The sequence below is a fragment of the Bufo bufo genome, chromosome 5, assembly GCF_905171765.1.
Source record: "Bufo bufo chromosome 5, aBufBuf1.1, whole genome shotgun sequence".
Lineage (NCBI taxonomy): Eukaryota > Metazoa > Chordata > Amphibia > Anura > Bufonidae > Bufo > Bufo bufo.
The window spans coordinates 80897388-80969476 of record NC_053393.1 but is presented as its reverse complement, the minus strand read 5'-3'; positions in this window follow the sequence as shown (position 1 = coordinate 80969476).

Below are 72089 nucleotides of genomic sequence, written 5' to 3'. Positions count from 1 at the left end.
AGGGCACCAATATAGTTGGGAAATTTTGCCCTCTCCAGGAAGCCCTGGGAAATCTGAAGCCACTGCTGCCTTGTTGGTTGTGGCAGCACAGCAGCTCGCAGCCAGATAGTGACACAAGTTGCCTTCACTATCCCAGCTATTGTAGAGGTCCCCATGAGAAATTAAAAATGTAAGGACGAAAATGAATTTCCTGTGGCCAAAAATCTGTGAAAAACAAAAAAAATCATTAACATCAGGGAACGCTGAAAACACTATCACCATCCACTTTCTTTTACTAATATTCAACTGTAAATCATCTATATATCGTAAATAAATTACTTTTATGTGTGTATTACAGCACAAATACCTGAGAGTTATTATGAGCCGTTCCTCAGCTGAAACACAACGCCGCATGTTGCTGTCCATGAAGGTCAACCCAGGCCTCAACTTCTCCAAAAGCCGATCAAAAGTAGGGATGGACATTCTGAAGTAATTATAAAATTTTGCAGAGTGCTCACATAGGTCTGCATACAGACTTGTAAACTGACCTTTGCAAGCCCTCTGCAAAATAATAGGATGAACCTACATCCTCTGCCTCCGTGGTTCCTCCCTAAGCATTTCTCTCTGCTCTCCAAAACATCGGTACACCAGCCAGTGCAAAAGCACATGGTCAGGATATGATAAGGAGAAAGCGGACATCCTGCTAAGTAACAAATGCAAACACTCCACACCCTAGATTATATCTTCACAAAATGGAGCCTTCCCAAACAGAAGAGCATGCTGTTTTTTTTATACTGTATGTGTTTCAAATTAAAATGTGACTCTAGAGGATGGTTGCATTTTTTTCACGCGCGTTAAAAACACTGAATGTAATCGCAGTCAAAACTGACTTATTTTGAGAACAAAATTGTGCGTTTTTAACTGAACGCATCCGGACCTAATCCGTCACACACGTGTGAAAGAGGCCTTAGAGTGAAAAAAGGAAAGGAGTACCTTGCAAAATAAGGACATTTGAGCACTCAGATAACTTTGACTGAGGTCTCAGACCTTAAATAGCCTGTTAGGACTAAGGCTTGCTCACAATCATTGTTAGGAAAGGTCAGGTGAGGCAAATTTCAGAGCTTTATAAATATCCAGACTCCTCTAACTTTGTCCCATAAAACAGCAGTCATGGGTCTAAGCAGCTGCCTAACACTCTGAAAATAAAAATGGTTGAAGCCCACAAAGCAGGAGAAGGCTATTAAAGATAACAAAGCACTTTCAGGTTGCTATTTCCTCAGTTCAAAATGTAACTAAGAAATAGCAGTTAACAAGAACAGTGGAGGTCAAGAGAAGATCTGGAAGACCAAGAAAAATTTCAGAGACAGCTGCTCGTAGGATTGCTAGAAAGGCAAATCAGAACCCCCAGCCTGTCTGCAAAAGACCTTCAGGAAGATTTATCAGACTCTGGAGTTGTGATACAATGTTCTACTGTTCAGTGACACCAGCACAAATAGGACCTTCATGGAAGAGTCTTCAGAAGAAAACCTCTCCTGCGTCCTCACCACAAAATTCAGTGGCAGAAGTTTACAAGAGAACATCTAAATAAGGCTGATGCATTTTGGAAAGAAGTCCTGTGGAACAAGGTGGTTAAAATAGAACTGTTTAGCCACAATTAGCAAAGGTATGTTTGAAGAAAAAAAGGCACAGAATTTCATAAAAAGAACACCTCTCCAACCATTATGCATGTGGGTGGATCAATCATGCTTTTGATTTGTGTTGCAGCCAGTGGCACGGGAAATATTTCAAGGGTAGAGAGAAGAATGGATTCAATGAAATTCCAGCAAATTCTGTAAGCAAACATCACACCAACTGTAAAAAAAAAAATTGAAAAGAGGATGGCTTCTGCCAATAAATAATGATTCTAAACATACCTAAAAATCCACAATAGACTACCTCTAAAGGTGCAAGCTGAAGGTTTTGCCATGGCCCTCACAGTTCCCTGATCTGAACATCATTAAAAATCTGTGGATACCAGGGCCGTCTTTAACACGGGCCAAAAGGGGCAGCTGCCCCGGGCCCAGTTGCTCCTGGGGGGCCCAAGGCAGCTGCCTCTTGAACCCCGCTGGCCACTGCGCGACCATCGGGGGGGAGGGCCCGCAGCCCTGCAAGTGCTTTTTTTAAGTGCGGCGGCGGGCCCTCCCTATACGATAAGTGCGGCTGCGCTGCGCTCAATGTCAGCAAAGCTACTTAACTACCTCTAACTACTTTATAAGCTCAGTACTTGCGGGCTGCCCAGGCGTGAGTTCGTTGCGCAATCCTGCGAGTACTGTGAACTCCCGCGGCGGGTCTCGCGGGAGCACGCGCCGACGGGATTGCGCAACAAACTCACGCCTGGGCAGCCCGCAAGTATGGAGCGGAAGAATTAGTTAGTTGGGGGGTGGTGTTGGATGATCTGTGGTGCGGCCGGCACTAATGTCTGAATTAAGAAAGTCACATTTTTTAAAGAGCACAACAGGGTGGCACTGCCCAAAACTTTCTCCCAAGACAAAAAAAAACCTCTGCTGCCGGGTTTTTCTCACTATAGATGGTGCTCTGCCTCTAAATCACAACAACTTATGTCACGAAGGAGAAAACAAAGTGGGCGGCACTCGCCAAAAATGTAGCTTCTTTATTCAGACATTATTATTGCAGACATCAAACATTATTGTTGCAGACATGGAGCCGACTTGCATGCTACGGTGTGGGAAGGTGGGATCCAGGGGGCCCAAGTGAATTCTTGCCCAGGGTGCTATCAATACTAAAGACGGCCCTGGTGGATACACCTGAAAAGAGCAGTGCATGCAATTCAGCCTACGAATCTTACAGAACTGGAAGACTTTTGCAAGGAAGAATGGATGAAAATCCCTCAAACAAGAATTGAAAGACTCTTGGCTGGCTACAAAAAGCATTTACAAGCTGTGATACTTGCCAAAGGGGTTACTACTAGGTACTACTAACCATGCATGGTGCCTAAATTTTTGCTTCGGGCCTTTTTTTGTTATTTTGTAAATGTAAAATATGAAAAATATTGTTTTTGCTTAAAATACAAAGGTAGTGTTTCATCTTTAAGTTTATGCCTTTTGAAGATCATTTCATCTTCAACTTGCCTAACTGTTCACAGTAACAATAATTTGGACCAGGGGTGGCCAAACTTTTGCATGCCACTGTACTTTCTTCAGTTCCCAGTTGCAGGGTGCAGTCCTTCAACAGATGGCCAGTCTCAGAAAAGTGACAGGCACCAGAAGCAATTAACCTTTTAATATGCAGCAAAGTCTATTGCCATAAACTTGAGTTTACTTTACTGTCTCACAGATTTTAAAATAGTTCTCAGCCATCTGTAAATATTAAATACTTTCTTCCCTCAGGGGATAGTCCTTAGCAAGGTTGCCCTTTGGCAGTTTTTCACTCTCAGGAAAGGTGTTTTCTGGGACAAGGCTTCTCCTTTGGCCTACCTAACAGAGCACACCAAACCAGGTCTTCTCTAGCTCTGCTGGCTAAGAACTCTCCACTCTCAAAGGCAAGGAGCTAGGGCCAGCTGTCTCCTGGCAACCAACTAAAGTTTAGCCATTTAACTACTTCCTTCCTATATATCAGCTTTTGAGATACACAGTGCGCAAAGCATCACCACAGTAAATATTCTGAAGTGGTAAACCTTAGTAATACCCTTTTTAACAGTGAATCACAGCACTAAACACTTAGCAGTGAAGGGAGTGAAGCACTCACATCGAGATAGACTTTATATTGAGCCCGTCTCCTACAGTAACTAGAGAGAGAGCGATATGCACTTGCTTCTGTCTCCTTGATCTAAAGATTGGTGGGGGTTACAGCACTCGGACCCCCACCTAGCAAAACCTTTGATATGACATATCAGATGTTTATAGGAAGTATAGGGACACTTTAAAGGGGTTGTCAGGGAATTAAGAAAATTAAAATACTTAAATACTCCTTTATTTTTAAATAATTTGACAAATACCTTTCATTAGTCAATGGCTCGTTTTGTCTAGGTAGCAATTAGGAGAAATAAAATGGCCGCCATCCTATTAGTACACACAATACCTGTCCTAATCACACAGCAGAACAGGTAACACTGAGGTAAAGATCTGCCTTATCTTCCTCTCTGCTCTGCTTGTCAGGGATTATCATCCTGAATACAGCTGATAAGATCTTCAGCTGAGACTGGAGTTGATGAGAATACATGAAGTATAGAGAGGATGGTCAGGACAGACTGTGGTAATGTGGGGCTGTGGTAATGGAGAGTGAATACAAGTGCTGCCACTCATCACTCCCACCCTCCTCTCTGTATTTTATGTCTCCTCATAAACTCCATTCCTACAGAGATTCAGCTGAAGATCATATTAAACTCCTGAGAGGAGGATGAGGCAGCTCTTTACCTCAGTTTGTGAAGTAACTTGTCCTGCTGTGTGATTAGGACAGGTTTTGTGTGGACTAATAGGAGGGCGGCCATTTTATTTCTCCTAATGATTGTTCCCTGGACAAAACTAGCCATTATATCTAATGAAAGGTATTTGGGAATATATTTATAATAAAGTAATATTTAGGTATTTTCATCGTCTTCATTCCCGGAGAACCCCTTTAAGGACGCAGCAATTTATTAATTTTTTTGCTTCTTCATCTCTGCATTCCAAATGCCAAAACTTTTTAATATTTTCATTGATGTAGCCACTTGAGTGGTTTACAGTGACATTGTTTTGCAGTACATTGTTTACATTTTATAAACTTTTTCTGATGGGAATGAAAAAAAATAATTCCACCTTTTTTTATATTTTACTTTTGCATAAATAACTTGACACCTTTATTCTGTAGGTCAGTACAATACCAAATGCATGCCTTTTTATGTTTTGCCACTTTTGTACAATAAAAACATTTTTAACCTTTTCAGCCCCAAAGGTTTTTTGTTTTTGTGTTTTTCACTCTCTGACTTTCTGGAGCCATAACTTTTTATTTTTACGTTCACATGAGGGCTTATTTTTTTGAGGGACAATTTGCACTTTCTAATTTCACCATTTAATATTTCATATCATATAGTGGAGAGCTGGAAGAAAATTCCAAATGGGGTGAAATTGGGAAAAAAAACACAATTACGCAACAATTTTATAGTTTTTTTTTTATGGCGTTCCTTATACGGTAAAACTGACCAATTAATTTCATTTGCCAGCTCAGGACATTTATGGCAATACCACATATGTATAGTATGTATACCGTAGTTTTTCCTGTGTTTTTATACCCCCAAAAAAACAACAACTTGAAAACATTTTTTTTTCCTTTGCATCGCCATATTCTGACTCCTATAACCTTTTTGTAGTTACATATATGGAGCTGTGTGAGGGCTCATTTTTTGCGAGGCAATCTGTACTTTTCATTGATACCATTTTGAGGTGTGTATGACTTTTTGATTACTTTTTATTATATTTCTGTGGGAGGAGAAGCGACCAAAAAATGGCAAATCAGCTATTTTGCCACAGGCAGGGGCTCCATAGGAACTAATGTGCAGCAGCCTCCTATCAAACAGGAGGACAGGGGCTGCCACACACACACCACAGCTCCCCCGATCCCACCAGGGAAAGCCCGAGCACACCCGGAAACGTGTTTCCGGGTTTTAGCATGTCCAGATGCCGTGATCACGGACATTAGCCGTGGGTGTATGGTGTATGCGCTCGCAAGCGGGCGCCATCTTTAAAGTCCCGGCCAGCACTATACATGTACGGTGCTAGTCGGAAAGGGGTTAAAAAACATTTGTTTTTGTGTCACCATATCCTGAGTCATTTTGTTTAACCATACACTAAAAATGAGTCAGTCGCAGAACTCACTGTAAAATCCAAAGTACACTTCAGATCTCAGAATGCAGGAGAGCTTGTCATCATCATATGACCTTTAGTTCAAATAATGTACAATGCATTTGGAAAGACTTCAGCCCATTTAATTTTTTTTACATTTTATGTTGCAGCCTTGTTCTAAAATAAGAGTTTTTTTTCCCCATCATCCTGCATTAAATACCCCATAATGATGAAGTAAAAACTTGAGTATGATGCCACAAGGCTTATACCTGCATTTGGGGATTTTCTGCCATTCTTCTCTGTAGATCCTTCTCAAGTTCTGTCAGATTGGATGAGAACCGTTGATGGACAGCCATTTTAAGGTCTTTCCAGAGATGTTCGATGAAATCAGGACTCTGGCTGGCCCACTTAAGGACATTCTCAGAGTTGTCCTTAAGCCACTCCAGTGATGTGTTGGCTGTGTGCTTAGGGTCATTGTCTTGCTGGATGATGAACTTTCAGCCCAGTCTGAGGTCCAGAGCACTCTTGATCAGGTTTTTATTAAGAATATCTCTGTACTTTGCTCCATTCAGCTTTATCTAAACCCTGACCAGTCTTCTTATCCCATTGCTGAGACACCCCTACAGCATGATGCTACCACCACCATTCATCACTGTAGGGATGGTATTAGGCAGGTGATGAGCAGCTGTCACGGATGGTGTTGCAGAAAGCTGGAACTTATAAATAAACATTCTTAAGATCTGTGCCTCTACATAATCCTATATCAGAGCTCTACAGGCAGTTCTTTCCTTCTCATGGCTTGGTTTTTGCTCAGACATGCATTGTCGGCTGTGAGTCCTTATATACATAGGGATGTCTCTTTCCAAATCATGCCCAATCAATTAAATCTACCACAGGTGGACTCCAATCAAGGTGTAAAAACATCTCAAAGATGATCAAGAGAAATAGGAGGCCACCAGAAATAAAGGATCTGAAACCTTTTGTACATGCAAAATTTTAGTTTTTTAATAAATTTGCAAACATTTCTAAACTTCTGTATTCACTTTCTCATGATAGGGTATTGAGTGTGGGTTGATGGGGAAAAGTTGCATTTTTCCTTTTATTTTATCACAAGGCCGCAACAACAAAATGTGGAAAAAAGTGAACCGATTTGAAGACTTTTCTGAATACCTTGGATTTTATGGTGAGTGCCACAGCCCTTTAAATTATCATATTATCAGTGGGTAATAAAAGATAATTTCAAACTTTATCCCTTCTAAATAATCTTGTTTGATTGACAGGCACCTTCAATATTGATTCTTTCTAGTTATTATGAGATGTATACGTGGTTATATCATGCATTGAGACCAGGTGGATTATTTAAAGCTTGGATGAATTTATTCATTTAAATCCAGGTGCTTTCCAGCCATGCTCATGATCACACAATTTTGAATAATTTCCATTAAATTATTTCATTATAAAATTTTCATAATACAGAACATTCCGACAGTCAACTTTGCTAATTGTGCATTTTAAATAAATATAGACAATATTTCATACATATTTTATGGACAGGCGTGCTTTGCTTCTTCTCTTTATGACTGCTGACCATTGACTTACAGTCTAGTTCTCCTTCCTACATTATGTCTCCCCATAAGTCTCACTGGCACTTTATTTATAATATTTCCTGTTTAGGCCGTTTTTCTTCTTGTCTTTTATGTAGCACCGTGTCTTTTATGTAGCACCGTGTCTTTTATGTAGCACCATGATGTTTATACCTCATGCTGTTCCTATAACAGTCCATCCAAGTACCCCCAAAGTTCTAATCACTCCCAGTTTTGAATTTGTCCCTGACACCCTATTCCAGAGCACTGCCCCTATTAGTGCTGCCGCTTCTATTAGCAACTGATGCTGTTATCCTAATAGAGGAGTCTGCGGGGGTTCTGTTTCACCCTATGAATTCAGCAGTTTGTTGGGTAGCACACTGGCGCTATATTTACTCTCTATAGGACTGCAGGATATAGCCAAGTATAATGAGGGCAGCTCAGTGGTTAGCACTGTTGCCTTGCAGCGCTGGGGTCCTAGGTTTGAATCTGACACAGCGTTTGTATGTCCTCCCCGTGTTTGCATGGGTTTCCTCCGGGTTCTCCGGTTTCCTCCCACACTCCAAAGACATACTGATAGGGAACTTAGATTGTGAGCCCCATTGGGGACATCGTGATGCCAATGTCTGTAAAGCGCTGCGGAATATGTCAGCGCTATATAAGTGCGTAAAATAAATACATTTCTGGCAGTCCATTAGGGGGTGAATGCAGCGGTAGTGCACATTATTGACTTGCTACTACGGGGAAACATGATCCCCTGATCTAAAAATTGGCAGGGGGGTCCCATGTGTAGAATGTGTATGGATGCTTGCGCTATATTAGGGTGTATTCAAATATACCGGCCGTGTGCGTTCCACATTTTGCGGATTGCACATGGCCAGCGCTCTATAGAGAATGCCTATTCTTGTCAAGAATAGGACATGCTCTATATTTTTTGCGGAGCCGCGGAATATCCCTGAAACACCGTGTGCTGTCAGCATCTTTTGCGGCCCAATTGACATGAATGGGTCCACACCCGTTCCGCAAAATTGTGGAACGGATGCGGATCCATTTATACGCTTGTGTGAATACAGCCATGTGTTTGCAGTGCAGAAGGAACAGTACCTGACACATTTTGCCATGCAACCAGCACAATCAGGGGCTGTATGGCAAAATGTAGGGGCTTTGTGTTATATTTAAATAAGATGTTTCAAACTGCTGGTCCTGTTCCTACAGTCCTAATCAGCCGCTTCAGCCATGTTCCTGTACTACTGCATCCATTTACTTCCTATTTTATATCCCACAAAGGGATAGCACACAGTGCAATGTGGGGCAAAGGTCCATCAAGTTCAACCAAGGGATGGTGGGGATGGGAATTAAGGGAAGGGGATGAGAACCAGCAATTCTACACTTTCACCTAGCATTACTAATGAAAGACGGGCTAAACCCTTGTTTTTTTTTGTCAGGCTGGGTTCACATCACCATTTACTTCTCCGTTCTTCTGATGCGTCAGAAAAACCAAAAAATAAACAAAGAACGGATCCTGTATTTTAAGCATCCATTATTCGCAGCTATGCACATTTTGCATCCATTTTAACTATTTGCATCTGAGATCTGTTATTTTAGATGGGAAAAAAAATACTTTGTGTAGGACTTTTTTCCATGTAAAATAACGGATCTCGGATGGAAATGGCTAAAACGGATGCAAAATGAAAATAACAGATGTTTAATATAGAGGATCCGTTGTTTCTTCATTATTCTGTTCTACTGACGGATCAGTAGAAAGGAAAGCTAAGGCCTCTTTCACATGGGCGTCGCGTGTGAGGGCTGGATAGGATGTGGTTGCATCGCGGGAAAATCGTGCGAGTAGGTACGCAATTGCAGTCCGTTTTGACTGCGATTACGTTCCGATGTTCAGTTTTTTTTGCGCGGGTGCAATGCGTTTTGCACGCGCCTGATAAAAAACTGACTGTGGTACCCAGACCCGAACCCGGACTTCTTCACTGAAGTTTAGGTTTGGGTTAGGTGTTCTGAATCTTATATCTTTATTCAGCAGGACCTGCGCTGACGTCACCACGTGGTGAGCGCGATTACGTCACCAAAGGTCCTTTTGCAGGTCCTGAAAGAAGAAGCAAGAAGACGATGCCGGCTGCGCGATCAATTGGAACAGGTAAGTTAATTTTTTTATTTTTTTTAACACCTCAATCTACATTTTACTAAGCATTCTGTATTCAGAATGCTATTATTTTCCCTTATAACCATGTTATAGGGGAAATAATAAAATATGCAGAACACCTAACCCAAACCAGAACTTCAGTGAGGAAGTCCGGGTTCGGGTCTGGGTACCACAGTCAGTTTTTTATCACACGCGTGCAAAACACATTGCACCCGTGCGATAAAAACTGAACATCGGAACGCAATCGCAGTCAAAACTGACTGCAATTGCGTACCTACTCGCACGATTTTGCCACGACGCACCCCCATCCTATCCAGCCCTCACACGCGACGCCCGTGTGAAAGAGGCCTAAGTGGTGACGCCTCAATGGCGTGTGGTTTTCGGCAAACTGTGCGGACATTAACAAACAGCAAGGCATTAGGCCTCATGCACACGACCGTATGTATTTTGCGGAACGGAACGGAATCTGCAAAAAATACGGACAACATCCGTGTGCATTCCGTATTTTGAGGAACGGAACAGCTGGCCCCTAATAGTACTATCCTTGTCCATAATGAGGACAATAATAGGACATGTTCTAATTTTATGAGAAATGGAAATATGGACATACAAAAACGGAATGCACACGGAGTAACTTCCGTTTTTTTTTTTGCGGTCCCAATGGAATGAATGGTTCCGCATACGGTCTGCAAAAAAAATCGGAACGGACACGGAAAGAAAATACGTTTGTGTGCATGAGCCCTTAGTATCTCCTTTAGGGCTCAAGCACACCAACGTATTTTCTTTTCGTGTCCGGAACCATTCAAAAAAAGGAAGTTACTCCGTGTGCATTCCGTTTCCATATGTCTCCGTTCCACAAAGAATAGAACATGTCCTATTATTGTCCGCATTACGGACAAGGATAGGACTGTTCTATTAGGGACCAGCTGTTCCATTCCACAAAATAAGGAATGTACACGGGCGTGTGCATGAGCCTTGTCCATGTGAACCTGCTGTTCTTTACCGCATCACTATCTGCTTCTGGATATTTCTGGTTCTGGTGGCTGCTGAGAACAGCTAATTGGTGGGGGTGCCGGGTGTCGGATCCCTACTGATCTGATATTGATGACCTATTCTGAGAATAGGATATCAATACCTAGAGCCTAGACAACTAGTGTTGATCGAGCACCAAAGTGCTCGGGTAGAACACTTCGGGATGCTCGGGTGCTCTACCAAGCACCCGAGCACAATGGAAGTCAATGGGAGAACCCGAGCATTAAACCAGGCACCCCCTGCTCTGAAGAGGGGAGGGTGTCTGGTTCACATGAAAAGGTCAGAAATTGATGGAAATGCCACTAAAATGGTTCGGGAACAGCATGGGGAGGATGTCTGAATGCATCTTGGACTCCCAGGACGCTGCTGGGAATGATGTTGTCTGAGTAGTACGTCAATTTTACAGACTGACAATAATACGCACAAAACCGAAGATAAAATCGATTTTAGAGGAAAAATTGTTAAGAAACATTCTTTCCTGTATATTTACTTGTATATATAGTGCAAGTGCTGCCAAAAATTACAAGGAAGAGGCACTCCGATACAACCTGTATATCACATAAAGGAGGGCCTCATTCACATTGTGGTACAATTGTTCAGGTAGTGGGACTCCTACACTCATAAAGCCTATGCACTAATTGAAAGGGCTGCCAAAAATTACAAGGAACCGGCACTTCAATACACCCTTTATTACACATAAAGGAGGGCATCATACACACCCTTGAAAAATTATGATTGCTGGCCTGCTGGTGACCATCAAAAACATTAGGAGCAAGGGCCTGCTGGTGACCCTCTAAAACATTAGGGGCGAGGTCCTGCTGCTGATCTGACCATCTAAAACATTATGGGTGAGGGTCTGCTGCTGAGCTGACCATCTAAAACATTAGGGATGAGGGCCTGCTGCTGAGCTGACCATCGAAAAAATTATGGTTGAGGGTCTGCTGGTGAGCTGACTTTCTAAAACATTAGGGGTGAGGGCCTGCTGCTGATCTGACCATCTAAAACATTATGGGTGAGGGTCTGCTGCTGAGCTGACCATCTAAAACATTAGGGATGAGGGCCTGATGAGCTGACCATCGAAAAAATTATGGTTGAGGGTCTGCTGGTGAGCTGACTTTCTAAAATATTAGGGGTGAGGGCCTGCTGCTGATCTGACTATGGAAAAAATTATGCTTGAGGGTCTGCTGCTGAGCTGACCATCGAAGAAATTATGGTTGAGGGTCTGCTGGTGAGCTGACCATCAAAAAAATTATGGTTGAGGGCCTGCTGCTGAGCTGACCATCTAAAAAATTATGGTTGAAGGCCTGGTGCTGAGCTGACCATCGAAAAAATTATGGTTGAGGGCCTGCTGCTGAGCTGACCATTCAAAAAAATTATGGTTGAGGGCCTGCTGCTGAGCTGACCCTCTAAAATATTAGGAGCGAGGTCAGCCTAATAAGCATGTTGATATAATGGAGGAGGAGGAGGACGAGAAAAGGAAGATTAAACCATATACCCTTTTTTGTGGTGGAAGGGGTGCATGGGAATACAGTGTATTTAATACACCATAAAAGCCACATTTAAAGTGCCTTTATGTTCAGCCGCTTTCCTCTGGTGGAGTAGAGAAGTCAGGGGCAATCCAGGCCTTGTTCATTTTGATAAGAGTCAACCTGTCAGCCTTTTCAGTTGACAGTTGGATGCGCTTATCAATTATTATGCCCCCAACAGCACTAAATACCCGCTCTGACAAAACGCTGGTGGCAGGGCAGGCCAGCACCTCCAAGGTGTAGAGCGCTAGTTCGTGCCACATGTCCAACTTGGACACCCAATAGTTGTAAGGCACAGAGGGATCATTAAGGACACTGACACGGTATGCTACGTACTCCTTCACCATCTTCCAAAACTTTTCTCTCCTTGTGACACTAGGCTGTGCATCAGGGTGAGGTTGCTGGCGGGGTGTCATGAAACTGTCCCAGGTTTTGGAGAGTGTTGCCTTGACTCTGTTGGAACTGCTGTGTGTTCCCCTCGTCTCCCCTCCTCAGTTGCCCAAGGAACTACGTACTCTGCTGCCAGCGTTTTCAGCTGGAAATTTTTGGAGCAATTTTTCCACAAGGACCTTCTGGTATTGCACCATTTTGCAAGTCTTATCCACCACAGGAGAGTTCTCTTCGTAGCGGGGGTCAAGAAGGGTTAACAACCAGTAATCGGTGTTGCCCAAAATGTGTATAACGCTAGGGTCACGGGAAAGGCAGTATAACATAAAGTCACCCAAGTGGGCCAGAGTCTAAACAGACAAGACTTCGCTGTCCTCATCAGGAGGATGACTCTCAATCTCCTCATCCTCTTCCTCCTCTTCGGTCCATCCACGCTGAACAGATGGAATAAACCTGCTGTGGGTACTACCCTCTGTAGCGGAGGACAATGTCTCCTGCTCCTCCTCCTAATCATCATCCAATTCGCGCTGTGTACTGTCTTCCCCCATGTCCACCTCCTTCACATGCAAAGCGTCCTCCTTCATTGTGAGCAGCGAGCGTCTCAGTAGACACAGAAGTGGGATGGTTACGCTGATAATAGCGGCATCGCCGCTCACCGTCTGTGTTGATTCCTCAAAGTTGCGTAAAACCTCACAGAGGTCAGACATCCATGCCCACTCATCGCTTGTGAAGAGCGGAAGCTGACTGCAAAGGCGACGACCATGTTGCAGCTCGTATTCCACTACTGCCCTCTGCTGCTCACAAAACCTGGCCAACATGTGGAACGTGGAGTTCCAGCGGGTCCTCACATCACACAATAGTGGGTGAGCTGGCAATTGCAAGCGCTGCTGCAGCATTGCCAGACTGGCGGCAGCTGTAGATGACTTTTGGAAATGGGCACACACGTGGTGCGCCTTCACCAGTAGCTCAGGCAAATTTGGCTAGGTTTTGAGAAACCGCTGAACCACAAAGCTCCAAAGTTGCCACCAAGTAACGGCAATTATCAGACACAACTATGCCTGGTTCTAAGTTGAGGGGTGAGAGTCACAGCTCAGTCGGGTCCCTTATACCCTGCCACAGTTCTGCGGCAGTGTGCTGTTTGTCACCTAAACATATTAGGCCTGTTGCCGCTTCCCCACTGCAGTGCTACACTGCTTCCAGCTACTGACTGATGGCTGACTGGTGCTGCAAGATAATAATTCAGAGGTGAAAGTGGAAGAGGAGGTGGAGGAAGAGAAGGGGGGGTTGCAGCCACTAATGTAGGTGGTGGCGGAAATCCTGATGGAAGTAGGGCCCGCAATCCTTGGCGTCGGTAGCACCTGTGCCATCCCAGGTTACGACTCGCTCCCGGCCTCCACAACGTTCACCCAGTGTGCCGTCAGGGAAATGTACCATCCCTGGCCACAAGCACTTGTCCATGTGTCAGTCGTTAAGTGGACCTTCCGAATAACTGTGTTGGTTAGGGCTGTTACGGAACACATGCTGGTATAAGGCGGGGACAGCACACCGGGAAAAATAGCCATCAGGCTGTGGAAAGCCTCAGTGTCCACAAGCCTAAATGGCAACATTTCCAGGGCCAGCAATTTGGAAAGGTGCGTATTTAGTGCTATGGCCTTTGGCTGGGTATTTGCGCTTTCATTCTAAGGCCTAGGGTATGGACATCTGTATGCTGCGCTGGGACACAGAAGTGGATGTTCTAGCTGATGGTGCTTGCGAAGATCCAGGTGCAGGGCGGGAGGCATCCGGGCTGCGTCTTGGACAGGGGATTGGTCAGCACATAACACAGGGGAAGAGGAGGCAGTGGTGTGACCCGCAGACACTGATTGTGGACCCAGGCGTTTAGTCCACCTATTAGGGCGCTTTGATGCCATGTGGCGGATCATGCTGTTGGTGGTGAGGTTGCTAGTGTTCATGCCCCTGCTCATTTTGGTACAGCACAGGTTGCAAATGACAATTCTTTTATCGTCCACACTTTCCTCAAAAAAGCGCCAGACTGTGGAACACCTACCCCATGGCAAGGGAGATTGCTGCAAGGGGGTGCTCCAGAGAACAGTTGCGGGCCTGTTTGGTGTGGCCCGCCTTCTCCCTTCTGCCACCCCACTGCCTCTTCCAGCCTGTTGCGGTGCTGCAGATCCCTCCCCCTCTGTACTGCTGTCCTCGCTCGGCTTGCCACCTTCCCAGGTTGGGTCAGTGATTTCATCGTCCACCACCTCCTCTTCCACTTCCTCACTCTGGTCATCCTCCTGACTTGTTGACCTAACAACAACCTCACTTATTGACAACTGTGTTTCATCCTCATCATCAACCTCTTGAGACACTAATTGCAGTTGACTTATTGGCAACTGTGTCTCATCATCATCATCCACCTTGTGAAACACTAATTTCCGTTCCCCACCGTCATCTTCTTGTGACTGTGGATGCTCAAGAGTTTGGGCATCTGTTCACACGATCTCCTCATGTCCCTTTTCAAGCGGGCTTGGCCAGAGGCCCAAATTAAGGAATGGCGATGAAAAGAGCTCCTTGGAATATCCAAGTGTGGGATCACTTGTTTGGCAAGACTCTCCATGGTGGGAGGAAGGAGAATCAGGGTGAGGATGCTATTGACCAGACTCTTGGCTACTGAGACTGGACTTTGTGGAAGACAGGGTGGTGCTTAACCGACTGGAAGCATTTTCTGCTGCAATCCAACCGACCACCTGGTCGCACTGGTCTGACTTTGAGAGTGGTGTCCTGCGCCGCCCTGCAAACTGGGACATGAAGCTAGGTATCGTGGATTAGTGTGTTTCTTGTGCTCTGGCAGCAGGCACGGTTTCACCGCTCCCAGGGCCACGGCCTCTGTGTGCACCATCAGCAGCACAGCCACCTCCCCGTCCCTTACTACTCGCCTTCTGCATATTAAATGGTATATATGCTTGCAAGTATGTCACACGTACACTAGCGCAGGTTTTGTAAGTGTATGCGCAAATAAATGTAACTGAATGTCACTGATATTGAGGATGCGCAAACGTTATACAGGAGATGTAGCGCAGGTAATGTCGCTGTGACCAGCGGCTAAAAAAAAATTACAGGGAATGTCACAGCTATTTGAGATGTGCAAACTTTATACAGGAGATGTAGTGCAGGTAATGTCACTGCTGTCACCAGTGGCTAAATAAAAAGTTACAGGGAATATCACTGATATTTATGATGCGCAAACGTTATACAGGAGATGTAGCGCAGGTAATGTTGCTGCTGTCACCAGTGGCTAATAGAAAATTACAGGGAATGTCACAGCTATTTGGGATGTGCAAACATTATACAGGAGATGTAGCGCAGGTAATGTCGCTGTCACCAGCGGCGAAAAAACTAAACTGTATGTCACTGATATTTATGTGGCACAAACGTTATACAGGAGATGTAGCGCAGGTAATGTCACTGCTGTCAACGGCGGCTAATAAAAAATTACAGGGAATATCACTGATATTTATAATACGCAAACATTATACAGGAGATGTAACGCAGGTAATGTCGCTGTCCGCAGCATCTACGGAAAAAATACACTGGATGTCACAGATATTTTTAGGATGTGCAAACGTTATGCAGGAGATGTAGCGCAGGTAATGTCACTGTCTGCAGCGTCTACGGAAAAAGTACACTGAATGTCACCGATATTTTCAGGATGAGCAAACGTTATAGAGTAGATGTAGCGCAGGTAATGTAACTGTCCGCAGCAGAGACCGTCTATAAAAAAAGGACACTGGATATCACAGATATTTTTAGGCTGCGCACACGTTACACAGGAGATGTAGCGCAGATAATGTCGCTGTTTGCAGCGGCCAAACAATTGCAAGCTATTTAGCGCAGGTTGGGCTAAAAATATATATTGCTGCCAGATACTATAGTCCTTAAAAGGACTTTTGGGTCTCTAACACCAACCCTGCCTAACAAAAAAATAAAATTCAATTCCCTACACTATCTGTCCCTTCTACAGCACAGCTCTCCCTGACTAAGACTGAGCCAAACCACGTGTCATCGGGTGCTTTATAGCACACGAGGACGCGTTCCGGCCAGCCAATCACTGTAATGCCAGTAACCAACATGGCTACGGCATTACAGTGAGAGGCAGTAATTATCTGCACGTTTATTGGCTGCGTAGCAGCCAACAAACGTGCGGGAAAGAGACTCGAGCATTGCGCTCGAGCGCACGCGTTATTCGGCCGAACACTGCGATGTGCCGAGCTTCGCGATGCTCGAGCCAAACTGGTGTTCGGCCGAGCATGCTCGATCAACACTATAGACAACCCTATTAATAATTTCAACATCAACAGGTATAGGACTATACAGAAATGTACAACTGCCATTAGTTTATCGTGGGTTACTCCATAGTACATTTTATATGTCTGTTTGCTATGGTTTTACATAGGACTGCATATAAACCATCTTCACTGTCCTAACACAGTCCTAGCCTATTAATAAAAGGTCAATGAAGAACTGATGCCTCGACATCATCATATGTCTCTATTGTGTCAATTTTATTTCCACTTCCCCTTTAAAATTCAGCCTCATTTTTTTTTTTCTGCACAGAGAAATGTCACACACTTCGGTAAGCAGATCCAATGCATCTACTGCACACGTCAGGCTGCTTTTGCTATAATCAGATGCATAATTTGCATTGTAAATGAGTTTAATGTCTCCATACATCGTATAATAAATTCCTCTGCGTTAAAATATCTGGCACAAATAAATATGAAATACCAACAACTTTATATTTAGATAAACGGACAAAAATGAGGAATCATTTGAAATCAATTAAAACCGTAATAAAAAAAAAAGAAAACGAATATCATTTAAATTCACTCCATCTATTATAGATTCGATTTATTCTGTTTTCATACAAACAGAGCATCAGTTAATAATGCAAAATACTCAGAAAGGGAATTATCTACTATAAGACTTAAAAGGAGAACGATATGGGAAGATAACAATGCATTCTGAATTATACAGACTTCGATACAATTGTTATTTAATATAATGCGCCTCAGATCGTAATATTACAGGGAGCAGTGTTTTTCATGTAGCAGCAAAGCCTAATCTTTTACTGCCCTCTAGTGGTTTACAAATTAAAATCAATTATGTACTTCTGTACAAAAAGTGTATGGCCACTTTCACACCAGCGTATTTGCAATCCGTATATATTGTGCGTATTTTCTCCACTGCTAATGTTAAAAAATAGGGCTATTCACATGGGCGTAAATTTTCGCCCATGTGAAATATTGCAGCATGTCCTAGTCTTGTACATAGTTGCATCGAAATACGCCCATAATAATCTATGGGAGTGCATAAAAAAAATCCAGGAAGGACGGAATACGCATGTAAATCCGGATGAATTACTGAATCAATACTGATGACAATATGGATGGAATGGGTTTTTTCATCAAACGGAACGGAAGAATAAATAAGAGACAGGTGAGTTGATTTTAGCGGTCTGTCATTTATAAGTTAAAAGTAAGTAGTTGCCGAGCATGAATATCACAATCATTGCAGACTGGGCCTGGAAAAGAGTCCCGGCCTCCTGAGAAGAGTCCTGGTTATTCATGACTTCCTGCTCTCCTGCTGATGGCTGACAGTCTAATACCTAGTTTTCTCCCTTTCTCTCTAGGAGAGAACTGCCAATCATCAGCAGATGGTGAGAGAGCAGGAGATTAGGAATAGCCAGGACTCTTCTCAGGTGGATTTGACTCTTCTCAAGGCCTGAGCTGCAGTGATTATGATGCTGGTTCTCAGCAACCACTTACTTTTGGCTGATGTGTGACACACCGCTGAGATCAGCATTTCTGTCACTACTTTATACAGCCCTCATTACGGTGAGCATAACGTTGACGACAGGTTCCCTTTAACGTACGGCCACACAGAGTTTTTTGCAGGAGGTCACCAGGAAAGTCACTGATAAACCAGGCCAGGGCTGCCATCAGGAATTTCAGAGCCCCATATTGGTAAACCGTACCGTGGGGTCCCCTCGACGGTCCATCTCACAGTCATAGCTACGACAGCCTTAGGCTACTTTCACAACAGTGTTTTTGATGGATCCGTCAAGGATCAGCAAAAATGCTTCCATCACGATAATACAACCGGCTGCATCAGTTATGAACGGATACAGTTGTATTATCTTTAAAATAGCCAATGCGTATCCGTCATGAACACCATTGAAAGTCAATGGGGGATGAATCCATTTTCTGTTGTGTCAGGGAAAACGGATCCATCCCCCATTGACTTACATTGTGTGTCAGGACAGATCTGTCTTGCTCCGCATCACATCGCGGACAGAAAAACGCTGCTTGCAGCGTTATTCTGTCCGCAATGGGGACACAACCAAACGTAACGGAACGTATTCTGGTTCATTCCGTTTCTTCAGTTCAGTTTTGTCCCATTGACAATGAATGGTGACAAAACGGAAGCGTTTTCCACGCTATTGAGATCCTATGACGGATCTCAATACCGGAAAGGAAAAGCGCAGGTGTGAAAGTAGCCTTACTTCTTTTTTTTGCATCACGATATTTTGCCATACACATAGGTAAAATGTTAATTACAAGAAACTTTGATCAAGGGTTATATGATGGGGGAAAAAACAACTGATCACCATAAATAATATGTTTACTATATTGTACGGGTTATTTTCATTACAGGGATACCAAATACTGTTTTGTGGTATTTAATATTAACTGTTACAAAAACTCATTTATTGTAATGGTTTTCGTTCCGGTATTTTTTTTTTTAGAGTATCATTAGCTTTGCAGAAAAAGAAACATCAAAAGAAAAGCTGGAAAATGAAAGTAAAATTTTTCTACCATAACTAGTGATGAGCGAAGCGAGCTTCGGATCCTAGATCCGAAGTTGCTTCGCTCAAAACTTCAGTTTAGTGCTGTACGGAGATCCGTCTCTATACAACATTAAAATGTATGGCCTCCGACTACTTTTCTCTGTTAGAAATTGAACCCTAGACCGTCTCCATGACAGGTACTACATTTACCACTGAACTATAAAACCTCACTACTATAAAGAAAGAATTTTCTGTGCCTAAAATGGTACTAAACAGTAATGCTATTTAATATTATGCCTGTGGAAAAAAAAACATTAATGATATTTAGTAGCTTTATAGCTACACAAAATACTGTCCTTATAACAACATGGTTATATAGTGTAGTGATACATTTGCTGCCTTCCATGCAGAAGGTCTGTGTTTACATTCCCAATAGAGACCTGTAAAAAGAAATTTCAGAAAATTTTAACTTTTATTTTACAGCTTTTCTTTCATCCTAAAAATGTTAAGTAAACGTGCCTAAAAAGCTACTAAACAGTAACTCTATTTATTTAATAATATTCCTGCGATTGCGTTCAGTGTTTCAGTTTTTTCCGCGTGGGTGCAATGCGTTTTGATGAGTTTTTCACGCACATGAAAAAAACGTGAAAAAATCTGTGAAAAACGCATTGCACGCGGACTGCATCCAGATTACATCCGGATGCAATATGTTTTTCACCGAAGCCTCATTCACTTCTATAAGGCGAAGGCTGCGCGACAAACGCAGAATATAGAACATGCCACCCTTTGTAGCACTGCGGTTCTATAGTGTAGTGGTAAACTTGCTGCCTGCCATTCAGAAGTTCTGGCCTTCAATTCTCTACAGCAACCTGTCCATTTATGTAGTAAATGTCTATGTGCTGGAAGAGGGTCCCTACCCAGCCAAAGAGCCATACAGCTTCATTAGTATTTACTTCTGTACTAATACTGAAACCTAATGAGGCTGACAATGTCAGAGACTCAAAGAGGCTGGACCAGGCCCCCTAGCCGCTCTGGGCACTGACTGCAGTACAGTACCGCCAATGTGGCACAATGCCTTGTTGTACTAGCTCTGCTGAATATAATGATACCATTCACTTACAGATTCCTTGCTTCATCCTGGAAAAAAAATCCCTTTTAATCCATATGCAAAGAAGCAATTAGGTGCATCCACTTAGTTGGTGGTCTTTGCCCATGGACACACACCTGCGGTGCGCAGCTTTTTGGTATAGGCAGTAAGCGAATGACTCAAGATGGATGCTACAATCCATAATCTCAGTCTCTTTAGCCAACAATTGGGGGTACTGCCCCATAAGATTAGCTCACCAGGACCATGAATTTCTCAAGTTATAATCCTGAAGTGGTCTATGTGTGCAACTCACTTGAATGAGGTATTGCCCAGTGGCATAGTGTTATGGTCTGTGGATGTACTGTGCCAACTACCAGGACTGGTCAGCTGCTGACCCATAGGGATTAGAGACACGAATGAGAGGTACCAGGGAGTTAAGAAACAGGCCAAGGTCTGGGCAGGCAGTGCAGAAACACGTGAGCTACGGTCGGCCGATGCGGGTAATAGTTGTTTTACTCACGTTTAGCGGCACTCCCTGGGCCGGCGTGCAGTGAAGGGAAGGACAGCACCAGTTCCTTCGGGGCACACTCTGTTGTCCAGGGATTCCCGCCAGATGGTGGTTAAGGTGCCCTTAGTGGAATGGGTTTTTAGGTGGCGTGGAGGCAGGGTCCCCGGTGTTTCTGACGCCAGCACCGTTAGGTGCAAAGGAAGGTGGTAGAAAGGATGAGGAGTCAATGGTTTAAAACAATGGAACCTTTACTTAATCACTTATTTCTGAGTCATCAGTACAGTTCATTTATATGGTAAAGATGATAATCCAAATAATATCTCAGCTGTAATCCTAGTAAGAGGCTTGACAATGGGTTTCTTAAGATTGTCCTTCGATAGGCAGGAAAGGTTATTTCTTATATCTGTCTACACTCGGTCCACACTCTAGCATTCAGGTACTGGATATAATAACTTCTTAATCAGCAATCCACATGGGGGTCTCCCTAACGGCAGGCAAAATCCTCTGCTCCATTATTTGTACAGGATGCTTTCATATACTCTGGTCCACAATGTCCATAGAGGTATGTGGTAATAGATAACTTTGCACCTAGTCGTCTAGCTGTGTCCAGGTGCTTTTAGGCTTCTCCCGGTCACTGGTGCTGTGGAGTCCATAAGCTAATGCGGCTTCTACCTCCACTAGACTTGCTCTATAGCCATACATTGACTCTTTGGTCCACGCTAGGTAGCTGTAAGAGATTTGCCCACACTCCCTCAGCTTGATCAGGGCCAAGAGGCTAAAGTGGCAGCTACATCCTGGACTTGTGCTGTTCCACACCTCCATCAACTTCCTTCCTTCTCCTTTACTGTTCTACTTCCTCTATGTTCCTCTCCTGTTCTACACTGCATAGGCACACCCTCAGATATATATAGTGCCACCACCACCTTGGGGTGAATAGTTGTAATGACACTCTTCTAAAACAGCCTGTTATAAGGAATTTACAGTTTACACAGCAATACATTGACACGACATCTACAGAAGTTTAAAGTGCCCACGTTTGGCACATAGTGGGACACTGCATCAGCAAGATTCAAAGTCCAGGAATCCAGCAGCAGTCGGTACACAGGAACAGCCAAATTATAACTCTTTTAGCAAGGTCTAGAAAAGGACATGCCCAACCTGCGGCCCTCCAGCTGTTGCAAAACTACAACTCCCAGCATGCCCGAACAGCCTACAGCTATCAGCCCACAGCAGGGCATTGTGGGAGTTGTAGTTTTACAACAGCTGGAGGGCCGCAGGTTGAGCATGAAGAACCAAACAGAACCTGTAGATCGGGCAATGGGTGGAACAAGAAGCCCAGAATACAAAGGAGAGTTAATGAGGAACATTTACTAAAGTGTGGCTATACTATTTAGACCAGTTTAGTGAATTTGAATTTGTCCTACAAGAAAATAACCGCTAGATGTCAGACTTAAACCAAAAAAGACAAACCAGGGGGCACATTTATTAAGCTCGCCTTTTTTAGGAGTAAAAAAAAGACTGGCATATTTGAAACGCCTGTCTTTAAATTGCTTCAAATTTATGATCCCTTAACCCCTTAAGGACCCAGGACGTACCGGTACGCCCTATTTCCCGAGTCCTTAAGGACCCAGGACGTACCGGTAAGTCCTGACTTAAAATCTGTATTCCGGCGCCCCAGGGGTTAATCGGAACGGGATTTCAGCTGAAATCATTCAGCCGGCATCCCGTAACAATGCAGGGGGGGGTCATTTGTATCGGCGATCGCAGCAAACCGCAGGTCAATTCAGACCTGCGGTTTGCTGCGCTTTTTGCAGTTTCTGATCTCCGCGGTCCCTGACCGCGGGGATCAGAAACTTTAGAGTGGCTAAAATCAATATTTTTCACCCCCCCCCTGCACCCCTGCACGATTTTATGCCGGCGGGTGGTGCGCGGGGGGGTGTCGGAGGCGGTGGGGGCGTTGCGGGAGGCGGGCGGTGCGGCAGGCGGGATCGCGATCCCCCGCCCGCCTCCCCATGAACGATCGTTGGCTTCTAGTGGGTATACCAGGGTGCCAGCACATTGCTGGCACTCTGGTATAAACGGCTGACATCTGTGCAGATGTCAGCCGTTTAACCCTTTCCATACCGCGGTCCGTACGGACCGCTGTATGGAAAAAGTTAACTGTCATCGGTCAGGGAGCTCCCTCCCTCTCCATCGGGGGGCTGCTGTGCCTTTGCAGCCCCCCGATGGAGAGGGAGAGAGCCCCCAGAGAGCCCCCCTCAGCCCTGTGCTTACCCTTCCCCGTCTGCGAAGTTGTGGCAGACGGGGAAGGTTCCCATGGCAACAGGACGCCTGCTCAGGCGTCCTGCTGTCCATGGTGCTGAACAGATCTGTGCTAAAAGCATAGATCTGTTCAGTGTAAGTAAAATACAGTACAGAACAATATATATTGTACTGTACTGTATTATACAGACATCAGACCCACTGGATCTTCAAGAACCAAGTGGGTCTGGGTCACAAAAATGTAAAAAAAAAGTGAAAAAAGTTAAGATAAAAAAAAACATTTATCACTGAATAAAAAAAAATAAAAATAAATACACTACACATATTAGGTATCGCCGCGTCCGTAACGACCTGATCTATAAAACGGTCATGTTACTTTCCCCGCACGGTGAACGCCATAAAAATAAAAAATAAAAAACTATGAGAAAATTGAAATTTTGCCCACCTTACTTCCCAAAAAAGGTAATAAAAGTGATCAAAAAAGTTGCATGTACGCCAAAATAGTACCAATCAAACCGTCATCTCATCCCGCAAAAAATGATACCCTACAAGAAAATAACCGCTAGATGTCAGACTTAAACCAAAAAAGACAAACCAGGGGGCACATTTATTAAGCTCGCCTTTTTTAGGAGTAAAAAAAAGACTGGCATATTTGAAACGCCTGTCTTTAAATTGCTTCAAATTTATGATCCCTTAACCCCTTAAGGACCCAGGACGTACCGGTACGCCCTATTTCCCGAGTCCTTAAGGACCCAGGACGTACCGGTACGTCCTGACTTAAAATCTGTATTCCGGCGCCCCAGGGGTTAATCGGAACGGGATTTCAGCTGAAATCATTCAGCCGGCATCCCGTAACAATGCAGGGGGGGGGTCATTTGTATCGGCGATCGCAGCAAACCGCAGGTCAATTCAGACCTGCGGTTTGCTGCGCTTTTTGCAGTTTCTGATCTCCGCGGTCCCTGACCGCGGGGATCAGAAACTTTAGAGTGGCTAAAATCAATATTTTTCACCCCCCCCCCTGCACCCCTGCACGATTTTATGCCGGCGGGTGGTGCGCGGGGGGGTGTCGGAGGCGGTGGGGGCGTTGCGGGAGGCGGGCGGTGCGTCAGGCGGGATCGCGATCCCCCGCCCGCCTCCCCATGAACGATCGTTGGCTTCTAGTGGGTATACCAGGGTGCCAGCACATTGCTGGCACCCTGGTATAAACGGCTGACATCTGTGCAGATGTCAGCCGTTTAACCCTTTCCATACCGCGGTCCGTACGGACCGCTGTATGGAAAAAGTTAACTGTCATCGGTCAGGGAGCTCCCTCCCTCTCCATCGGGGGGCTGCTGTGCCTTTGCAGCCCCCCGATGGAGAGGGAGAGAGCCCCCAGAGAGCCCCCCTCAGCCCTGTGCTTACCCTTCCCCGTCTGCGAAGTTGTGGCAGACGGGGAAGGTTCCCATGGCAACAGGACGCCTGCTCAGGCGTCCTGCTGTCCATGGTGCTGAACAGATCTGTGCTAAAAGCATAGATCTGTTCAGTGTAAGTAAAATACAGTACAGAACAATATATATTGTACTGTACTGTATTATACAGACATCAGACCCACTGGATCTTCAAGAACCAAGTGGGTCTGGGTCACAAAAATGTAAAAAAAAGTGAAAAAAGTTAAGATAAAAAAAAAAAACATTTATCACTGAATAAAAAAATTAATAATAAAATACACTACACATATTAGGTATCGCCGCGTCCGTAACGACCTGATCTATAAAACGGTCATGTTACTTTCCCCGCACGGTGAACGCCATAAGAATAAAAAATAAAAAACTATGAGAAAATTGAAATTTTGCCCACCTTACTTCCCAAAAAAGGTAATAAAAGTGATCAAAAAAGTTGCATGTACGCCAAAATAGTACCAATCAAACTGTCATCTCATCTCGCAAAAAATGATACCCTACTCAAGATAATCGCCCAAAAACTGAAAAAACTATGGCTCTTAGACTATGGAAACACTAAAACATGATTTTTTTTGTTTCAAAAATGAAATCATTGTGTAAAACTTACATAAATAAAAAAAAGTATACATATTAGGTATCGCCGCGTCCGTATCGACCGGCTCTATAAAAATATCACATGACCTAACCCCTCAGGTGACCACCGTAAAAAAATAAAAACAAAAACGGTGTAAAAAAAGCCATTTTTTGCCATCTTACGTCACAAAAAGTGTAATAGCGAGCGATCAAAAAGTCATATGCACCCCAAAATAGTGCCAATCAAACCGTCATCTCATCCCGCAAAAAATGAGACCCTACTCAAGATAATCGCCCAAAAACTGAAAAAACTATGGCTCTTAGACTATGGAGACACTAAAACATTTTTTTGGTTTTAAAAATGAAGTTATTGTATAAAACTTACATAAATAAAAAAAATAGTATTCATATTAGGTATCGCCGCGTCCGTGACAACCTGCTCTATAAAATTACCACATGATAAAACCTGTCAGATGAATGTTGTAAATAACAAAAAAAAAAACGTGCCAAAAAAGCTATTTCTTGTTACCTTGCTGCACAAAAAGTGTAATATAGAGCAACCAAAAATCATATGTACCCTAAACTAGTACCAACAAAACTGCCACCCTATCCCGTAGTTTCTAAAATGGAGTCACTTTTTTGGAGTTTCTACTCTAGGGGTGCATCAGGGGGCTTCAAATGGGACATGGTGTCAAAAAACCAGTCCAGCAACATCTGCCTTCCAAAAACCGTATGGCATTCCTTTCCTTCTGCGCCCTGCCGTGTGCCCGTACAGCGGTTTACGACCACATATGGGGTGTTTCTGTAAACTACAGAATAAGGGCCATAAATAATGAGTTTTGTTTGGCTGTTAACCCTTGCTTTGTAACTGGAAAAAAAATATTAAAATGGAAAATCTGCCAAAAATGTGAAATTTTGAAATTGTGTCTCTATTTTCCATTAAATCTTGTGCAATACCTAAAGGGTTAACAAGGTTTTTAAAATCAGTTTTGAATAGCTTGAGGGGTGTAGTTTCTTAGATGGGGTCACTTTTATGGAATTTCTAATCTAGGGGTGCATCAGGGGGGCTTCAAATGGGACATGGTGTCAAAAAAACAGTCCAGCAAAACCTGCCTTCCAAAAACCAAACCGCGCACCTTTCACTCTACGCCCTACTGTGTGGTCGTACAGTAGTTTACGGCCACATATGGGGTGTTTCTGTAAACAGCAGAGTCAGGGCAATAAAGATACAGTCTTGTTTGGCTGTTAACCCTTGCTTTGTTAGTGGAAAAAATGGGTTAAAATTGAAAATTAGGCAAAAAAATGAAATTCTCAAATTTCATCCCCATTTGCCAATAACTCTTGTGCAACACCTAAAGGGTTAACGACGTATGTAAAATCAGTTTTGAATACCTTGAGGGGTGTAGTTTCTTAGATGGGGTCACTTTTAGGGAGTTTCTCCTCTAGGGGTGCATCAGGGGGCTTCAAATGGGACATGGTGTCAAAAAACCAGTCCATAAAAATCAGCCTTCCAAAAACCATACGGCGCACCTTTCACTCTACGCCCCGCTGTGTGGCCGTACAGTAGTTTACGGCCACATATTGGGTGTTTCTGTAAACGGCAGAGTCAGGGCAATAAAGATACAATCTTGTTTGACTGTTAACCCTTGCTTTGTTAGTGGAAAAAATGGGTTAAAATGAAAAATTTGACAAAAAAATAAAATTCTCAAATTTCCTCCCCATTTGCCAATAACTCTTGTGCAACACCTAAAGGGTTAGCAATGTATGCAAAATCAGTTTTGAATACCTTGAGGGGTGTAGTTTCTTAGATGGGGTCATTTTTGGGTGGTTTCTATTATGTAAGCCTCGCAAAGTGACTTCAGACCTGAACTGGTCCCTAAAAATTGAGTTTTTGTAAATTTCTGAAAAATTTCAAGATTTGCTTCTAAACTTCTAAGCCTTGTAACATCCCCAAAAAATAAAATATCATTCCCAAAACAATTCAAACATGAAGTAGACATATGGGGAATGTAAAGTCATCACAATTTTTTGGGGTATTACTATGTATTACAGAAGTAGAGAAACTGAAACTTTGAAATTTGCTAATTTTTCCAAATTTTTGGTAAATTAGGTATTTTTTTGTGCAAAAAAAAATAATTTTTTTGACTTCATTTTACCAGTGTCATGAAGTACAATATGTGACGAAAAAACAATCTCATAACGGCCTGGATAAGTCAAAGCGTTTTAAAGTTATGAGCACTTAAAGTGACACTGGTCAGATTTGCAAAAAATGGCCTGGTCCTTAAGGTGAAAATGAGCCCGGTCCTTAAGGGGTTAATAAATCACCTCAATTGTATTTGGTTTAAATCTGACCTCGAGTGGTTGTTTTCTTGTAAGACAAGGTCACATTCACCAAGACTTGTCTCACTGGTTTGCGCATGGAAAAATTGTGCAAATGACCAAAAAAGTCACAACTCTATGGGTCCAATAGTAAGAAATAGAAATAGGGTATTGGCAAATTCTGTCTTCAATTTGCGCCAATTTGCAACGGATCCGTTCAGATAATACAACCGTCTGCATCCGTTCAGAACGGATCCGTTTGTATTATCTTAAGCATAGCCAAGACAGATCCGTCTTGAACACCATAAAAGTCAATGGAGGACGGATCCGTTTTCTATTGTGCCAGATTGTGTCATAGAAAACGGATCCGTCCCCATTGACTTACATTGTGTGTCAGAACGAATTTATTTGGCTCAGTTTCGTCAGATGGTCAACTGCAAGCAGCGTTTTGGTGTCGGCCTCCAAAGCGGAATGGAGACGTAACGGAGGCAAACTGATGCATTCTGAGCGGATCCTTTTCCATTAAGAATGCATTAGGGCAAAACTGATCCGTTTTGGACTTTTTGTGAGAGCCCTGAACGGATCTCACAAACGGAAATCTAAAACGCCATTGTGAAAGTAGCCTTATCCCTTAATACAGGGAGTGCAGAATTATTAGGCAAATGAGTATTTTGACCACATCATCCTCTTTATGCATGTTGTCTTACTCCAAGCTGTATAGGCTCGAAAGCCTACTACCAATTAAGCATATTAGGTGATGTGCATCTCTGTAATGAGAAGGGGTGTGGTCTAATGACATCAACACCCTATATTAGGTGTGCATAATTTTTAGGCAACTTCCTTTCCTTTGGCAAAATGGGTCAAAAGAAGGACTTGACAGGCTCAGAAAAGTCAAAAATAGTGAGATATCTTGCAGAGGGATGCAGCACTCTTAAAATTGCAAAGCTTCTGAAGCGTGATCATCGAACAATCAAGCGTTTCATTCAAAATAGTTAACAGGGTCGCAAGAAGCGTGTGGAAAAACCAAGGCGCAAAATAACTGCCCATGAACTGAGAAAAGTCAAGCGTGCAGCTGCCAAGATGCCACTTGCCACCAGTTTGGCCATATTTCAGAGCTGCAACATCACTGGAGTGCCCAAAAGCACAAGGTGTGCAATACTCAGAGACATGGCCAAGGTAAGAAAGGCTGAAAGACGACCACCACTGAACAAGACACACAAGCTGAAACGTCAAGACTGGGCCAAGAAATATCTCAAGACTGATTTTTCTAAGGTTTTATGGACTGATGAAATGAGAGTGAGTCTTGATGGGCCAGATGGATGGGCCCATGGCTGGATTGGTAAAGGGCAGAGAGCTCCAGTCCGACTCAGACGCCAGCAAGGTGGAGTACTGGTTTGGGCTGGTATTATCAAAGATGAGCTTGTGGGGCCTTTTCGGGTTGAGGATGGAGTCAAGCTCATCTCCCAGTCCTACTGCCAGTTTCTGGAAGACACCTTCTTCAAGCAGTGGTACAGGAAGAAGTCTGCATCCTTCAAGAAAAACATGATTTTCATGCAGGACAATGCTCCATCACACGCGTCCAAGTACTCCACAGCGTGGCTGGCAAGAAAGGGTATAAAAGAAGAAAATCTAATGACATGGCCTCCTTGTTCACCTGATCTGAACCCCATTGAGAACCTGTGGTCCATCATCAAATGTGAGATTTACAAGGAGGGAAAACAGTACACCTCTCTGAACAGTGTCTGGGAGGCTGTGGTTGCTGCTGCACGCAATGTTGATGGTGAACAGATCAAAACACTGACAGAATCCATGGATGGCAGGCTTTTGAGTGTCCTTGCAAAGAAAGGTGGCTATATTGGTCACTGATTTGTTTTTGTTTTGTTTTTGAATGTCAGAAATGTATATTTGTGAATGTTGAGATGTTATATTGGTTTCACTGGTAAAAATAAATAATTGAAATGGGTATATATTTGTTTTTTGTTAAGTTGCCTAATAATTATGCACAGTAATAGTCACCTGCACACACAGATATCCCCCTAAAATAGCTAAAACTAAAAACAAACTAAAAACTACTTCCAAAAATATTCAGCTTTGATATTAATGAGTTTTTTGGGTTCATTGAGAACATGGTTGTTGTTCAATAATAAAATTAATCCTCAAAAATACAACTTGCCTAATAATTCTGCACTCCCTGTATATCTTGGTTGTCTTTTTTTGTTTAAGTCTGACCTCTAGTGGTCGTTTTCTTGTAAGACACATTCAAATGCACTAAACTGGTCTAAATAGTATGTGCATAAAAATGTGGCACAAGTGAGCTGAATGTTGGCGAACTTCTCCATGAAAGTAGGCAAATTGTGGTGCAACTTACCACTCAAAACAGAAAAGTATGCCAGCCCTGGGGTGGTGTAGAAATTAGACTGTTGTTACGACAAAATCTGGCGCAAAATAAGGCACACCTACATAAGTAGGATGGAATTTAGGTGCAAAAGTTAGGAAATTTCTGAATTTGTCTTAAAACTCAAAGTAGGCGCAAAAGTCTCCAAAACAGGCACAAAAACAGTTGGCAAATGAAACTTAAAATATAAGACAGTCGTAAACAGGATTTTTACGGTGAAAACAGGGGGTTAAACTTTAGTAAATGTGCCCCCCAGATTTGTTAAGGAATAATAAATGAGGCACAAGCTGAATACAGACTTTGCCAATACGCCTGTTTTTTTTTTGTTTTTTTTTAACTCGTTTTATTGAAGTTTAACAAGAGGCATGAGACATAACATTGCAAAGCTGACATGTCCCACGCAGGGGAGTTCCAAGCTTCATTGCATACTATACCATAACATATACAGTAAGTGAGATGTGGGTACACAATACATGAATCTATCACGTCGAGAGTTACAGTGAAGTCTGTTTCAGGGTCTGTTATTCGAAGAGCATCCGGAGCATGAGAATCCACATTTTGGTAATATACTACGGTCTGGGCTCCCCCGACACAGAGTACATGTGTAGAGGGTGTAGGGTCTGAGGAGAAGAGCACCACTCCCCCCATACTTTTTGGAACTTCTGCGGACACTTTCTGTGTATGTAAACCACTTTTTCCATGGAAATAGCATGGTTGACCAGTGCTTTCCACTGACTAATTGTAGGTATCGTGTCAGCCATCCACCTCAAAGCTACCGCTTTCCTAGCTAGGAACAGGGCCTCCCCCAGAAACACTCTCTTATGGTGCGTCCACTGCTCCTCATCCAACACTCCAAGAATACATATTTTGGGGCACACTGGTATCGGGATAGGAACCATTACTGATAGGGCATCTACCACACTCCTCCAGAAGGTCTGCAAATGATCACAATCCCAGATCAGATGCCAGAAGTCCGCCCCTGTTTTGTGACACCTGTGACATCTACTGTGAGACAATCTTCCCATTTTGTACAATCTGATTGGCGACAGGTAGCTTCTGTGCAATATAAACAACTGAGTCAGCCTATTATTAACCGATGGGGAGACTCTAGTAGGAGTCAGCAAAGCCTCCTCCCAGTCCTCCGCTGTAAGTGTAGGTATGGAGGCTTTCCACCTCTCCTCCACCTCAAGGGGCTGAAGTAACATACGGCCTCCCAATAAATGTGTATATAGCACAGATTTGATCCCCCTGGGCCCCTGGGATCTCAACACGCCTATCAAGGGATATTTGGAGATGCTGCGGCCCGCACCACGGAACTGCGCTCCGAGGGCATGTCTCAATTGGAGATAGCGGTAAAAGAGAGTGTGAGGTATCCCAAACCTCTCCTGGATCTGCTGAAAGAAGCGCAGTACTCCTCCCTCGTAAAGGTCCTCCAGGGAGATAACCCTGCTCAGCCTCCAGACACCAGAGCCCTCCAAGTCTGCCAGGTGTGAAAAAAACATGGGATTATCCCAGAGTGGAGCAGCATCAGGCACATCTTTATATGAATTCAATTTGGCAGCTTTCCATACTTGGTTGGCCAATTTGTGAATAGGGAGTAGCCTCCCAGTTACTAAACCTGGAGACTCCAACACCGGCCATAAGGTGGTCAAGTGGAGGTACTCTTTTAACCAATACTCTGGTCCCGGTAAGTCCCCCTGTGCTACCCATGAAGTTATATACTTCAACTGACCAGCAATGTAATACAAGAAAAAGTCAGGCAAGGCAGCCCCCACTTGAAGCTTAGATCTTTGTAGTACACTAAGGGAAAGTTTCCTTCTAGCCCTACCCCAAACAAAAGCAGCAGTAAATGAGTGCAAGCGGTCGAAGAAGGCTCTGGGTACGGGTGTACATGCATGCGCCAGGAGGTAAAGACCCTTCGGAAGTAGTATCATCTTGACTAAGTTTAATCTTCCCATTACTAATAGCGGCAGGGACTTCCAAGTTATAAACTTATCCTTAAACAGTAGCTCTAAGGGGTCTATATTCCTAGCCAGAGACGTGGTGGGATCCCTGGTGATTACAATACCTAGGTATTTGAAATTGTCCACCACAGGCAAATTGTGAAACCTTGACGGGCAGTCATATGACCATAGAGGCATAATAGCAGATTTCGTCCAGTTTATGTGTAAGCCCGAGTAAGTGCCAAACTTCTCTATCACGACTATTGCACCAGGGAGAGTACGCTTAGGCTCAGCCATAAATAGGAGGAGATCATCAGCATATACCCCCAAGTAGGACTCATCCTGTCTAATCCTCAAGGCCAGATGTTCTATCACCACCGCGAATAACAGTGGGGATAGGGGGCAACCCTGCCTGGTGCCCCTGTGGAGCGTAAAGGAATCAGATTGCATTCCGTTAACAAGTATATTAGCTGTAGGTCTCTGATATAAGATTTCAACCCATCTCACAAACTTAGGTCCAAAGCCGAAGTCTTCCAAGATCTGCAGCAGGAAGGGCCATTCTACGGAGTCAAAGGCCTTGGCTGTGTCAAGAGACACCAAGGCCCAGCGTCTCCCCTCTGCCATCCCTATCTGTGCCACAACCTGTGCTCTTCTGATATTATCAGAAGTCGTTCTGCCCGGCATGAATCCTGCATGATCCTGGTGTACAATGGAGGTTATAACCTTGTTTAGACGGGTAGCAAGGAGCCTAGATAAAATCTTGTAGTCTAAATTTAATAGTGAAATCGGCCTATAAGAGCCACATTCACTCGGGTCTTTATCCGGTTTCAGAATTACTACAGTGGTAGCGTCATATAAAGTTTCAGGTAGTTGATGTCGCTGATGGGATGCAGTTGGGGTCCTAGTATCTTCTGATCTTCTTCTAAGTCACAACAATAGACAATCACAGTCTGCTTAAACTAATAACACAAAGAATGAAATGTTACCATGTTTTTATTGAACACACCATGTAAACATTCACAGTGCAGGTGGAAAAAGTATGTAAACCCCTAGACTAATGACATCTCCAAGAGCTAATTGGAATGAGGTGCCAGCCAACTGGAGTCCAATCAATGAGATGAGATTGGAGGTGTTTGTTACAGCTGCCCTGCCCTATAAAAAACACACACCAGTTCTGGGTTTGCTTTTCACAAGAAGTATTGCCTGATTGAATGATGCCTCGCACAAAAGAGCTCTCAGAAGACCTACGATTAAGAATTTTTGACTTGCATAAAGCTGGAAAGGGTTATAAAAGTATCTCCAAAAGCCTTGCTGTTCATCAGTCCACGGTAAGACAAATTGTCTATAAATGGAGAAAGTTCAGCACTGCTGCTACTCTCCCTAGGAGTGGCCATCCTGTAAAGATGACTGCAAGAGCACAGCGCAGACTGCTCAATGAGGTGAAGAAGAATCCTAGAGTATCAGCTAAAGACTTACAAAAGTCACTGGCATATGCTAACATCCCTGTTAGCGAACCTACAATACGTAAAACACTAAACAAGAATGGATTTCATGGGAGGATATCACAGAGGAAGCCACTGCTGTAAAAAAAAAACATTTCTGCACGTTTACAGTTTGCACAAGAGCACCTGGATGTTCCACAGCAGTACTGGCAAAATATTCTGTGGACAGATGAAACCAAAGTTGAGTTGTTTGGAAGAAACACACAACACTATGTGTGGAGAAAAAGAGTCACAGCACACCAACATCAAAACCTCATCCCAACTGTGAAGTATGGTGGTGGGGGCATCATGGTTTGGGGCTGCTTTGCTGCGTCAGGGCCTGGACGGATTGCTATCATCAAAGGAAAAATGAATTCCCAAGTTTATCAAGACATTTTGCAGGAGAACTTAAGGCCATCTGTCCACCAGCTGAAGCTCAACAGAAGATGGGTGTTGCAACAGGACAATGACCCAAAGCATAGAAGTAAATCAACAACAGAATGGCTTAAACAGAAGAAAATATGCCTTCTGGAGTGGCCCAGTCAGAGTCCTGACCTCAACCCGATTGAGATGCTGTAGCATGACCTCAAGAAAGCGATTCACACCAGACATCCCAAGAATATTGCTGAACTGAAACAGTTCTGTAAAGAGAAATGGTCAAGAATTACTCCTGACCGTTGTGTACGTCTGATCTGCATCTACAGGAAACGTTTGGTTGATGTTATTGCTGCCAAAGAAGGTTCAACCAGTTATTAAATCCAAGGGTTCACATACTTTTTCCACCTGCACTGTGAATGTTTACATGGAGTGTTCAATAAAAACATGGTAACATTTAATTCTTTGTGTGTTATTAGTTTAAGCAGACTGATTGTCTATTGTTGTGACTTTGATGAAGATCAGATCACATTTTATGACCAATTTGTGCAGAAATCCATATCATTCCAAAGGGTTCACATACTTTTTCTTGCAACTGTATATGGAATACACCTCCACAGTTATCCCGTCAGGGCCCGGCGCCTTCCCAGCAGGCAGCTCCTTCACAGCCAACTGGATCTCCTCCAGAGTTATATCTGTATCTAGCAGGTTTCTGTCCTCCGCACTCAGTCGGGGGTGAGAGACCTCGGCTATGTACTCTCGCAGCCCCCGATCAGTATATTGTGCCGCAGAACTGTACAGAGACTGGTAGAAACACCTAAAGCTGTTCAGGATCCTGTCCACTGAGTCCACTACCCGGCTCTCGGGACTCGGTATCCGTATGACCGGGGGGTGACATTTGATTAGTTTTGGCTATATGAGCAAGGAGCCTTCCTGCTCTATTCCCAGACTCAAAGGACTGTTGCTTCATAAAGAATATCCTACGCTCGCTCTTTTCCTTAAGGTGCATCATGTATGATCTACCTCTAGTCATCCACTCTATCCTATTCGCCTTCGAGGGGTCAGAGCAAAACGAAGCCTCAGCTTCCCTACATTTTGCGTGTGAATCCAACTCCTGGTGCACAGAATCCTTTTTGACATAGGAAATAGAGGACTTTAAGCAACCTCTCAGGTAGGCTTTTAAGGTGTCCCAGAGAATCAAATCATCCGTCTCTTCACCCTGCATTTCTAGAAATACATGTAGTTGATCAGGGACTCTATCATTAGGGGTCATCAGAGAGAGCCAGAAGGGATGGATTCTCATCTTACCCCCCCTAGAGGAGGATCCCGACACTCTCAGTCGTGCCAGTACAGGGGCGTGGTCCAAAGGACCCTGCGGTTCATACTGAATATCAACCAGATCAGTGTGGACTGCAGCATTGCCCAGTAAATAATCAATCCTAGATAGCGCGCCTCTAGCGGGTGTAAAACAGGAGTACCCCCTCTGTTGCGGATTCTTAAGTCTCCACATATCCAGCCACCCCATCTCCGCAGCAAGTCTATACAGAGTAGTAACGGGAAAAGATCCGTCCACTCTCGCCCCGGCTGGGTGGTATCTATCTAGGCTCTCCTGCATTACCATATTAAAATCCCCCATACAGAGCAATCGGGCCGTGGGATATTGAGCAGCAAAGCCTAGCATCGTTTGGAGTAAGGAGACATTGGCAGGTGGGAAGGGGGGGGGGGTTATAGAGGTTAATTATAACATAGGGAACATTGTTGATAAATCCATAAGCAAAGGTGTACTGCCCCTCAGGATCTGCTACAGATTGCTGAACCTCCCACTTAAGACTCCTGTGAACAAGTATGGCCACTCCCCTAGAGTGTGAAGTTCCATACGCCTGCAGAGACCACTGCACCCATGGTTTAATGAGTCTACTCCCGGTGTCAGACGTCAAGTGAGTTTCCTGTAGTCCCAGAACGTGAGGGCTATACCTTCTTATATGCAAAAATACAGCTATCCTCTTGTTCGGAGCCCCCAAGCCTCTCACATTCCAGGACATTACGGTTAGGGACCCCATGAAAAAAGCATTAAGTTCCCACCCGGGTATAGCAGAGCCTCAAGGTAAGGAGGGTATAGACCCCCCTGCAACATTACCATTGGCCACTCCCCCTCACCTGAGTAGCAGCCAGCAAATGACCATGCCTTCAACATAAAAATTAACATGTAACGTAGCATGCAGTAAATTAACAACCATTGATACACACCAGTGCAAACATTATCTTGGTTGTTCTGTGGCAGAGTATTCAGGGATAGTAGTTGTTAAGCCCATGCAGGTGGCCGAACGTTCCCTGTATATATAAAGTGAGTGGGCTGCGGGAACAGAGGAATAAAAATGGATGTAAAACATGAACACCAAGCCCCCATTCAAGCTACATCCTTAAACAACACTAACAAGCCGATGGGCTGCAGAGGCCTGGAAGCAAAGTGTCCCACATTGTACTAAAAAAAAATATGCATATGTACAGTGGCAAGGCTCCCACATGGCACCTCGCGGTGCTTGTATATACTTGTGCTGTTGGCCAGAGCAACAGAATTAGCGCCGTCTAGGGCGCCAGAGATCCAGTCCTCTGCTTCCTTAGGGTCAGTGAAAAAGACTGACCGGTCGCCGGCTATCACGCAAAGGCGCGCTCGGTAGGCCATTGAATACTGCAAATTCAGTTCACGAAGGCGCCTCTTGGCCGAGATGAAGGTGGCCCTCTTCTTTTGCAAATCCGCAGAAAAGTCAGGGAACAGTGATACATTCGCGTTGTCATGCGTAATCACCCCCTTGCTCCTTGCTTGGCTAAGTATAAGGTCCCGGTCCTTCCAGTTGAGTAAGCAGGCTAGTAAAGATCGCGGCGGGGCTCCTGGGGGAAGTGGTCTGGCAGGGACCCTGTGTGCTCTTTCAACTGCATACGCTGTGGAAAATGCGGCATCAGGAAATTGGGCTTTGAACCACTGCTCCAGGAAGTTGGCAGGGTCCCGGCCCTCTGCTCTCTCAGGGATGCCTAGGATCCTCACGTTGTTGCGCCGGGCTTCCTGCAGTCTCGAATCAAGTGGTCTGGTAGAGTCCTCAAGAGCTGAGACACGGTCCTCCGTCTGTCTCACTCCCTCCCTCAGCTGCTTTACATTCTGCCACAGCAGTCCCAGGTCTACCCGCACCTCTTCAATTTTACAGGTAAGTGAGGACTGGCAGGAGGAAATCGCTGTCAGGAGCTGTTCTGATACCGCTTTCAGGGTGATTTCAGGCTCTCCAGCATCCTCCGGTTCCACACGCTGTGCGGCTTGACCGCGCGTGACTGCTGCACGTGGAGTGGCGGGAGCTGTGGCGCCATGTTGATTTTCCTGCCAGGCATACTCTTTAAGTTTGTCAGGGCGGTTTGCGCGTTGCTGGGGCCCATTTCGTGCTGTCTAGGCTTCCTCCTTCTCCTCTGCACTTGCCACTCGGAGTTTGGAGTAGGCAGCTTGGCAGGATTAGTCAGGATTCTGTACAGGGAACGGAGCAGCTCTTAAGTGCGTGCGCTCATGTCGGCAGTTAGCCACGCCCCCCCCTGTTTTGTTTTTTTTTACTCCCAAAAAAAGGTGAACTTAGTAAATGTGCCCCAATGAGATCCGGTCAGCAGCACCCAGAGCAGGGGCAGGAGGACGAAACAGAGTACAATGAACTAAGCTACACACAGGACAGACAAACACATGGTGATTGGAACAGTGGACACAACCTGCCAGAGTAACGCATATCTATACACAGAAGAGAGTTTAATGTTGTACCTGTGGCCTGGTGCCTGAGGAGGGACCAAAAGCCCCCTGTCACATAAATTGACAGAAGTACTATGAGGGTGCCTTCACACATGACAGATTTGACTGCAGAAATTTCTGCGACAAAAAAAAAAATATTGAATTCATTTGAATACGGCGTGTAGAAATCCATGTGCTTGCTACCAATCTTCATTTATAAAATTTCTGTAACAAAAGCCGCTGTGTGTGAAGGTACCCTAAGGCCTCATGCACACGACCATAGTTTTGGTCCACATCCGATCCGCATATTTTGCAGATTGGATGTAGACCCATTAATTTCAATGGGGCTGCAAAAGATGCGTACAGCACACCGTGTGCTGTCCTCATCCATATTTCCATTCCACGGCCCCTCAAAAAAAAAAAAATAGAACATGTGTGAGATTGAGAAATCGTTCTTAACGTTTGAATTCTATTTATGTGGACTAAGTTAACAAGACTGATATACTGCTGGATTTCAATATTCATGAGAGGTGGGGTTAACAAGCTGAAGAAGGAGCAGGAAGGAGCTTGGCAGAAATCTTGTGGAAAGACACAGAGAGGCTGGAGAACAGCATCGGGTGGCATCCAGGCGTCAGTGTGTCCTGGAGTCGCCAGAGTTGAAGCTGAATGCGACTAATCGCTGTCCTATATCCAGATATCGTCCAGAAAAGAGAGGATCGTTTCCCGGAAGGCTGATAGAGCTGTGGAACAGAGCTACATACCCTGCATGGCCTCCTGTTTGCTGGAGAGACTTGTAGTTTGGTTTAAAGTCAACATCGGATAAAGAGCAGACCCGGGTCGGTAAGAACGTGCACGCACCAAGTACAGATTGACGCCTAAAGACGACAGTAAGCCTGTAGTTAGGGGATTCTGTCTTGCATCAGGCTAAAAGTGTTTGCCATGTTTTTCTGCAAGGAATCCGTTGCCTTAAAGGGACACTGCGCAACTGAACGCGACACTATTGTTCACGAACTCAATTCACCCAGTTGTTTCATTCAAGAATATTATAGAGCTTTATATCTGTAATAAGGTTGTAAGCTGCTGAGTTACACTGCAGGCGAGATCATATGCTGCATCACACACAATTATTCTCGTTTCCTAGGGTAATAATAGGTACAAGAGGCAGTGTTAATTGTGCTCGCCAGTAGGTAAATTGTCGCAAGTGTTTTCCCGGCTACCACTCGAGGGCGCCGTGCTGTGTAACTCAGGGGTCTCAGCCTACGGGCAGAGGGGATGTAACTTTATGCTATGTTCACTGCATTTGGAGCTGTGATGTAATATCCTGTTTAATACCACTATTCAATAAAGTTTATGTTTTTATAAAAGCTGGTGTCCCCGGTTCACGGTACCGGATCAGGACCCAGCTCACGGTGCGCCTGCGCATGGCCAGCTTGCCCCCAACGCCATGTCCGCACCAGTAGGATACATCCCAGTGGGGGCGCTGTTGCGTCATCTGCCAAAATTTGCCGGTAAAAACATGACATTGCAGGACAGGAATGAGAGGGTGCGAAGTGCGGTTAAAATGTGTAACTTGACCCCCGAGCTGCGAGCCAAAGTATCATTGGGGGATCTAGAGGGTGACGTTAGACGGACCGTGATGGTGAGGCCCAAACCCCAGAGAGACACTCTAGAGAAGATATTCTCCCGACTAGAGAGAGCCCAAGGGGGGCGTGCCAAAATAGTGCAGTTGCGGGCTCACTTCTTCAACCGACCACAGCTAGAGGGCGAGACCCTAATGCAGTACTCCAATGCACTACAGGAGACGCTCAATGAAATACAGCGGAGGGACCCAGGGGCCATTGGAGCCTTCCGGGAGGTGGACCGGCTACTAAGAGACCAGTTCATAGTAGGGATCTCCAACAAGTTCCTACAGGACAAGCTGCAAGAGATGACCCGGACGGCGGCTGACATGACATTCTACAGTGTCTACCAAGCTGCCATGGAGAGGGAGGAAGAGCACGTACATGTGACGGCGAGAGTAGTGAATAGCACTCACGCTACAAGGGATCGGCCGGGGTCTGAAGAATCTGAATCTTTAAAGGATCTGGTCCAGGCCCGAGCCGGTCTGAAACAAATGCGGTCACCGGGAGTAGGCAGTTCCCAGAACAGCCGCCGGGGGCCTTCATCGGGCTGTTCTCGGAACTGCCTACTCCTGCTGACCGCATTTGTTTCAGACCGGCTTGCGGCGCAGGCACAGGTAAGGGCTTACCTGTGCCTCGCCGGACTTGTGAGAAAAGATGGCAGCCCGCATATGTTCGTGGGCGAACAATGCGAACTGGCCATCACTGTGCAGGGCATTAGACCCTCACTGATTGGATATTGATCCTGAGAATAGATCATCAATATTAAGAGCCGAACTCAGGTTCGGTTCCAAGGTACCACTTGGAACCGAACCCGAGTTCGGGAAATGTTTTTTTACAGTATAAACTGTCATATATCTTCTATATGGAAAAGAATCTTCATATAAAAGAGAGGATAAAAAAAAATATAAAAATATATTATCCTTCAGGCGGACATAAAAAATGCCTCTAAGTTCTTTTTATCAAGTATCTTAATTTGATTTGTGCAAGCAGTGAAACAAAGGAACATTGTATATGCAAAATATATAATCGTTTATTATAAAAACAAAGAATATAAAACAATACAACTGCAAAACAAATGATGAAGTTACAACGTAACATCCAAAATGTACCACACGGTGGTGTTCACACACCCCTATCTGATCAGCACAGTATGATTTATTGATTCATGACAACCAGTGTCATACTTTTAACAAACGGACTCATGTACCAAGAGAAACTTAGGATCTTCTGTTATCAAACAGGCTATAACAATAAAACACGGATTTACAGGAAAATTAACTGTTATCCCTTGACTCTGTTTTCCTATGACCGATCAAAAATATATGATATTAATATGATAAAATATTCAGCTCGGCAATCAGACTAAGGAAAATAACTTCCCAAGGATTTGGTCCTCTTTTCAAATAATGTCAGATCTTCCATTAACAATATGCATTTTTGCTAAGAGAATAATCAGCATTATAGAGGCACCTAACACTATATATTCCCACAATATGGGAACTCTTGGCTATATACCGAGAGAAATATCTTATTAATATCATGAGTAGTAGGCAAAATATACGTTACCGGGTCAAAGGTAGACAGAGTTCAGATGGGACCAGTTCTGAGGAACTTTCCTAGTAATCCAAAAAGAATAATCCAAGTTTCTTCTGGTAAAGTTTTTCTTTTTGATTGAATGAATGGATGGATCAATGGATATATGGATCTTTTTCTCTAGCTTTCTTTTTTTCTCTTGCTACCCTCATGCTACCCTGCACACGAGTAATTATTCCCCCCCTTATCTAAGAATCATCCCCTTTAGATTATGGATTCCCAATCAGGTAGGGTGGGTGTATTCGCATGCTAATAACATCATGATGTTATCTCAACTCCTAATATGGTATTAGAACAAATAATGAAATAATATAATGTTGTCCATCTGCCTCCAGATGGCACTGCGGTACTGTAGGTGAACATCCCAACTTTTAAGCATTAAAATTAAATATCTAATAATATGTTTATATGACCTTTGTTGACCTATCTTACCATAAATCACTGAGGAAGGTCTTTTCCTTACACTTCTAATTACCTATATCCTGGACTTGTTGGAGTTGACTGTCTTCTCCTATCTTTTTGAAATATAGGTTGAGCGACTTTGATGCTTGGCATCGGAACTTGTACATTTCATTTATCTACATCCATGAATAACTATTATTTTGAAATGGCGTTTACTTCTCCCAGAAACCCAATTAACATAACTTATTTGTTTCTGTACCTTCTAAATGGTAAACACATGGTATGACATATATATAAATCGATACATTGTTACACATAGATAACACATTACATGAATTATTGATTAACATATGTTGTAAACTAAATATACCATGCAAAGATATATATAATATAATTATGAATATATAAATTGAAGCTCATACAGCAGGTGTGTGATACGGACATGAGTCCTTATCAAGTAACCTTGTTCCCTCCAGACAGACATGTTTTAGGGAGTTGACTTACTCCTTAACAGATGGTCTCATATCTTTAGCACTAACTTTTAAATACAATGTCCATTTATGTTCCCAATTATTATATATTTTTTTTATATAGACTGAACTTGCCATGAACTCATCTTGGCCTCCTCAGCCACATAATATAACTTTGGTTCAGGCTGATCTTATTCTTAAAGGCAATGAGATGAGCATTCATTTTGATTATAATGTCATTAGATAATATTGTATACGTATGAAAATGCACAACAAAACCAATTTCTGAAGTTATTATGCGAAATCTCGCCAGACTAAGCAAAGTAATAACTTCAGCTCACCAGAGCCAATACATTCTAATACTGTACGCTCCGTACAGTATTGAAACTAAGTTTTATGCAAATCGACTTCGGATGTTTCATCCGAAATCGATTAGCTCATCCCTAGAAACAATGTAATAACTTGTCTTTGCTAATGTGAATGCACGTTCTAGAAAAATTTATGCTGACTTTTTGCCATTAAGGCCAAGTTCACACTTCAGTTATTTGGTCAGTTATTTCCATCAGTGATTGTGAGCCAAACCAGGTGCTGGTCAAAAACACAGAACAGATGCAGGTCTTTCCATTATACCTTATGTCTGTGTAGATTTCACTACTGGTTTTGGCTCACAGCAAATGGTGGAAATAAATGATTAAATAATTGAAGTGTGAACTTGGCCTAAAAGAGACATAAAACCACTTTTGTTCTTTTTCCATACTGAATGTTTTGACATTTTTGAGTGGTAAATGGTGTTAATGGTGTATTTTTCCCTACAGAGAGGGAAAGGGAAAAACAACTGAAAAAAAACACCATTGCTTCAACAAGCTGCATAAAAAAAAAATGCCAGACACTAAAAATACTGGTAGCCAAAAGACACTTGTGTGTCCTGCGTTTCACATTTCCGATAGATTTTAGATAATGTGCACCAACGAAGCTGGTGATTGGCTGCAGCGGTCACATGCATGTACGGTACCTCATCACCTCAGGGACTGTAAGAGACCTCCAGATAAACAGGGATTGAACACTTTTTACCAACTTTCCTGGTAGACAATTTTTAAAAAAATCCCAGATAACCCAAGGCTTTCTGCCATAGTGTTTTTTTGTGTTTTGTTTTTATAGTTCATTAACTGTTATCCTATTACACCCTGCCTTTGTCAGGGTGTAATTGAAGCATCGCAATGAAAGCATTTCCATGATAACTGCTCAGTACCTCACAATCTTGGGGTAAGTGATCGCTTGATTAGGTGATCGGGGGACGGAGGGAGCATCCTAAACACTCATTCTGCTCAGAGTTATCATCGATCCCGGCCACTGCAGGCGGGTGTTTGCTCTGTGACCCCAGAGCCTGCTCCATACACCCCTTTGGTAAACTTAGCAGCCTTCCATTCTGGCAAATGAAAGGGTACTGAGCAGAGGACTCCTCTCTTTTATAATAAGGCATATGAAAACGGGATGTTGGTGGGGACATAGTTGTAGGGGATGCAGACACTAACTTACCTACCATGGTAGCAGACTACACTACTGCCTGGCGCTGAAATGTTTCTCCTCTTCCTGACATAGATTCACTGCATTTTCCTCCAGGCACCAATAGGGGAGCTCAGTGCATAGAGATTTTACAGCTTCCATTGAGTTAAATGGTAACCGTTTTAATTCCTATTCAGTGAGCTCTCCCTAGTGCTGGCGGACAGTGTTATTATCAGCTTTGTGAAGATACATAGCGCTACATATATGGAAATTTATTGGTGCATTTATGCCAGTTGTCTGGTTTAAATACATTGCGAAAAAAGCACCTGTTACACTTTTTCCCACGAAAAAATGACAAATAATGCGAGTAAGCTTCCGCTTGCACACGAACGATACGGATTAGGTCCGGATGTGTTCAGGGTGCGTTCAGGAAAACTCGCACCATTTCGCAAGCAAGTTCAGTCAGTTTTGTCTGCGATTGCGTTCAGTGGTTCTGTTTTTTCTCGAAGGTGAAATGCGCATTGTTACGTTTTTCACGCGCGTGATAAAAAACTGAAGGTTCACAAACAACATCTCTTAGCAACCATCAGTGAAAAACGCATCGCATCCGCACTTGTTTGCGGATGAGATATATTTCTCACGCAGCCCTATTCACTTCTATTCGGCCAGGGCTGCAGAATATAGAACATGTTGCAATTTTCACGCAATGCACAAGTGATGCGTGAAAAAGAACGCTCATGTACACAGACCCATTGAAATGAATGGCTCCGGATTCAGTGCGGGTGCAATGCGTTAGCATCACGCATAGTGCCCACTCGGAAAACTCGCTCGTGTGAAAGGGGCCTAAGATAGAGCATAATATTTTTTTATAATTAACAAAAATTCCTCCACTTAAAAAATAATTGTAAATTTGTCAGAAATCACGTTTTGCCATAGGGATCTAAAAGATTTGTTTTTAGGCGTTTATGCAGCCAAAATACTGTGCAGGGCTGTGCTGGGAGGGTTGCAATGCCAACCAGTGAAGCCCCTGCTGGTCGATCTATCAGTGAGGCTGTGAGCCGAGCCAGTCAGTTTCCTAGTTCAATGTCCAATCCCAGAGCTAGGGGAGATTTAAAGGGGTTGTCCAGCCATTAATATGGATGATCTATCATCAGGATAAGTCATCAATATCAGATTGGTGGAGGTCCGACACCCGGCACCCCCGCCGATCAGCTGTTTGAAGAGGAGGCGGCACTCCATGCGAGCGCCGCTTACTGTTCATTATACTACATGTTGTCTCCTGTCAATTGTCGGCAAAGTGTAATTATCACTTGAATGGAGGGGGTACTTGTATTACACTGCACTTCTGAAAAGAAGTGCAGGATAATAAACAGGAAGCAGTACTACACTTCGCCACCTCCACTTCAAAAAGCTGATCGGCGGGGGTGCCCGAGGTGTCGGACCTCCGCCAATCTGACATTAATGACCTATCCCGATGATAGGTCTTCAGTATTAATGGCTGGACAAGCCATTAAGTCTGCTACTCTGTTTTGCCAGTTGCCTGTGATTTTGTGATCCTGGTTTGTGCTACTTATTACTACTGCATCTGAATTCTTGGTAATCTGACTGTGGCCTGTTTTCTGGATTAACCTCTCGTCTGCTGAATTGGCCTCTGAGTTTCCTGGCATTCTGACTGTGCTTCATTCTGGATCAATCACTGGTCCGCTGTTTTGGCACTATCTGTATCTCCTGGTTCTGTCCCTGCTTGTCTATTACTTTTTGAATCCAGGTCATTCTGGCAGGCTTGCTTCTAGTGAGCACACATCAGTTTTCTGCTACCCTACTCTGCAAACATAATCTGGTTACCTAACAGCCAAGTACATCCAGCCTTGCAACAGGCTCTGATGAACTTAGAGGTAGCCTTGCCTTTCTACCACCTACAGCGATTAAGGAAGCTGGGAGCAGATTCTTAGTTTACTGGCTGTGGTTCCAGATGGTGACCATAGTATTTCTTCACATTTGTGTATCATTGATGCAGGTGTATCATGGTCCTGGTGTCTGAGAGGCCTGAAGACTAGGGTTGAGCGAACCGAGTGTAAAGTTCGGGTTCGTACCGAACTTTAGGATTTTTGGATCCCGAACATTTCAGTAAAAGTTCGGGTTCGGTGTTCGGCGCTTTCTTGGCGCTTTTTGAAAGGCTGCAGAGCAGCCAATCAACAAGCGTTTAACTGTGTGCCCTTAGAAGCCATCACAGCCATGCCTACTAATGGCATGGCTGTGATTGGCCAGTGTAGCATGTGACCCAGCCTCTATATAAGCTGGAGTCACGTAGTGGCGGCGGGCAGCGGCGACGGTTATTTTATGCAAGCTCAGCACTGCATCTGAGCTTTTGTGACATTGAAATCCAAGCTTGAAAAACAGCACTAATAATCTGGTTGTAAAAAAAAAATCACCTTTTTTGGCAATATACATCTGGTGCATTTGCAGGATTAGTCAGTGTGCAATTTAAGCTAGAAATCAAGCCATAATTTTCTGGGTTTTTAAAAACACACTTTTTTGCCAAAATACACAATTTTTCTGGCCTTGCAGCATCAAGACATTTGAAATTCCAGGGTTATATACTGCTGTCATATTCAGTTATTAATCAAATACCTATTTTTGGCACAAATCTTTAATTGCAGCCTAGTGTGGGTCAGGGCGTGTGCAAAATACACAATTTTTTAGGCCTTGCAGCATCAAAACTTTTGAAAATCCAGGGTTATATTGTCACGCTGGGGAGTGGGGGAAACCCCCCACCGTACAATGTCAGGTATAATGGGGAAGCAGCTAGGCCAGGATACCGGAATCAGGGAGCAGGTTACCTCCTAAAGAGTCCCTAATCCTCACCCCAACTCCTCACTGTATGATCGGACCTGGATGGTAGGATGGCTCATACCCAGGAACCTGAGTCGCCCTGATAATCCCTCACATGGGAGCAGGGGAGAGACGACCTGTTCTTCCACGACTCGGATGAACAGGAGTCTCAACCGGCCTAGTTGCAGAGAAATGCCAAGTGGAACAGCAGGTAAGTTTCCAGTGGCGGGGATAACCACTGAACCTAGAACCCAGGAAGGCATGGTAACTTACCCCTGGCAGCTGCTGGACGGCACAACAGAAGACCACACCAAGGTAAACTGGAACCCATAAAAACATACTGCAATCCAAACACCAAACAGATGCAGTATGTACTGACACACAGGAACCAGCACTCCAACAACAGCTCACAGACTTGACATTTGGTTCACCCCTCCGGGAAACCATAAGACCTCCTTCCGGAGGCCACGACAGACAAACAGGGGAACATCTAGCATCGATGCCGGACAGAATAATACACCAAACACTGACCAGACACAGAACAACAACTAGACGAACAACCACCCCAGAACATATACCCACACCAAACATAACCACAGGTAAGGTAGGGAAAATGGAGGAGACATAAGGAAGACATCGCTGGAGACATCGATGTCCCACTAGGTGGCCCTCACACAGGAAGATGGAACATCCAGACAAGGAGCATAACTCCAGCACACACCAAGGCTGGAGTACAACTGACTCCTGGCCAAAGGCCACAGGTATAAGAAGCACCTAGTGGCCACACCCAATCAGGGGGTTAACCCTTACAGCACCAGACAGGAGAAGGCTACAACTTAAAGGGGAAGTGCACACACCAGCCACCATGTTGCCACCGGCAATAGCATGCGTGGCAACCATGTCACGGCGCACACAGCCAAAGCCAAGACACTGCCACCACATGCCATAACAGCAACATGTTGCCACCGACAACCGCAAGCATAGCACAAGTGTCACGGCGCACACAGCAAAGGATGTGACATATATACTGCTGTCATATTCAGTTATTAAACAAATACCCATTTTTTGCACAAATCTTTAATTGCAGCCTAGTGTGGGTCAGGGCGTGTGAGATACACCCTTTATATATTTGGGTTATATTCAGTTATTTGAAATACAGCCATTTAGTTCACGAATCTTTAATTGCGGCCTAGTGTGGGTCAGGGCATGTGAGATACACCCTAAATACAGAGGTTCTATTCAGGTATTTGAAATGCAGCCATTTTGGGCACAAATCTTTAATTGCGGCCTAGTGTGGATCAGGGCATGTGAGATACACCCTGTATATACAGGGGTTATATTCTTCTATTAATAAAATACCCTTTTTTGGGCAAAATACACAATTGTTACGCCCTTGCAGTATCAAGACGTTTGAAATTCCATGGTTATATACTGCTGTCATATTCAGTTATTAAACAAAATATTTGGCAGCCTTTCCTGCAGATGTCATTGTGAGATACACCCTTTATATATTTGGGTTATATTCAGTTATTTGAAATACAGCCATTTTGTGCACAAATCTTTAATTGCTGGCATAGTGTGGGTCAGGGCGTGTGATATACACCCTTTAAATACAGGGGTTATATTCAGTTAATTGAAATACAGCCATTTTGGGCATAAATCTTTAATTGCAGCCTAGTGTGTGTCAGGGCGTGTGAGATACACCCTTTATATACAGGGGTTATATTCAGTTATTTGAAATACAGCCATTTTGGCCATAAATCTTGATTTCAGTCTAGTGTGGGTCAGGGCGTGTGAGATACACCCTTTATATACAGGGGTTATATTCAGTTATTTGAAATACAGCCATTTTGGGCACAAATCTTTAATTGCAGCCTATTGTGGGTCAGGGCGTGGGAGATACACCCTTTATATACAGGGGTTATATTCAGTTATTTGAAATACAGCCATTTTGGGCACAAATCTTTAATTGCAGCCTAGTGTGGGTCAGGGCGTGGGAGATACACCCTTCAAATACAGGGGTTATATTCAGTTATTTGAAATACAGCCATTTTGGGCACAAATGTTTAATTGTGGCCTAGTGTGGGTCAGGGTGTGTGACATACACCCTTTAAATACAGGGGTTATATTCAGTTATTTGAAGTACAGCCATTTTGGGCACAAATGTTTAATTGCGGCCTAGTGTGGGTCAGGGCGTGTGACATACACCCTTTAAATACAGGGGTTATATTTAGTTAATTGAAATACAGCCATTTTGGGCATAAATCTTTAATTGCAGCCTAGTGTGGGTCAGGGCGTGTGAGATACACCCTTTATATACAGGGGTTATATTCAATTATTTAAAATACAGCCATTTTGGCCATAAATCTTTAATTTCAGTCTAGTGTGGGTCAGGGCGTGTGAGATACACCCTTTATATACAGGGGTTATATTCAGTTATTTGAAATACAGCCATTTTGGCCACAAATCTTTAATTGCAGCCTAGTGTGGGTCAGGGCGTGGGAGATACACCCTTCAAATACAGGGGTTATATTCAGTTATTTGAAATACAGCCATTTTGGGCACAAATGTTTAATTGTGGCCTAGTGTGGGTCAGGGTGTGTGACATACACCCTTCAAATACAGGGGTTATATTCAGTTATTTCAAATACAGCCATTTTGGGCACAAATGTTTAATTGTGGCCTAGTGTGGGTCAGGGTGTGTGACATACGCCCTTTAAATACAGGGGTTATATTCAGTTATTTCAAGTACAGCCATTTTGGGCACAAATGTTTAATTGCGGCCTAGTGTGGGTCAGGGCGTGTGACATACACCCTTTAAATACAGGGGTTATATTTAGTTAATTGAAATACAGCCATTTTGGGCATCAATTTTTAATTTCAGTCTAGTGTGGGTCAGGGCGTGTGAGATACACCCTTTATATACAGGGGTTATATTCAGTTATTTGAAATACAGCCATTTTGGGCACAAATCTTTAATTGCAGCCTAGTGTGGGTCAGGGCGTGGGAGATACACCCTTCAAATACAGGGGTTATATTCAGTTATTTGAAGTACAGCCATTTTGGGCACAAATGTTTAATTGCGGCCTAGTGTGGGTCAGGGCATGTGACATACACCCTTTAAATACAGGGGTTATATTCAGTTATTTTAAATACAGTCATTTTGGGCTAAAATCTTTAATTGCGGCCTAGTGTGGGTCAGGGCGTGTGAGATACACCCTTTATATACAGGGGTTATATTCAGTTATTTGAAATACAGCTATTTTGGGCACAAATCTTTAATTGCGGCCTAGTTTGGGTCAGGGCGTGTGAGATACACCCTTTATATACAGGGGTTATATTCACTTATTTGAAATACAGCCATTCTGGGCATAAATCTTTAATTGCGGCCTAGTGTGGGTCAGGGCGTGTGAGATACACCCTTTATATACAGGGGTTATATTCAGTTATTTGAAATACAGCCATTTTGGGCATAAATCTTTAATTGCGGCCTAGTCTGGATCAGGGCGTGTGAGATACACCCTTTATTTACAGGGGTTCTATTCAGGTATTTGAAATACAGCCATTTTGGGCAAACAAATTTAATTGAGGCCTAGTCTGGTTCAGGTTGTGTGTGCAAACGCCAGGTACACAATTGTCCAGCTAGGGCACAGTTCTGCAGGATGACAAGGTGGAGGATGAGGAAGAGGAGATGGAGAAGGAGGAACCATGTTCACAGCAGGGTGGCACCCAGACCAGCTCATGGCCATGACTGGTGCGTGGCTGGGGGGATACAGAGGACACAGACTATACACATGAGCGATTACATGCTGCAGTGTCTCCGCAACGACCGCCGAGTTGCCCATATTCTAACTTGTGCTGATTACTGGGTAGCCACGCTGCTGGATCCCCGTTACAAGGACAACGTACCATCCTTAATTCCATCAATGGAGCGTGATCGTAAGATGCGCGAGTACAAGCACACGCTGGTAGCCTCGCTGCTGGTGGCATTCCCACCTGACAGCGGGGGCACAGTGGAAGCACAAGGCGAAGGCAGAGGAAGAGGTCGCCAACGCAGCTGGGTCACCGCCAGCACCTCAGAAGGCAGGGTTAGCATGGCAGAAATGTGGAAAAGCTTTGTCAGCACGCCTCAACAACAGCTGATATGGAACATCTTAGCAGGAGGCAGCATTTCACCAACATGGTGGAGCAGTATGTGTGCACACGCCTACACGTACTGAATGACGGGTCTGCCCCCTTCAACTTCTGGGTCTCTAAATTGGGCACATGGCCTGAGCTTGCCCTTTACGGCTTGGAGGTGCTGGCCTGCCCTGCAGCCAGTGTATTATCTAAACGTTTGTTTAGCATGGCAGGGGGCGTCATCACAGACAAGCGCAGCCGCCTGTCCACAGCCAATGTGGACAAGCTCGCGTTCATTAAAATGAACCAGGCATGGATCCCACAGGACTTGTCCGCACCTTGTGCAGAATATTTCACACTCTTTTGGAGTGTACCCTAATTTTAAAAAATAAAATTAAAACCAAAAACCAGTGTTGGCTACCTCGTCCTCCTCCACCGCCGCTTTCACCTACACTGCTACGTCCACTGCATCCTCCTCAAACTCCTACTTCATATGGAACTCCACCTCACAAATCCATTTTTTTTTTTTTTTTTTTTGTACGTATTTTATTTTATGTAATTTCACTACTTTGTCAGTTACATTTTCGGGTGAAATTCAAATATTTTTGGGTGTGATGTACCACTGCTATACCTAGTAGACAGGTTAAAAAAAAAATATGTCTTTTACATTTTTGGGTGAAATTCACAAATTTGTGGGTGTAATATACCCCTCCTCTACCTAGTTGACAGCTTAATAAATTTCAATAATTTTTCTTTTACATTTTTGGGTGACAATAAACAATTTTTTTCTGTCATAGACAGGTTAATAAATTTCTGTAATTTTTATGTTACATTCTTGGGTTGACATTTTACAATTTTAGATGTAAATAAACCCCTGCTCTATGCAGAGCAGGGGTTTATTCACGTCTAAAGGTGACAGGGAATACAATTTCAGAAATTCTTCTTTAATTGATGCGCTGCACCTCCTTTCATTCAATGCTTAAACTTTAACAAGTTGTACCACATTTGCGCTTCAATAATGTGTCCCACATTTCCGCTTTACTCTTTTGGCCCACATTTGTGCTTCAATAATGTGTCCCACATTTCCGCTTTACTCTTTTGGCCCACATTTGCGCTTCAATAATGTGTCCCACATTTCCGCTTTACTCTTTTGGCCCACATTTGCGCTTCGATAATGTGTCCCACATTTCCGCTTTACTCTTTTGGCCCACATTTGCACTTCAATAATGTGTCCCACATTTTCGCTTTACTCTTTTGGCCCACATTTGCGCTTCGTGTCCCCTCACTATTATAGGGTTTTCAGGTGTCACACAGTCTTAGGTACGTGGGCATGCAATCGTCTACCATACAGACCCTTGCATGTGCATAGCAGTCAGGGAGAGCTCTTAGGGTTTTATAGGGCTCACCTATAAGCTCCTTAGTTTGGGATCAAGCCAGTCGCTCATTTATTTATATGTTCCAGCTATCTGCTAACTTCATCCGTGACATTATAAACCGAGCCAGTCGCTCGTTTATTTATATGTTCCAGCTATCTGCTAACTTTATCTGTGACATTATAAACCGCCATAACCGTCTTAAGCATGGATCCGGTTTCAGCCTTGATTGACCGCATGCAAGGTCTTTTGCTGGAGGTAGCAGATCTCCGTAAAACTGTGTCTCAGTTTCAGGTGACCAGTTCTGCTGGCGTTCATGGAGTTTGTTCCGAACCTAAGATCTCGCTCCCGGATACGTTCTCCGGGGATAGTGAGAATTTTGTTCGCTTTAGAGAGGCTTGCAAACTCCATTTTTGCCTACTTCCCCATTCCTCTGGTGATGAGGAGCAGAGGGTGGGGATCATCATCTCGCTGCTCAGGGATAACGCTCAGTCTTGGGCCTTTTCGCTGCCGGTGGGGGCATGGCCCCTCCGATCGGTGGATGAATTTTTTGTAGCCCTGGGGCAGATATATGATGACCCGGATCGTATTGCTCTGGCTGAATCTAAACTGCGTCTTTTATGCCAGGGTAAACAGTCCGCAGAGATATATTGTTCTGAATTTCGGAGATGGGCAGCTGATACTGGTTGGAATGATGCTGCACTCCGAAGTCAATTTTGCCATGGTCTTTCGGAAAGCTTGAAAGATGCATTCGCTTTTCATGAGAGACCAGTGTCGTTAGAGTCAGCCATGTCTCTAGTTGTTCATATTGACAGCCGTCTTAGAGAGAGAGAGAGGAGACTACTCTTTCCTGTCATATTCAGCCCAAGGACAGTGGGGCTGTCTCATTCAGTGCGCAGGGGTCTCAGTCTGTATCAATCCCCTCTGAGGAGGAGGCCATGCAGCTGGGTTTGCTTGCCTCTGATAGTAGAGGATTCAGCTCTCAGAGGAGGGTTTGTTTCTGTTGTGGGGGTATAAATCATTTGGCTAATGTTTGCCCCTCTAGGAGATTCATGGAGTTTTCTGAGGGTAAAAAAAACTAAACAAAACAAAAAAAAACCTCTATAAACTTTCCATTTGCTACTATTGGCAAGGTTGATGCGGAAATTAAAGGTTTGCCGTTTGCTTGTAGTTCCCGTTTTCTCCTACCTGCCAGGGTGGCGCTAGACAGCAAGAACATTGTTTGTGAGCTTTTTGTAGATAGTGGAGCAGCTGTAAATCTCATTGATAATCAATTTGCAACAACGCATGGTTTCCAGGTATGCACTTTGGAAAAGGATATACCTGTTTTTGCTATCAATTCCGCTCCACTTTCTCAAAGATCCTTAAAGGGCATAGTTCACAATATCCGTTTGACTGTGGGTGACACGCATGTTGAGGATATGTCATGTTTCGTCCTAAGCGGATTACCTACTCCTCTAGTGTTGGGGCTACCCTGGCTCACTAAACATAACCCCACCATTGATTGGAAAGCAAGACAAATAAATGGTTTGAGTGAGTTATGCAGAGAGAATTGCCTCACGGCGTCTCTTTCAGAGGTTTCTACCAAGACTGTGCCATCTTTTCTCTCTGAATTTTCGGATGTGTTTTCCGAGAGTGGTGTCCAGGAGTTGCCACTCACCGGGAGTACGACTGCCCTATTAATCTCATCCTAAGCGCCAAGCTGCCAAAATCACGACTATACAATCTCTCCCAACCTGAAAGAGTCGCTATTGGTACTTATATCTCTGAGAGCCTGAGAAAGGGACACATCCAACCCTCGAAGTCACTCATCGGGACCACCTATGTCAGGTCTTGCTGATTCTGCGGGAGAATAAATTATACGCTGAACTGGAAAAATGTGTGTTTGTGGTTCCGGAGATTCAATTTCTCGGTTTTCTTCTCTCCGCTTCTGGTTTTCGGATGGACCCTGAGAAGGTCCGCGCTGTGCTTGATTGTGAGGTTCCTGAGAATCAGAAGGCGCTGATGCGGTTTTTGGGTTTTGCCAATTATTACAGAACATTCATTTTGAATTATTCCTCTGTTGTTAAGCCACTCACTGATATGACTAAAAAGGGGGTGGATTTTTCCTCGTGGTCGGTAGATGCGCTTAAAGCCTTTTCTAGTATTAAAGAGGAAGGAAACTATCCTCTGCAGAGAGAAATTACGATGTGGGAGATAGGGAGTTGTTGGCCATCAAATTAGCTTTTGAGGAATGGCGCCTGACACCCTATTACCGTGTTTACCGACCATAAGAATCTGGCCTACTTGGAATCGGCCAAGCGTCTGAACCCGAGACAGGCTAGATGGTCTTTGTTCTTTTCTAGGTTTAATTTTGTTGTTACGTTCCGCCCTGGGGTTAAAAATGTGAAGGCGGATGCCCTGTCACGTTGTTTTCCGGGAGGGGGGAACTTTTAAGACCCGGGTCCCATTTTGGCTGAAGGGGTGGTCGTCTCTGCTCTTTATCCTGATTTGGAGGCAGAGGTTCAGGCAGCCCAGGCAGAGGCTCCTGAACTTTGTCCTCCTGGGAGGTTGTTTGTGCCTCTCGCTTTACGACACAAGGTATTTAAGGAGCACCACGATACTGTCCTTGCTGGGCACCCGGGGAGTAGAGCCACAGTGGATCTCATTGCTCGGAGATTCTGGTGGCCGGCTCTTCATAAGACGGTTGAGGGTTTTGTGGCAGCCTGCGAGACCTGCGCTCATGCCAAGGTCCCTCATTCACGGCCATCGAGTTCTCTCCTCCCGTTACCCATTCCTTCCCGTTCTTGGACGCATCTGTCCATGGACTTCATTATGGACCTGCCTCGTTCCTCGAGGAAGACTGTGATTCTGGTGGTAGTGGACCGTTTTAGCAAAATGGCACATTTCATTCCCTTTCCTTGGTTACCCAATGCTAAGACGCTGGCGCAAGCCTTTGTTGATCATATTGTTAAATTGCATGGCATTCCTTCAGACATCGTTTCTGATAGGGGCACGCAATTTGTTTCCAGATTCTGGAAGGCCTTCTGTTCTCGCTTGGGGGTTCAGTTGTCGTTCTCTTCTGCTTTTCACCCGCAGTCGAATGGTCAGACCGAACGCGTCAATCAGAATCTGGAGACATATCTATGCTGTTTTGTGGCAGAGAATCAGGAGGATTGGTATTCTTTTTTGTCCCTTGCTGAGTTTGCTTTAAATAACCGTCGCCAGGAGTCCTTTGATAAGTCACCATTTTTTGGTGCATATGGGTTTCATCCGCAGTTTGGGACATTCTCTGGAGAGGGGTCTTCTGGTTTACCTGATGAGGAGAGATTTTCCTCGTCTTTGTCATTTATTTGGCAAAAGATTCAGGGTAATCTGAAGAGGATGAGTGAGAGATATAAGCGTGTGGCGGATAAGAGACGTGTGCCTGGTCCAGACCTGAATGTTGGTGATCTGGTGTGGTTGTCTACAAAGAATATCAAACTGAAGGTTCCCTCCTGGAAGTTGGGTCCTAAGTTTATTGGGCCTTACAAGATCTTGTCCGTCATCAATCCCGTTGCCTTCCGTCTTGATCTACCTCAGACTTGGAAGATCCATAATGTTTTTCACAAGTCCCTATTAAAACCTTATGTCCAACCCACTGTACCCTCCTCTTTGCCTCCTCCTCCGATTATTGTTGATGGTAATCTTGAATTTCAGGTCTCTAGGATTGTGGATTCTCGCATTATCCGCGGTTCTCTTCAGTACCTCGTTCATTGGGAGGGTTATGGTCCTGAGGAGAGAATGTGGGTCCCAGTGGCGGACATTAAGGCCACTCGTCTCATCAGGGCTTTCCATAGGTCTCATCCTGAGAAGGTGGGCTCTGAGTGTCCGGAGTCTACCCGTAGAGGGAGGGGTACTGTCACCACCAGTTCTGTGAGAAGGTCTGGCAGACGTTCTTCTCTACCTCTTGTATGATGTTCTTTGGTTTGGTTTCACTTTCTCATCTCCTTTCCTTCTGCCAGGTGTCACTTATTTCGACTTCCTTTATATTCCCTCCCATACTGCCTCACTTTGCGGTTTATACTACTTCCTGGATGAAGTGTTCACTGCTGGAGGCTGCTTCTGCTGTTTGTTCAGATAAGTCTTTTACTTTATTGTGTTTCCTTGCTGGCTTGATTCTAGGTGACCCTGACTCCATCCGTATTAAGTGCAGGGAGCCGGTGGTCGTCTCCCCTCACTATTATAGGGTTTTCAGGTCTTAGGTATGTGGGCATGCAATCGTCTACCATACAGACCCTTGCATGTGCATAGCAGTCAGGGAGAGCTCTTAGGGTTTTATAGGGCTCACCTATAAGCTCCTTAGTTTGGGATCAAGCCAGTAGCTCGTTTATTTATATGTTCCAGCTATCTGCTAACTTCATCCGTGACAACGGCTCAGATTTTCGTTTTGCCTTGATTTGAATATTATGTTTTCTGTTAAGATATTCTGTACTGTATTATTTACTTATTCGAATACTCTGTCTATGTAAAAAATTCTGAGTTTCTTGCTCAACTGTATAATTTGCTGTCTGTGTATTGTACCCATTATGGCATGAGCATTTACTCTAATAAAAACCTATTGAAAGTTAAAATGACTTTTGTGGCCCTATTAGCTAGCATTTGGTGTCCCTAACAGCCTGTCCCTGATCCACACAGCAACCTCTCCCTACACTGGCAAAACACTGAATGTAAAATGGCGGCCAGATCAGGTTTATTTATAAGGTAGGGGGTATGTCCATGTGCTGAAATGTCTCAATTGGTTGTCCTGTACCACCTGATGGATGCGTCATGGGTCAAAGTTCTTCACAATGTAAAATAATATGGCGGGCATGAATTTCTCCATATGTTCGCATGTTCGGCAAATCGCGAACACGCAAAGTTCGCCGCAAAACGACAGCCGGGCGAACCGCAAGGCCATCTCTAGTGGAAAGCACAGAGCACAGCAATGACACTGCTCTCTCTCTCAGAACTTTAAAACACTGTAGAAAATGGCTGCTGTGGAGGTTCTTATATAGTAAGGGGTAGGCAACTTTCCTATTGGTTGGTTGGGATGTTGCTAAGCTCAGACAAAGACATTGCAGCCTTCTCATTGGCCCACAAGCAAGAAGCAGGGAGGGATCATGGGATGAAAAAAAATCTAGAATATTCAAAAATACGAATATATATCACTATATTATAAATATTTGCAAATTCTCAAAGTGCCGATATTCGCGATGAATATTCGCTATTCGAATATTCGCGCCCAACATGCTACTTGCCATTATTGATGGAACAATGAATTCTGAACTATACTAGCAAATTCTAAAAGAAAATGTCCATGAGCTGAGTCTCAAGAACCTGGGTCATGCAGCACGACAACAACCCTAAACAAGCTGTTCTACCAAAGAATGGTCACAGAAGAATAAAGTCAAAGTTTTGGAATGGCCAAGTCAAAGTCCTGACTTAAATCCAATAGAAATGTTGTGAAAGGACCGTAAGTGAGCACATCATGGCAGGAAACCCCCCAACATAACAGAGTTGAAGCAGTTTTGTACAGAAAAATTGGGCAAAATTCCTCCAAGCCGATGTGCAGGACTAATCAACAATTACCGGAAATGTTTGGTTGCAGTTATTGCTGGACAAGGGGGTCACACCAGATACTAAAAGCAAAGGTTCACATACTTAGATTGTGAGCTCCATTGGGGACAGCAAGTGATGATAATGCTTGTAAAGTGCTGCAGAATGTCAGTGCTATATACAGTATGTTGGTAAAATATTAGTTTTGCCACTCACACCCATGTAATATTGAATCATTTTCCTCAATAAATAAATGACCAAGTCTGATAGTATTGACTTATTTGTTTGATTTGATTATTTTTATCTACTTTTAGGATTTGTGTTAAAATCTGATATAGCTCTAGGTCAAATTTATGCAGAAATATAGAAAATTCTGCAGGGTTCACAAGCACCACTGCATATAAAATATTGCTTAAAACAGGACAGTGGAGTTCAATGGAAACAAAGTAAAATGAAAATTTGCTGTGACAAAAACCTTGTACGTTCTATTCTCCATAGTAGAAACATATCAAAAGTTTTGATCGGTGGGGGGTCTGAGTGCTGGGGCCCCCTCAGATCGCTAAAATGAGGAAGAGAATCAGAGAGCCGTCTCTTCTCACTGCTGCTGAGCTCAATAGATGTCTATGGGCCCGTCTCGATTTAGTCTTCTGCAGCGAGGAGAAAACGCGCTAGGGGTCTCAGCACTCAGACCCCAACTGATCCAAACGTTTCTTCATTTTATTATGTCTCTCTGACATATCGAACTATTTTGAAAACTCAATGGCCCATTAATCCCTGAATTCCTTTGCTTTTCTCAGTTGCTTTACTGCATTCACCATAAGTGATGTTTTCTGAGCTCATTTGCAGAGCTTGTAAAAATACACCATAGATTGGTTGCCACAGGCGTCATAACGGACAAGTTCAATGACAATTCAACCCACCTGAAAGAGGAGCGCAAAAAGTATGTCTTTTATGTGTAAAGCTATAGCATATGGGATAATCACACCATTTCTAAGTCTTATTTTAATAATAGAGGGCTATTCAGCAGACAACCAAACCACTTAACTGCGTTCAGTGAAAGGAATGGTGGTAAGCATGTTATTTAGCTATTTCACACGACTTATGCTCGGAAAATGTCAACTTTTATTTACCTGGACACATTGGGATCCATTGTAATCGTTGTCATTGCAATATAATAATGCATAGCTCACAATGATACATAAACCCTATTTGGATCTACTTTGGTACGTTATTATTTCTATTGTGTGGGTAAATCATTATATCATAATGGGCTCTATTACTTTATAACTTATTTTGACGTCAGCTAAATGATGGGCACTGTGGGGATTCGTTCTGGTAGTTAGGATAAGCGGGCGCAGTACAGAGGCAAAATACAAGTTCGTAATTCAAACTTCAGTGTTTATTCACGCATGATGCCAAAAACAAAACGTCACTTTTATAGTGTCGGTGTTACTTCACACCCAATGGCAAATTAATATAACAAAATTCACCTTGGTGGCAGTTCTGCCTCAAAGTCCAAATATAGGCTTTAGGCGGCCCATTCCCCTGACACACGGGTCTAAGCTCTCCAGCCCAGCACAGGCCTCAGATCCCAGCACACAGACATGGCTTCTGATCCCAGCTGCCTATTTAAGAACAGCCAGGTGCTGCCAAAACCTCCACATGCCCGATCCGATGGGACCACCACTGAGAAATGTCACTGCACGGGTGCAGGAACACCACTGCCAGCTGAGAGCGATCCACAAGGTTGTGGGAGAACGCCTGGGACAAGTGGTACACCCTAACCCAAAACCAGTATGGCGGGATGGGTATGCCCTGGTGTCACGGTTATATTGGTGTTTGACCGTGACGCGGTTGCCATGCAGACTGGTTGCTGGTGGCAACGTGTTGTTGGCAGTTTTCATGTGCACTTATCCTTTAAGGTTTGCCTCCCTGCTGTTTGGTGAGCAAGGGGTTAATCTTCTTGCTAGTGGGGATTAAGGTGTTTTCTGGGTGTGGCCGCGGGTTTGTTATATACCTGTGGCTTGCTGGCTGGGTGCAGTTGTACTACAGCCTTGCTTGGTGTTGGAGCTTTGCTCCTTGCCTGGGTGTTTCTGCCCAGTCCTTGAGGACCACCTTATGGAACATAAATTGTCCTCCCTTATGTACCCTCCATGTACCTTTACCCTCACCTTTACCCTACCCTCTACTCCGCACCAGTAGGATACATCCAAGTGGGGGCGCTGTTGCGTCATCTGCTAAAATCTGAAGGTAAAAACATGATGTTGCAGGACAGGACTGAGAGGGTGAGAAGTGCGGTTAAAATGTGTAACTTGACCCCCGAGCTGCGAGCCGAAGTATCATTGGGGGCTCTAGAGGGTGGCGTCAAACGGACCATGATGGTGAGGCCCAAACCCGAGAGAGACACTCTAGAGAAGATATTCTCCCTACTAGAGAGAGCCCAGGGGGGCATGCCAAAATAGTGCAGTTGCGGGCTCACTTCTTCAACCGACCACAGCGAGAGGGCGAGACCCTGATGCAGTACTCCAATGCCCTATAGAAGACGCTCAATGAAATAGAGCGGCGGGACCCAGAGGCCATGGGAGCCTTCCAGGAGGTGGAACGGCTACTAAGAGACTAGTTCATAGTGGGGCTCTCCAACAAGTTCCTATAGGACAAGCTGCAAGAGATTACCCGGACGGCGGATGACATGACATTCTACAGTGTCGACCAAGCTGCCATGGAGAAGGAGGAAGAGCACATACATGTGGCGGTGAGAGTAGTGAATAGCACCCACGCTACAAGGGATCGGCTGGGGTCTGAATAATCCGAATCTTTAAAGGATCTTGTCCAGGCCCTGTGGACAGAATTGAGAGAACTTTGATTGGAAGTGTCCCAGATGAAGGCAGGATTACCCCGGTCTCCGGAAATGTCCCCAACCTTGCTGTTGGGCTTTTCCGGCAGTACGACCATGTGGCCAGAGAGTGCCCAGAACAGGCGGAGTTCGAGCCAATGTTAAACTTTATAGTCAGGAGTTGTAGTCTGCAAAATAGCAACATGAACCGTCATCCCATTGGAGACGTGAAGATGCTGCGAAGGATCCCGGTGAAGATTCCACGCCGACAAGAACAAAGAAAAGCCGAAGAGGAGCTAGAGGACACTGAAACTCCTGAACTTGGTCGATTACCCCTGTTCCAGGACATGGCTCATTCAAGTGGGGTGGCATCCGGGATGTCCATGGTGTGGGGAAGGACGCTGGATGATTGGGAGAGAGAGTCCAAAATGGCTGCCCGGACCTGTGGAAAGTGAAACAATGGGTCCGCACCAAGATCTGGCTTCGGCCAGAAGAGCGGGCTGGTTTGACTCCAGAGGGAAAAAAGATTTTAAGACAGTGGGATAAGCTGACTGTTATCCAGGGCCTCCTGTGCCGGACCATATAGTCAGAGCTGCAGTACCGACAACAGATTGTCACCCCCATGTCATTGGGAGCGGAGGCCGCCCGGGAAGCCCATGAGAGGGGCGCCCATTTCAGGAGCGACAAGGCATTTAAGTGGCTCCAACAGCTGGTATACTGTTCAGGTCTGGCAGACATGGTAGCTGAGACATGTCTTAAGTGTACTGAACAGAAAGCTCCTGTCAAGCCCATCCGGACATCAGCGCCACCATAGCCGATGTGGGCCTACAACAACAGGGTACACAGTACCACCGGACGAGAGGTTGAAGACCTCCACATGCCCAATCCAATGGGACCACCACCGAGAAATGTCACTGCATGGGTGCAGGAGCACCACTGCCAGCTGAGAGCGATCCACAAGGTTGTGGGAGAACGCCTGGGACAAGTGGTACACCCTAACCCAAAGCCAGTACGGCGGGATGGGTATGCCCCGGGTGATAGAGTGATGGTCAAAGCTAAACAGCCGTCAGGGAGGTTGGATGGGCGGTGGTCCCATACACAGTAAAAAAGGGGTTTGCTACTGCCCCGGTACCCACAGAGGCCCCAGCCATAGCAAATTTTCCACCCAGAGAGAATGCTGAGCAGTCAGCAGATCCTTCCCCATCAGATGTGCCTGACGCCCCCAGTGCTTCTGAGCCTTTCACTCTGTAAAGGTCAGCCAGGGCCAACACTGGTGTGCCCCCCAAGCACTATGCGCAGAACGAGTTTGTATGGGGAGGGTTGCTTTGAACAACAACCTCTATTGGGGTGGTATGTGAGATTGAGAAATCGTTCTTAACGTTTGAATACTGGATTTCAATATTCATGAGAGGTGGGGTTAACAAGCTGAAGAAGAAGCAGAAAGGAGCTCGGCAGACATCTTATGGAAAGACACAGAGAGGCTGGAGAACAGCATCGGGTGGCATCCAGGAGTCAGTGTCAGTGTCCTGGAGTGGCATGAGTTGCAGCTGAATGTAACTGATCGCTGTCCTATATCCAGATATCGTCCAGAAAAGAGTGGATCGTTTCCCGGAAGGCTGATAGAGCTGTGGAACAGAGCTACATACTGTGCATGACCTCCTGTTTGCTGGAGAGACTTGTAGTTCAGTTTAAAGTCAACATCGGATAAAGAGCAAACCCGGGTCGGTAAGAACTTACACGCACCAAGTACAGATTGGCGCCTAAAGATGACAGTTTAAGGGCTTATTCAGACGGCCGTATGCTGTCCGCAAAAATACTGAATGCTATCCGTTTTTTTGCGGATCCGCAAAAAAACGGATCTGCAAAAAAACGGATAGCATTCAGTATTTTTGCGGACCCATAGACTTCAATTGGGCCATGTCCTGATTTTCACGGACAAGTATAGGACATGTTTCATTTTTTTTGCGGATCCGCAAAAAAACGGATAGCATTCAGTATTTTTGCGGACAGCATACGGCCGTCTGAATGAGCCCTAAGCCTGTAGTTAGTTAGTTAGGGGATCCTGTCTGCCACGTTTTAGGCCTCTTGTACACAAAGTTGTTTTTTTTTCGTTTCCGTTCCGTTTTTTGTGTTCCGTGTACGAATCGTATACGGAACCATTCATTTCAATGGATCCGCCAAAAAAACGGAAGGTACTACATATGCCTTCCGTTTCCCTATTTCCGTTTTTTCGTTCAAAGATAGAACATGTTCTATTATTGTTCGCATAATGAACAAGGATAGTACTGTTCTATCAGCTGCCAGCTGTTCCGTTCCGCAAAAAACGGAATGCACACGGACTTCATCTGTATTTTTTGTGGATCAATTTTTTGCGGACCGCAAAATACTGAAAAAGCCATACGGTCGTGTGCAAGAGGCCTTAAAAGGACACTGCGCAACTGAATGCAACAGCATTGTTCACAAATTCAATTCACCCAGTTGTTTCACTCAAGAATATTATAGAGCTTTATATCTGTAATAAGTTACACCGCAGGCGAGATCATATCCTGCATCACACACAATTGTTCTCGTTTCCTAGGGTAATAATAGGTACGCTCTCCCGTGTTAATTGTGCTCGCCAGTAGGTAAATTGTCGCAAGTGTTTTCCTGGCAACCATTTGAGGGCGCCGTGCTGTGTAACTCAGGGGTCTCAGTCTACGGGCTGAGGGGATGTAACTTTATGCTATGTTCACTGCATTTGGAGCTGTATGTGATATCCTGTTTAATACCACTATTCAGTAAAGGTTATGTTTTTATAAAAGCTGGTGTCGGCATTGCTTTCCTCGTTAGTGACTTCGCTGTATTCTGGGGAGCCCTCCCTAGTTCACAGTCTTACAACTGTCCTATTCTTGTCTGCACTGTGGACAAGAATAGGCATTTCTAACAGAGGGCAGGACGTATTGATCCACACTGTATAGCGTTATCCACTGATTTTAGAATATTTTTAATAGATACATAAATCTGCCTGTTTTGTCATTTAAAGGTTTTTTTCCAGTTTCCTGTTATTGATTAATATCTGATTAGTGGGGGCCCAACACCCTGCACCCCCACCGTTCAGCTGTACTCTGCAGTTTCCAGCCCAGGAACTAACACATTGGATGGACCGGTAGGCACAGCTCTGTTGAAAGTGTAGTGGCCCGAGGCTGCAGGGAACAGCTGATAGTGGGGAGTGCAGGGCATTAGACCCTCACTATTGGATATTGATCCTGAGAATAGGTCATCAATATTAAGAGCCGAACTTGGGTTTGGTTCCAAGGTACCACTTGGAAACGAACCCGAGTTCTGGAAATGGTTATTTTCGGTATAAATCAATTTCTGAAGTTATTATGCGAAGTCTAGCGAGCCAATACATCATACAATCATCAGACCCAATACATTCTAATACTGTATGAAGCGTTCGCTCCGTAAAGTATTGAAACAAAGTTTTATGCAAATCGACTTCGGATGTTTCATCCGAAGTCAATTCGCTTATCCCTAGAAACAATGTGATAACTTGTCTTTGCTAATGTGAATGCATGTTCTAGAAAAAGAAAGGTTCTTGAATTGAGCTTCCTTCACACACAAATTTACGCTGACTTTTTGCCACTAAGGCCAAGTTCACACTTCAGTTATTTGGTCAGTTATTTCCATCAGTGATTGTGAGCCAAACCAGGTGCTGGTCAAAAACACAGAACAGGTGCAGGTCTTTCCAATATACCTTATGTCTGTGTAGGTTTCACTGCTGGTTTTGGCTCACAGCAACTGGTGGAAATAACTGATCAAATAATTGAAGTTTAAACTTGGCCTAAAAGAGCCATAAAACCACTTTTGTTCTTTTTCCATACTGAATCTTTTTATGACATTTTTAAGTGGTTAATGGTGTTAATGGTGTATTTTTCCCTACAGAGAGGGAAAGGGGGAAAAAAAATGAAAAAAAAACACCATTGCTTCAACATACTGCATAAAAAAAAAAAATGCCAAACACAAAAAATACTAGTAGCCAAAAGACACTTGTGTCCTGTGTTTCACATTTCCTATAGATTTTAGATAATGTGCACCAGTGAAGCTGGTGATTGGCTGCAGCGGTCAAATGCATGTACGGTACCTCATCACTGCAGGTCAGTAAGCAGGGACTAAAAGGGACTGTAAGAGACCTCCAGATAAACAGGGATTGAACACTTTTTTACCAACTTTCCTGGTAGACAATTGTTTTAAAATCCCAGATAACCCAAGGCTTTCTGCAAGGCCATTTTTCTTTTTTTTTTTTTCAGATCCATTTTTTCATCCCCACCTTCCAAGAGGCATGACTTTTTTCCATTGATAGGGCTGGTTTTTCTAGGATGAGTTGTATTTTTTATAACATTTCAAAAAATATTTGTGGCCAGAAACAGAAAAAAATGCAATTCCACCATAGTTTTTTTGTGTTTTGTTTTTATAGTTCATTAACTGTTATCCTATTACACCCTGCCTTTGGCAGGGTGTAATAGAAGTACCGCAATGAAAGCATTTCCATGATAACTGCTCAGTACCTCACAATCTCGGGGTAAGTGATCGCTTGATTAGGTGATCGGGGGATAGAGGGAGCATCCTAAACACTCATTCTGCTCAGAATATTGGAAGCAGCCTTTGACAAATTAAATGGCTAGGATTCGAGTTATCATCGGTCCCGGCCACTGCAGGCGGGTGTCAGCTCTGTGACCCCAGAGCCTGCTCCATACACCCCTTCGGTAAACTTAGCAGCCTTCCATTCTGGCAAATGAAAGGGGTACTGAGCAGAGGACTCTCTTTTATAATAAGGCATATGAAAACGGGCTGTTGGTGGGGACATAGCTGTAGGGGATTCAGACACTAACTTACCTACCATGGTAGCAGACTACACTACTGCCTGGCGCTGAAATGTTACTCCTCTTACTGACATAGATTCACAGCATTTTCCTCAAGGCACCACTAGGGGGCTCAGTGCATAGAGATTTTACAGCTTCCATTGGGTACAATGGTAACTGTTTAAATTCCTATGCAGTGAGCTCTCCCTAGTGCTGGCTGACAGTTTTATTATCACCTTTGTGAAGATACATAGCGCTACATATATGGAAATGTATTGGTGCATTTATGCCAGTTGTCTGGTTTAAATACATTGCGAAAGGAGCACCTGTTACACTTTTTCCCACAAAAATGACAAATAATGTGAGTAAGGCCTCTTGCACACGAACAATACGGATTAGGTCCGAATGTATTCAGAGTGCGTTCAGGAAAACTCGCAACATTTTGCAAGCAAGTTCGGTCAGTTTTGTCTGCGATTCAGTTCAGTGGTTCAGTTTTTTTCTCGCTGGTGAAATGCGCATTGATGCGTTTTTCACGCGCGTGATAAAAAACTGAAGATTTACAAAAAACATCTCTTAGCAACCATCAGTTAAAAAAAGCGCACTGCATCCGCTTTTGCTTGCGGATGCGATACTTTTTTCACACAGCCCCATTCACTTCCCTAGAATATAGAACATGCTGCGATTTTCACGCAATGCACTAGTGATGCGTGAAAAACAACGCTCATATACACAGACCCATTAAAATGAATGGCTCCGGATTCAGTGCAGTGATGCTAACGCATTGCGCCCGCTCGGAAAACTCGCTCGTGTAAAAGGAAAGGGGCCTAAGATAGAGCATAATTTTTTTATAATTAATTAAAATTCCTCCACTTAAAAAATAATTGTCATCCAACATTCCACTAATTGTTTGATATTGGAACGAACTGATGCCGAAGGGTGTAAATAAAAAATGACAACTCCTATTTTTAGAAAATGGAAGCCTTTTAGGATAGCTTTTTTTACTGACCAAGAAACATTGGACACTATCTATCCCTTTATATACATTGAATGGTTTTCCAAATTGGAAACTTCAGACCCGTGGTACCAATTGCATTTGGTACCAATTGCATTTTGAGATGGCGAAGGGGTGGGAGGGGAAAGGGTGGGAAGCGGGATTTTCTTCAGTAAAGAGTTTTCATATCTATCTGTCTAATGTAAAATGACTGACGTTGTTATGAGGAAAACCTTTAATAAAAACATGTTTTAAAAATATATATAATAATGGTAAATTTGTCAGAAATCTTACTGGTGGTATACCACGTTTTGCCATAGGGATCTAAAAGATCTGTTTTTAGGAGTTTATGCAGCCAAAATACTGTGCAGGGCTGTGCTGGGAGGGTTGCAATGCCAACCAGTGAAGCCTCTGCTGGTCGATCTATCAGTGAGGCTGTGAGCCAAGCCAGTCAATGTCCAATCGCAGAGCTAGGGGAGATTTAAAGGGGTTGTACAGCCATTAATATTGATGATCTATCATCAGGATAAGTCATCAATATCAGATTGGTGGAGGTCCGACACCCGGCACCCCCACCGATCAGCTGTTGCTGTCATGCGAGCGCCGCTTCCTGTTCATTACACTACATGTCGTCTCTTGTCAATTGTCGGCGTAGTGTTATTATCACTTGAATGGAGTGGGTACTTTTATTACACTGCACTTCGAAAAGAAGTGCAGGATAATGAACAGGAAGCGGTACTCCACTTTGCCACCTCCACTTCAAAAAGCTGATCGGCGGGGGTGCCCGGTGTCGGACCACCACCAATCCGACTTTTATGACCTATCCTGATGATAGGTCTTCAGTATTAATGGCTGGACAAGCCCTTTAAGTCTGCTATTCTGTTTTGCCAGTTGCCTGTGATTTTGTTATTCTGGTTTGTGCTACTTATTAATACTGCATCTAAACTCCTGGTAATCTGACTGTGGTCTGTTTTCTGGATTAACCTCTCATCTGCTGAATTGGCCTCTACTGAGGTTCCTGGCATTCTGACTGTGCTTGCTTCTGGATTAACCACTGGTCCGCTGTTTTGGCACTACCTGTATCTCCTGGTTCTGTCCCTGCTTGTCTATTACTCTTTGAACCCAGGTCATTCTGGTAGGCTTGCTTCTAGTGAGCACACATCAGTTTTCTGCTACCCTACTCTGCAAACATAATCTGGTTACCTAACAGCCAATTACATCCAGCCTTGCAACAGGCTCTGATGAACTTAGAGGTAGCCTTGCCTTCCTACCACCTACAGTGATTAAGGAAGCTGGGAGAAGTTTCTGAGTTTGCTGGCTGTGGTTCTAGATGGTGACCACAGTATTTCTTCACATTTGTGTATCATTGTTGCAGAGGTAGTAATCTCACCTTGGTCCTGGTGTCTGAGAGGCCCACAGATTTATCATAAGACCACATAAGAAACAAAAATACTATGCATGACACATTAGTGTCCAAGTGTGGCAGGCGCAGCACATGAAGTGCCTTTTGCGCTGTGGCATTAGAAGAATTTTTATATCTCTGACTTTTTTGGTCTAACCAGACTGTCTATTACTCTGTAATTCCTCTACCGCCGTTCTATGGAAGCAGTAGGTTTAAAGAGCACACCAAATGCTTGAAATAACTTCTTTATTAACTTCAACTTTTCTTCAAATATAACACTGCCGCCTCCGCATCAGATAGTCCATGTACATAACACGTATTGAATAAAGTATCATAAAATGGCTGTATGCATAAGATGGTGGTTTAACTGTTCAATCTTGTCATTCAACATAAAATGGTGGATATATTTCTCTCTTGAATATCTGTACTCTCACTTTAAGTTATTTAAGCACTTTATGATCTCTCTGAGAGGTATATCTGAGGTTAACCAATAGTTCACTTGCTCTACTTAGTTTGCTCCATACAATTGCTTATGATCTGGTATGAGCAGTTTGCATTTGTATGCAATTTATTTGGATTGTATAATTGTATGGCTCAGTAGTTCGTTTGTATGGTTTGTTTGTATGGTGGAACTGTAAGTAAGCATACATATAACCAGTTTAGTATACAGTTATAATCACTATATTAACAGTAGTAAAATTATATGTATATATAACTGTTTTAAATTCCTATTTTGGCATCTTGCTTTCATAAAACACAGCTCTTAGTGGAGTGTGTGTCTGTTCAGCTTCTCTCTCTGGTGAATAATGATTCTAGCAGCTCCTGCTAGGGGAATTTCCCACACAAGCTGTGTGTGAAGCTGGTTGTAATTGGTCAAAACTCCTGGGCTGTGTGAGGCTAGCTAGGATTGGTCAAGACTACCGCTTAGCAACAACAGTTTAACTCTATGCTTTCTGTTGTGTCTGCTGTGTCATTGAGCTTAACTTACATTATATAATGAATCTTAAAGGCACATTATCTTTTTCTGCTTCTGTGGACACAAAATATAACTATTACATGACATCCAAACACGAAGTTACTGTAAATAACTCTGCTTTTGTCTTTAACACACAAACATAGGACCTGTATTAAGGTTATTGGCAGGTCTGGCTGTATAAACATAAGCTATGTTAGCAACCTAGGACAGGTCTTAACTGGCCAGCTACACCAAGAACTGCACGTTATGGCTTTGGTTGGAGGTATGAAACAACACTTTTTCATTATTATTATTATTACTATTATTATTATTATTAAAGATTAGTGATGTGCTATATTCGATTTCGCGATATTTCGCGAATATTCGATTGAATATTCATCTTACATTCATCGAAATAAAATATTCGTCATTATTCTATTTATCGCGAATAATATGCGATTTAATTATTCGCATATTGCGAGTTTAACTGTATCAGGCAACTTTCCTATTGGTTGGCTATCTAGAATTAACGAAGATAACGAATATAGTGCTATATTCTCTATATTCGTTAATTCTAGCAAGCCAATAGGAAAGTTGCCTATGGACAGCTATAAGTTGGATTCGCAATGCGAGAATATTACTTTACCTATTTTTTGCAATAAATAGAATAATGACTCAGTATTCTATTTATTGCAAAAAATAGTCAAAGTAATATTCTCACATTGCAAATCCAACTTAGAGCTGTTCATAGACAACTTTCCTATTAGCCTTCTAGAATTAACGGATATAGAGAATATAGTGCTATATTCGTTATCTTCGTTATTTGTATTTTACGAATATTCGCTATATTGCTATATATTCTTGTTTTAGAATATAATGAATATTCTGAAAAAACAAAGTTATAGCAATATAGCGAATATATTCGTTATTTAGAATATTCGTCTTTTTTTTCAATGTGTACTGTTATTCCACTTTGGCATACTCCTCCCCGACAAGCGTCCCGTCACCATGTGAACGCCTGTGGGTTAGAATATACCATCGGATCTAAGTTTTCACAATCACAGGGAAAACTCAGATATATTCTAACCCACAGGCGTTTCCATGGTGACGGGGACGCTTGTCGGGGACGCTTGTCGGGGAGAAGTATGTGAACAACTGTACAGATTGGAAATAAAAAAAATGTGAATATTTTAAATAACGAATATATTTGCTATATTGCTATATATAAAAAAAATATAATATTCGTAAAAAAAAAATCCATATGAAAACATGATTCCTTCCTGCCTAAGTTGTTTGTGGGCCAATGACTTATTTGCCCCAAAGCAAGAAGCAGTGAGGAATCATGTTTTTAGATGTAAAAAAATGACGAATATTCAATATAGTGAATATATAGCACTATATTCTAAACATTCACAAATTAGCGAAGTTGCGATATTCGCGATAAATATTCACTATTCAAATATTTGCGCTCAACACTATTAGAGATGCAATATGTGTTTTCAGCAGACTTGAACCGATGCTTAAAAACTCCCAGTTTTCTTGCATCCATGAAGAACCAGAACATACTGCTCATTGGGATATATCAGTGGTGGCGAACCCATGGCACGGGTGCCAGAGGCGGCAACCACGCCCTGAAAAAAGTCAGTGGTGTACCAATATGCCTTAGACTTTTTCTGCCATTCATAAGCGCAGGGCGCACTATGAACAGCACAGGCAGCGCACTGAATGTAGGCAGCCTATTATAGCTATAGATGATAATGTACATGGAAGATATACTTTACTGGACTGTAGTATTCGGGTTAAATAGATATACCGAAGAAAACCTCCCTTACCAGCTCCAATCCAGGACTAAATCATATGTCAGTGGATGCGGCGTGTCACGGTGAGTGAAGACTCCCAAAACGGAAAACAAGGATTCAGCACTACTTTTCTCCAGACTGTAGACTTTATTGAAGCGTACACATGCCATTAAAAAAGGCTGAGTTTTCTTGACGTGTTTCGGGCAACACTGGCCCTTTGTCAAAATAATAAAATCTCACACAAAGCAACAGGTAAAACACACGTTTGGAAAATCAGGTAACCAATAGTGAATCAACACATACATGATCAGGTGAATATCATTAGGTCTCCACAGGTCCATGACTAATTATTCAAGGAGAGGAAGAATACTATAATGAAAAAAACAATACTTCATGTACATGATAACTTCGAAAATTACGTCTATCACTGCTCACCCTACAATAAAGTGCATAATATATCATGATACAATATCCTACTAATAGAAATGAATAATAATAAATTACATCCTGTCTTTTATTTAGACCATTCAGGGCTCTAGTTTCTAACATGAAAATCCAGTATGTTTCCCTGGCCAATTTGGAAATGTGTTTTCCAATTCAGGTTAAATAGTCGTGTTGGCTCTTTGCCAATTCAGGTTAAATAGTCGTGTTGGCTCTTTGGGATAAATAAGTGGGTTTTGGGTTGCAGTTTGGGCACTCGGTCTCTAAAAGCTTCGCCATCACTGGGATATATAGTGTTGCTTGAAGGTTTGTGAACCCTTCAGAATTGTCTACATTTCTGCACAAATTTGACCTAAAACTATATGAGATTCCTAAAAGTAAATAACAATAACTAAATTAAACAAATAAGTACAAATATTAGACTTGGTTATTTATTTAGTGAGGAAGATTATCTAATATCACATGTCTGTGAGTGGCAAAAGTATGTGAACCTTTAGAATTAGCAGATAATGTCAAGGTGAAATTAGATTCAGGTGGTTTATATCAGTGGCCTGATAATCAGGTGTGAGTCAGTGACCTGTTGTACATAAAGGCTATGTACACCTTTGGGGGCAGTTTTTTTTTATTATCACATTGTACTCATTTTGAACTATCATTTATTAAACATGTTGAGCCACTTTCTCTGTAAAGCCTTGAAATTCTTTAGTAGTAGGCTCTGAATCCTCACTTTGTTCCATCAGGTAGCTCAGCTGAAGGCTCCTTCTCTCTGATCGCTGACCTCCGGAACATTTTTTATAAATTAATTCTTATCTTACTAATATTGCTTAAATAAGTGTTTATAACATTTTAGTAATTTAGAGATAAGGTTTATTAGATAATCCTTATAGTTGAGCAGGCACTCACCAAATGGATCAAGTGGAGGCAAATACTTATTTATTTAATTACTAAAAAGAAACCGCTAAACAAATACATAAAAATGCACTAAAATTGCATTTAAAGTGAACCATAGTACATACAGCATAAAACGCAATGGATAAAATATCATGAACAGTCTACAATATTGTGCATTCCACTAACGATATAGGTTCCTTAAGATATGGTTAAAATAAAGGCTGCTTAAGATATGGTTAAAATGAAGGCTGCAAATCAATCGAGATGCTGTAAATGATGCATACTCGGCAAGTGTCGCCATGTGTAAAATGGTTGACAGATCCTAATAGGTTTAATTCATATGTTTGTTGATGTGTCAATGTCCAGATGACTATAGTTGCCGCAAATATCTCCAGGTCATGCAGTTAGTAGGTTTAGTATTATACACGTGCCCACCAGAGCAATAGTATTCGCTGATATTACTCACGGTTAGGTGTCCTTGGTATCGCGGAGCAAGGAAATGTGCCTGTACATGGCGTTCCGCATGGTCACCAGCACTATCAATGTTTACCTCTGCTTCTCTCTTCCTACAATAATTTTTAGAGTGACGTTCGGCCCGCTAGCCTCTGCGTAGATCAGCAGCGTCGGAGCTCACGTGGCCTGGGGGTGGATGTCGGGGCTCACGTGGTTTAAGCATAGATGTAGTGGGTCCAGATCTAAAAGAGCAGACAGCGTCTCACGTAACTTTTCAGGCCAATCTACGAAACACGTCTGGTAGAGTTTTGGGACCTTCACTTATATATGAAGCACTTTATGGATTCATCATACGATTGTATATGTAGCGCTCCACGAACATTAACTGCATGCATTCAAATATCCAAAAATTGGCCTGAAAAATTACGTCAGCCGCCATCTGCTCATTTAGATCTGGACCCAATACGTCTATGCTCAAACCACGTGAGCCCCGACATCCATGCCCAGGCCACGTGAGCTCTGACGCTGCCGATCTACGCAGAGGCTAGCAGACCGAACGGC